The following is a 72089-nucleotide window of genomic DNA, read 5'->3' as shown; positions in this document are numbered from 1 at the left end:
TAATTTCTAGGAAAGCACAAGTAAATCACAGAAAAACATTTGTAAAACTGCTCAGCTCTACAAACAGGCTTTTTTTTGCCCCCCTTTTTTGCCTTCTTTATGGCCCCCATCGAGTACTCTGTAAGCAACTATAAGATATATCAAGTATCGGTCACATTTTCTGGGGTTTTTTTTATGACTTATATTTATTTGTTAAACATCTTACTTCCAGTTTTCAACATTATTTATTTTACTGACTTTCCTTACCTAGTTATTATTAACCTATTTGCCTATTTTTCTCCCACCTGTCACAGCTGTCCCCAGTGAGAGTTCTGCCTTCTACTTCCTTCCATGCTTAACAGCCTGTTTCTCTTCCACAATATTGTTGCACCATCCACCTTTCCCTTCCCTCCCCAAGATTACATCTAATCAAAACTTTCTGTTGGGTCACTGTCTCAGATGCATAGGTCCAAAAATACCTTTTTTAATTTCCTGTTTTTTTCCTGTGGCATACACATTGAACAAATTCCTGGCAGACATGTGCTATATAACACTACTATAGGCTGTAATAGGCTGAAAAACCTAATACCTCAGTGTTTGTCGAAAAACACATCATCATATAAGTTCCTGTTAACACTACTGAAATTACACTTTTTCTGTACATTTTGTATTTCATTACTTCTCTTTAATATGTGAATCTTCTACCCCTTCTGCTTATCTCAGTTTAAAAAAATACTTTTTCTGTACATTTTTATGCTTGCTGTATTTCATAGTTTTTTTTACATGCTGCTACTGCTGTTTGGGCAGATTGCCGTACATGGAGACATAAGCTCTAAGCCCAGTTTTTCACTCTACCATTGACATGTTACATGAAGTCCATCAGGTCTCAAAGTTTTTATATCAGCATTTCTGTACATAATGAGACCAGTGTTACTAATATACCACTGAAAAATGCTGATTGAATTACTCATCTGACATTTTCATAGTCCGCTTATTTTATACCTCCTCTGTTCCCCCAGATTCATTGTTTTCCTAGCTCATTTGTCTGCTTGGTTTTCCTTTTCTCTTAATCTTTGCTGTTTTTTCTTACCTCAGAGATATGGCCCATTCATCTTTTCGTGTAATTCTCCCTCTGGTATAACAAGATAAAAAAAAATTCTTTCATAATAACCAATGTCTGTAAGGGTTCCATAGCTGAAGGTCAACTTCAGTATAGAGATAACAGCCTAACCAAAATTCTGGCCTCTTTTTCACTACTTTCTCCTAGGTGTCTAGATATTACCTCATGCACAATTTGACTAAACAAAGCTCTTAATTCCTTCCCTCCCTGCCAAGCCAGCACTCCTATCCATCAATGCAATACTGTAAGACTATAGATCCAATTAAGTGCTCTATAGCCTATCACTCAGGCATATAAACCCAGGCTTTTTTTTTTTTTTTTCTTTTTGACCCTGATAAATCATTAGCTGCAGGATATGTCTAAATATTGCTGAGTTTTATGTTTTGGGTTTTTTTCCTATCTTCATCTTCTTATGTTCTGCCTCTTTAATCATCACTTTATCTTGGCAAAGATAATCACATCCTACCACAGCTTTTGAAAATGCTTCTAAGAACTAACTTCTTCACTTATTCATTTGACTGTGTTGCACTGGTCCCCTTTCCAGGTAGCTCATAGCCTGGGAGTTCTTTAGTGCTCTCTGCCACTTTTGCCTGTCATATTTACCACTAAATGTTAATGTCTTCTTGCAACAGTTCCTGTGTGTTTAAATTCCTTGTTCATGTGTCATCTTATCCAGTAAATATCTTTCTTATTTCTACCCTGCTTCTCTGTGTGGCCAGAAGGAACTCAATAAAATATTTCATTTTTCTACTTGCATCCTTAAAATGCTGTTTGGCTGTGGTGTTACCAAGATATCCACACATGTAGGGATAAATGCATGTGTATTTGTAAATGTATATCTGTGTACAAATAGGCATGGCTGTACACATGTATGTGCATGCATGTGACATACGTATGAACATATCTATGTGTGTAGATATGTGTATGTGTATAGATAGATATGCATGCACATAAGAACACAAATGCATGCACTTATAAATGTGCACGTGGGCATGTGTGCAAGTACGTGCACACAAACTTCTGTGTATGTGTTAATATGGTGTGTTCACATATGGTGTGTATACGTATATAAGTACATGTGTTTTATTCCTTATTGGTGGCTTTTGCAGCCTACATTACTTCATTTATGCACATTTCCAACAGATACACTTCAAGCTACACTCCAGTAACTACAGCTGTCTATGTGTGGTTGCAAATGGCAGGGGAGATTTATTCACAGAAACTCTTTGCTGACCATAAGAAACAGAAAATGAAACAGCATAAACTCTTGAATGGACATGGTCTAGTGTGAGGCATCCTTGCCCATGCCAGAGGTGTTGGAATTAAATGCTCTTAAGGTCCTTTCCAACCCAAACCATTCTGTGATTCTATGATTCATTTTAAAGCCTGAAAATATTTTTTTTTAATTATTTTTGACTGAAAGAATTTCAGTCCATTTTGAATAAGTATGTACAGCAAATCCATACAGCCGAATGGAGTTTTCCAAGTTACTGCACTGAATAATGTAACTACTGAATTGTCTCCTGAATTTGAGCACAACTGATTAAACTTTATAGGGAAAAAATAAAGCAACACAGTAGCCTTTTCTAGACATTTATAGTACTCTTTACACTTACATACTTAAGCACTAAGGTTTCATTCCAACTACCTGAATAAATAAGTGCTTATTTCATATCATAAACTGCTATTCACAGGAAAATTCAAGCCTTCTATTGTTCCTTTTCATCCTCTGCATCATACAGGACACTAGATCTTATTTAAGACAGTCTTGAAAACTTTTCAAAATTAAAGTGTTGGTGTGTTGTTTTTTTTTAAGACTACTATATTTTTAAAGTGTTCTTAATAGTAAAAGTAGTAAGAATAGAAAAAATCTAGAAATAGTCTGTCTTGATCCAAAAATTCTTTTAGATTTTTTGGTGTATGAAACATAACTTCTTCAGTATGCAATATTCCTACTTTATCGGGAGAAACAATTTTGTATATACTGACAAGCAATTCCTGAAAACACACAGTGTATTCTTTTTTTATAGAAAAAAAGCAGAGCAGATATGTTCTGTTTACAAGTGAGATGTGTTATTTTCAACTGAGAGCAAAAAACAAGTCAAAATTGCAAACACAAGAAATCCAGGCTAGTGGGTTTCAGGTATTATAATGTCAATTCAATATTACCCCTGCAAAAAGATCTGCAACTGAATTTCATCAGCCTCTCTGTTTGTTGTCCAGAAATGGTTTCCATGAAATCCAGCTCGCAAGCTTCTCAAATTAAAGGTAATAACTCCATTGACAACAGTTCTTCTTCTAAGGACCATCCCAAGATTCAGAGCTTGGATTCAAGTCTGCTATGTACAAAGGGCTAATTTTCCAGATTATTCAGGCTTCACACAAGGGTTTATAAGAAAATACTTATAGTTCCATCTTTTTTAATTTTACATCCAGCATTTTCAATACCAGGTTGGGCAGAGCCTTGCACAACATGGTCTAGGGTGAGGTGCCCCTGCCCATGACAGGGGGTTGGAACTAGATGGTCTTAAGGTCCTTTCCAACCCTAACCATTCTATGATTCTATGTTTTGTCTCACTTGAACATCCTAAACTTTTTACACCAGCAGGCTAAAATCTCTAAGTACAGGCTTTCATAAAGTTTACGCAATTTTCTGAATCAAAGTAACAAGAGAAGACATTTTATTCTACGATTTCAACACTTCCTCAATTATTAAACTCTTTACTCTTAATATTAGAGGTTTCACCAAACTACTAAATAGTGTGCACTGTCTACAAGGGTATGATTCTTACTATACACCTAAAATAACCATTTTTATTCAGTACCTCTTTTAACAATCACATATCTAAAAGGGGAAAATGAGTTCAACTTGACTTAGTTTGCATGTAGATAATATGTCATCCTTAGTACAGCAATGCAGTTAATTCCTGAGATGCCACCCTTGTGTACGGAAAAAATGTCTACTAGCTAAAAATAAATTTATAACAATTCTATGTGTACCTTTACAGAAGCTTTGCAAATCTCTCAATCTTTAACCAGAGCATTTTCTGTGGCCTAGTTTAAAATATTCTGAAAGCAGGAATAGGTAAAGTTATATATACATGCTTTTAGGATCACAGTCTCTGGAGTTTTTTTTCCACACCTAAAGGGAACTTTGTTGTATAATGTTACTCTGCACAAGGCGTATTTCAAAATTGCTTTTTCTTCTACATGAAAAACACCAGCACTGAGGGAAGGTAGACATTATTCAAGAGATAAACAAGCATAGGGGATTCAGAAAAAAATTATAGCTTCAGAAGCACTACTTTTATCTTTTATTGTTTCAGCAGTCTTCAAAAACCATAAAGACTTCATAAATGTCAAACATCTGCCTTAAACCATCCTAGAGGTTGTGAAGTTGAAGCTAAATAGCAATAGGCCTTATGCTTGGCTCTGGGACCCAAACTCATAGTACTGAGAAGACAGTTTTATTTGTATAGATTTACTTCTCATCAACAATGCTATTTCTAAAAGCCAGCTGGAGTGCAGCAAGAGTTTAGGCACCATACAACAACACCTGAATCCCACACAGTCATTTTGGTCAATCAAGTTCAGTACTTTTATGAAAGATGGGGCAAGTGAAGAGTGGTTTGTCCTTGGAGACAACTTCTCTTGAGCAGGGGAGGAGAGAAAAAAGAATCACAGTTCTGGTCCAACTCTTAGACAGTCATTTCTATTAAACATGAAAATTGTCCTGCCCATACGGTTCCAAATACCTCTCTTGCTTCAAGTTTTAAAAAAGCGCCCTGGTCTTCCAGTAAATGGAAGCAGGTAAAGTACTATGGGAGTGTCATCTTTATTGTTTGCATTTCATATTGCCTTGCTGGGTCTAGTAATCATGCTGGAAGCACCTTCTCAATATACAGGCATTAAATTTATAGCACTGGAATTGCTATGGAAATAAGATACACTTTTATTAAAAGCCTGAGAATTCTTAGACTATTTTGAAACTGCGCAAGCCTAGCATATATCCAACAGCTTTAAAAGATTCAGTCTGAGTTAGGTGGTTATGCAGTTATTAATAGCATTCTCAGCAACATGGCAGCTAGGTACTTGTTAAGAAATACTTCATACCACATGTTAAATTTAAATTAAACAGTTAATCTGTTATTTTATGAATTCCATAAAAAGTTTAGAAAAGCTTATGAAGGAACCATGGCAATTTATGCAAACGTTGTTGCCACAATGGAACTTTAATCACAAAATAAATTAACAGCAACTGGAAGCTAGAATTACTTTCTTTTTTTAAAAAAGCCCCAAGCTTTAACATAAGCATACCTTGGCTTTTAAGAAACGTTAATGAAAAGTCAGTGAAGCAAACAGCAAATTAAAAGTCGATCAAACAACCATTTACATCAGTGCATTTACAAGATCTATATACAGTTCTTGTCCTCAAAGATCTGCTTTAGGCAGCTGTCTTTACACCATCTTTTCCACAGTAAGAATTATGTACTGTATCATGCAGGATCCATTAGGAACGCTCACGTTTCCTTCATGAGGATCAGTCTCTTCACATTGTCAAAGACAACAACTTTCTACTCATAAAGAATTATCACTTCCTGTACTGGGAAAGGATAGACAGGAAACTTCAGTCATTTAAGAGTCATTAAAAGCTATGACAGGAACACTGAAACTGTAGCAAAAGGTCTGTATTCACATATACTACAGTAGTAGCTTGAAGATACTGTTTCAAGAACAACTCAGGGGAATCTCCTGTTCTTAATTGCTTGAAGGCTAAAGTCTATCAGGCTGTCCTGTAAGAAACTTATCCGCTCTGCTGCTATCCCTCTTTTTAAAGTGATAAACTTATTCATACAATGCAGGTGGTCATGTGTGATGTGAATGAAGACCTTTTTATCACCTCAGCTGTGAAGCAATAACCTGCTATTGAAATATTACAGAAATTTAGAAAGTTTTTAATTTGAGGAGACAGGCAACAAAAATTATTTTCTTGTACTGCATATTCAGGTAATCTTGTTTCTCTGCTCAATCAGTTATTCACATTCTAAAACTCTTAGCTCAGAACAAATTTCTTATTAATTTTTTCACTACTTTGTTATGCTTGAGAAATATTATCATCTACCAAAGTAATTCATTTTGTTACACTAGATTTCATTTGAAATATACCTTAAAAGATTAATTGCTTCCTACTTTGAGAAACAAAACCGAAAAAAAAGACCTAAAAACTTGGTTGTAGTTTTTTTTGTAGGTTTTTTTTCTTAATTTATTCAGAAGATAACAACATGTCATGGCACGCAAGAGCTTTCAGAGCGTTTTGTTCTTCCATCCAGCCAGACCCCCAGTGAAAGATACCCTTCTCTTATGCCTTCTTCCTTGGCTTCTGCTCAGCCCTATAGCCAACTAAACGTTCAGTCCATTCAGACACATGCTTCAACCTCAGTAGCTGCATGTAGCTAAGGAGGACACAGGTACTGGCATCATTAGCATAGATTGCACAGACAAAGTTCATCAGGAGTGGCAGGCATGCTAACCATCTCAACTTCAGTATTATTACAAAGGCTCTGGAACAGATTGAAGATTGTTTAGTGCTCGCCACTACTCTGCCAGGGGACCAACATGTAGCTAAATGCTGAAAGGGAAACTCATAAGGGCTATTGTTATTTTTGTGGAGGTATCTTTAGGCTGCAGTCTGTAGACAGAGTTCAACTTCTTCCTAGACAGCTCTAAGAGGGGCCTGAACTCCAGCTGCTTTGACTTAGACATTAAAAAGCAGCTTTTCACCTGAGACTAGAAGTTTAGGGACATCTGCCTTTAATAAAAAATTGCATTTTAACTCTTGGCCCCTTACTTTTTCCCTGATGAGCAGGCACAAATGGAACAGATTTTGCTGCAAAGTACTAAGATTTGCTTACGTAAAGAAATAACTTACCTCTGCCTCTTTCCAGACCACTCTTTTCTGTACAGCATACCCATGCATGTTTCCCACCTCTAATTCCCAACGTTAACTTGGGAAACAAGTAAAGCAAGGTAAGCTATGCCTCAGTTCTTGTATACATATCCTTTTGTTATGATAGAATTTAGTCTTTCATATAAAAAACTGCTCCTAGCTCCAGTACCTTCCCCAAAGAGTCTTCCACAAGGACCTTACCAGAAGGTTTGGAAGAAACCAGCACATTGCCACACAGAGAATGTCAGTTGTGGACACAGACAAAGTGTCTGCAACACTAGCCACAGTACTAATCAAAAACAGTTGGAAAAAACCCAAACAACCCACAAAACAACAATAAAAAAGACCAGTGAAGACCAAGCACAGATATCACCAGTGGCCATTGAAATATCTGAGCCACCACTGCCATGTGAAGACCTGCATTGCTATGCATTAAACTACTGAAACTAATTTTTAAAAATAATCAAGAGTCAGTAAGATATAACATATAACATATTACAAAACAATATTTGTGTAAGCATCAAAAAGCACAAATACGCAAAGTTATAGTGATAGAATCACCATTTAGCCTTTAGATCTCAGATTTATTTTGTTTAAATACTGGATTTTAAAACACTGGAAATACTTTCTCAAGAGGGAAGAAAGGTTGAAAGTAATGTAGATGCAGAACATTCTCTGAAAAACTTATAACAGATCTAGTGAATATGGCTGAGCAAGGTAAATAATTCTAATTAATTATTCAACAAAGTCCTAGGAAACATCAAAGACGTTACTTCTAGGCGAATATTTAGTAACATGCTAGATGCGGGAACTTCGTGTTCACATCAATTTCTTTTTCCATTTGCAAAAGAAATTCTATGTTATACAACTGCAGCAAGAAAACTTTTTACATTCTAAGTATTTCCCTCCTTTTCCTTGCATTCCAAAAGTGAAGAAAAATGTTTTATGCAATTGGAAAAACATATTCTTAAACAAACTTTTTATTTAAAATAAATTTAACAGCATCTACTGCACTATAATGGAATACAGAACTATCTAACTGTCTTTTGCTCTATATTATGGTTTACCCTAAGCAATCTGAAGCTTGTAAAAGAGAACAGCAGTCCTTTTAGTGCATTTACGACTTATTTTGAGAAAGTGCAAACAATCATACCAGAGGAAGAATGGGGCTGAACTTACTGCTTATATTTTATGTCTACATCTTTTGTCAGACAGAGAAGGTGGGAGGGAGACTACCAAGTATGAAAGTGTCGTGTTTTTTTTTCTCATACATGATTATGATATGCTATTTTACTAGGGGAGGTTGGAGGAGTATAGGGGAGGAATAGCCTGTTGGTGTAGAAACATTAACTGTATAACACTTTTGTGAGTCATTTTATCAGTACAAGTATGATAGCTAGTCAGTATTTCACTGTTATCGTTAAACTAATATACAAGTAGTTTACTGTTAAACTACTGTACTAGTAGTTTAACTACTGTTAAACTATTGTTAAACTACTGTACTAATGTGACAGAATATTCTTTCTCAACAGAACAGCTGGGCTGCAACAAATACTTGAAGCTAAACCTTGCTGTTAGCTTTGGGCTAATAAAGTGATATACTAGCTAAGGCTTCACCCACACACCTTCATGCATTTCAGCAGTGGTTTGGCTAATGAAATATCATTGTCCAGATGTTACATCTTACTGTGTCCTTGTCCAGACACTTCATGATGTCCTTGTGTTAAGAGCACATCTGGATCTCTCTTTTCTATCCCAGAATTAATTGCTGGTAAGTCTTGGTGGATGGCATTTTACACATAGGTGACATCAAACCCACTAAAATATTTAATAAAATATGAAACAAAATATTAATTAAAATAAAGGTACACATAAGTAAAAGTAAGTAAGGACTTTCACAGACTGTGGCATAAGTCAGGACTCCCAACTAGACATGTAGCAGGGAAATTGTTTTTTTTTGAGCTCATGAGTATGTTAACCTGCCTGCATAGACGTATCGGATGTGGACTAGTAAATGGAATTGGTTTTAGCTTAACCACTGCCCCCTGATTTATTCTGTTCAATTTCTTCTTCTTTGTTTTTGAAAATAGTTTCTCTTGTTTTCATTCCTTTCAAGCAGATAGAAATCACAGGACAAGTACCAGAAACGTGAAGAAGCCTGCATTTCCCTGAGAAACTGCAGAAGTTTCCTACTGAAAGGTTTACCAACCAATCAGTTGGGAGGAAGGAGGAGGAGCAGTATTAGGAAAGATATTTTTGGCTATTTCAGATGTCATTCAATGCTTAACAGCAAGTTCACAAAACCATGGTTTATCAATAATGAAAAATTTATGGTGATCTTGGCATCACAGAAAGCATCCTTCCTTAAATTTGTTTTAAATTACAGCTAGTTTGCAATTCAGTAACTTCTCTTGTAAGTAAATTTTCCAAGAAGTGTTACAATTTTATTTTTTAACACAAAATATCACAACTTCAAGCCCATGATGCAACTGTTATGAATCCATTTTATCAGAGTTCCTATTATGCGCAATTCATACTGTTTAAGAACTACACCATAAAAATCTATGACAAAATGTCTGTACTTACCGATATCCTATTATAGAAATGGTATGAAATCATTTGAATCAGTATGGAATAGACTTACAAATCTTAAGGAGCAAGTCTGACAAATCGTTTAATCATAAAAACATCAGGGTCCTAAAATTAAATACTTTGAGTTCCTGCTACCTCTCCCTCTGAGGTCAACAGGAGTTTTGCATCAGACTTATTTTGCTAAGGTCCACAGTACCGTCCTGCTTGCAAACTGCAAAGCCCTTTCTCTCACTGGACACATGTTTTTTTTTGGCACAATCACAGTTTTAAAGTGGTTGTACCTAGAATTCTTCCTCTAAAGGTCAAGCTTGGAAATTAAACTCACAAAGAAAGATGGTTCAGAAAAAACAGGTAAGACAGGGGAGTATTACTAAGTCTAGTACACAGCTGTTTTCCTGCTCACTGTCTGCTCAAAAGTGAGTGCCTGCTTCCAGGCTTCTCAGCAGTGTTTTGAGTTGCAGTGAATTGCAGTACACTCTGGCCCCTGGGAAAATCTGAGTCACTTCTGAAACGTGGCTTTCTGCTCTTTACAGCACTCCATTTAAGCATGAGCTGTGAACTCCCAGCTTCTTCTCTAAGCACAGTGCCTAAAGAAAAGAGCAGCCCCCACTCTCCAGTAAGCTTTACAAGTCTGGATTCTTAAAGAAAAACAAACACAAATTAGAAAAAAAAGACATACAAAAACATCAGTTCCAGTAAGCCCTTTACACATATAAGTATTGAGAACAATACTGAACTGCAATATAAATTCCTGTCCAGAAAAAAAGACAGGCCCATTCTTGGAAAACTATGATCCTACCCAAATACTTCCTGAGAGCTCTTTCCTTAGGCCATCCTGAGACTGCCACCAAATCCAGCTGCACACAAGCATCTGCTGCTCCCTGGCAAGGCTTCCCCCACCACCAGATGCTGCCTTCTGAGAACACCAACCCACACAAACACCTTCCAGCCCACCTCTCCTCCTTACAGCAAGGCTTTCTGCTGAGGCATACACACTCACTTTGCTTTCTCATATGGGGCAAGGGGTAGGTGCTGGCTATGGCACCTAGAAGCAGGGAGGAAGGTGCCTCTGCTGCTGCCATGCACCTCTCTAATGGTACAGGGCATTGAGGATCCCACAGAAGGAAAAAGGACAGCCTCACAGGGTATCCAACTCCATCAGCAACTTCTCTGCTGACAGGACTGGCAATGCCCTGAGCCCTGAGCTTTTGGGTCAACAGTTGCATCAAAAAAAAAGAGGAGTGGCTCTCTAGATGAAGCCACTTAGAAAAGCTACAGAGTAAAAAAAGAAAAAAAAAACAACAGATCAGCTCAAGTATAAAGCTTCATGTCAGAGTTACTGCAGCAAAATATAACCTACCAATTTCTTTTTTAAAACTGCCTCTCATATGAGGTAAATTGACTTTTTTTCTTCTGCTTCTGTTGTTTTAATGTTCAACAATTTCTCATATCTCCTTAGCCAGCCCTCACTTTCAAAGTACCTAAGTTGTTTTTAGACATACTTGTCTCTTTTTCAGATATGTTCTAAATAGTTCTCCAGGGCCTAAATTCATAACCTGAGTAGCTTTATTAAAGTCAGTGGCATTATTCCAGCAAAGTCTTGTCATCTGTATATTTCTTCTATTTCCATCTAAAGGGAAGTACAGTTCTCATCTGTTAGTGACATCTGTCTTTGGGACTCAATGAACCTGATTTTTCTAATATCATAATGTGTGATGCAACTATTTGATGCAAATGATGGTTCCTTGATCATCTTGATTTCAGCATTTCCTGTTCTACAATCTGCTCAATACCAGCACAAATGTTTCATTTGCCAAATAAACTATTTCTCCAGTACTGCCCGATCATAACTTCCCTCTAGTCTTCCATTTTTTTTTCTCTGCTTTCTTTATTCTCTTTTCTTCCTTTCAAATGAGACACCTGAAAAGAAATTCAGCTAGGTACCTTCTCTCATTTGACAACAAACCCTTGTAGTTAAGAGACATAGGTTCTATTTGTCTTTTAATTTGCATTGAATTTATTCAAGAAGACTTGAATGCATGTGAATTTACGCTATAAAACAGGGTTACTATTGGAACATTAGACCGCAGGTTTTGTGTCACTGAAGGCAGAGGGTGATCTACCGCTGGAGCTAATGAACGGAAAGCCTAACCCAAGAGATAAAGGACAGTTAATTCCTCAAGCATTAGGGAAACATTTAGAGGAGTCACATCTATATAAAAAGAGGAAGGGTGAAGGCTCTAGAAGATGATCAATTATTGCAAATATACGTTCACTTTATTGTTGACCATAAGATCACTTCAAAATTGCTTTATAAAAATTGCTTGAAAATAAGAACAGTATTTTTACCACGATCCTTCCTAAAACTTCAATGTTCTTTTTCCACTGCTAGATATGCTAGATAGGATAAGAGATGATGGTTTTAAACTGAAAGATAGTAGATTTACATTAGATAAAAGGAAGAAGTTGTTTACTATGAGGGTGGTGGTACACTGGAACAGGTTGTCCAGAGAAGTTGTAGTTGCTCTATCCAGTTTTGTTTTAGCAAGAATTTTCTAGTAAATGGAGCCAATGTTCAGAGCAACTACAGAAGTTGTCCCAAGAAAAATTGAAAAGCATCTCTAGAAAACTTACAGCAAGACATTAGAGATACTCAGGCAGGACTACAGCAACGGAAATTAAACTTTTTAAGCTTCAAACACAGTTACATGGCTGTTTGAAGTTCCAAAACCAATCCAGTGTGTCCCCTTAGAATGCAATGGAGTGATCTGGGAATTACTCAAAGACAGTTAAACAGACAGTACTAAGGAACAAAGTGTTGTTGTGTTTGTTTTACACTTCACGCCTATAATCAACAACAGCAGTACCCAGAGGGTAGGGAAACTAGTGTACTATAGTTCTCTGTAGGCATCAGAACTGTAAAGTTTAATTTTTCTTATGCTGGCAAGCTATAAGTTTAGTGCCATTTCAATTAAAAATATGGAATAGAGTACCCTTAACTCTTTGTAGCAAGACTGTAATTCAATCAAGCAGCTACATGTAAAGTTAAACATTCGAGTTAAACTTTGTTAAAATTACTGATTCCAAGACTGAATACCAGCTTCAATACACGTATTAATTACACACCATTTTTGTTTTGTCAGAAGGATAGAGCAAAAGCAGAAATTTTAAACACCCTGATGAAATTAATATGGCTTATGTAAATGTCCTTCTATTGAAGCTAATTCAGCAAATACATACTTCCCTGCCAGAAACATTACGCATCTCATAGGAGGCATCTTCCTCCTGACAAGAACAGCTGGTACTCTGGTGCTGCTTCTCATTGATGCTTCGTAAATGGGAGGGAGTGGATTTATTTCTCATTATGTCCTTGGAAAATCCTAACTGAAAGACCGCCAGACTTCTTATTTGACCTGGCTAGGCTTTCTTTTTCATTATTTTTGATGAATTTATTTACAACTATTGATTAAGAGTTGCAATTTACAGTCTGGACAATCTAATAGCTTCTTGCTAATGGAAGTGTCTGCCACCATTTAATGTTGTGCAAACAAAGGTGACCCATTGGTAAGTTTGGCATATTATGCATTTTAAAAAATATTCACACCAGTTAGGTTAAACTCTTCAGGAAACAGCTCTCACTTTATTATTACAACTTATACAAAATGTTCAACAAGTAGAATTTAAAAATTTATGTCATTTCAGCCAGTCACAGTTTTATCTGGGAATCTAATAAGTGCTTAAAACTGGTAAGAAAATGTAATTGCAATAAACCTGAATCAAATGCATGTTATGATAGTTTGGAACTAAGGATTTTATTTGTTCTCAGATACAATTGGTTGAACTGGCATTCATATACCTAATGTCAGAAAAACAGCAGAAGAAATTTAGACTGAAATGAGAATCATTCTGGAAGGAATTTTTGCTTGTGACAATTTTCATAAATGTCTCAAAATGCCTGCAGTTCTCCCACAGTTATGAAAACCAGCTTTTTTTGTTCTTCCTTTCAGAGGGAATGATGGTAATCTTACAGCTAGAGACCACAGTCTAAGTCTTCTGTAATTTTCAATGCATGAACTGCAGTACTTTCTGTAAGGCTGTGTGTCTGAATGGAGTATGGTGGGTTGGCCCTGGCTGGATGCCAGGTGTCCACCAAAGCTTGTCTATCATGCCTTTCCTCAACTGGATGGGTGGAGATAAAGGCAGGGAGAGGTCACTCACCAATTACCATCTCAGGCAAACCAGATTTGACTTGAGGAAATCAGTTTAGTTTATTGCCAATCAAATTAGAGTATGGAAATGACAAATAAACCCTTTCTTATAAACACCTTTCCCTCACCCCTCCCTTCTTCCCAGGCTCATCTTCACTCTCAAATTCTCTGCCCAGCAGTGCACAGGGATGGGGAACGGGGGTTGTGGTGAGTTCATCACGTTATCTCTGCCATTCCTTCTTTCTCAGGGAAGAACTTCTTACACTCTTCATCTGCTCACACCTGGGGGCCCTCCCACAGGAGAGAGTCCTCCATGAAGTCCAATGTGAGTCCTTCCCGTGGGCTGCAGTTCTTCATGAACTCCTCCAGTGTGGGTCTCTTTCACAAGGTGCAGCCCTTCCAGTGTGGGTCCCCTGTGAGCTCACAAGTCCTGCAGCAAACATGCTCAAGTGTGGGTTTCCCACCAGGTCAGGCCTGCTTCAGGCATCCCTCTGCTCCAGCATGGGGTCCTCCCCAGCCTGCAGGCGGATATCTGCTCTGCTGCGGATGCCTAGTGCTGCAGGGGCACAGCCTACCTCACCACGGTGTGCGCTACAGGCTGCAGGAGAATCTCTGCTCCTGGAACACCTCCTCCCCTCCTTCTGCACTGACTTTGATGTCTGCAGAGTTGTTTCTCTCACATATCCACACTTGTATCTCCAGCTGAAGTTGCACAGGCATTTTTTCCCCTTCTTATATGTGTTATCATAGAGGCGCTACCCCTACTATTGATGGGCAAAAACTACCTTGCTGACAGGCTCGGCCTTGGACAGCAGCGGGTCCACCTTGGAGCCGGCTGGCATTTGGCTCCATTGGACACAAGGGCAGCTTTTAGCAGCTTCTTACAGAAGCCACCCTGTAGCCCTGCTGCTACCAAAACCTTGCCATGTAAGCCAGTATACCAAGCACTGTTGAACTCAACCTTGAATCTTAAACCATGATGTCAGTCTCATCAGTATAAAACCAAGCTACTGACTTTGTTAAGATTGGTCTTACCTGACAGCAGATTGCATCTCTAAATCTTTGCCAATGATGCCCCTTCCCAGATATTTTCTTTTTTCAAAAATACACAAAACAATTATTTTCTTCTCCTATGACTTGCCTCTTCTCTGTTATGACCTTAAGCTGATACTTTATGCTAGTCAACTTACATGTAATTGTTTTCTTGGCCTGGAGTCTCCAAAGCATATGATAGTAACAGAATACTAAAGTTTTCATGGTAGATGGAGCTTCAACCTGTCTTATGCATGAATAAAATGTTAAGCACCAGGACAGTCACTAAACTGAGACATATCTCAGAGAAGCAGGTTTCTTAGTTTTATCTTTTTTATCTTTTATGTTATACTTCCTTTTAGTTCTCTAATATCAACTTTTACTTATTTTGGTATTTCACCTGGTTGTACAAACTCATGAGTACCTGTATATTTTGCCATCTTAGAGTATTCTGCTTCCATAGTTCATTTTCCTTTATCAGTTGTCACTGTTACAGACATGCTTTGACCTTTTCAGGTTTTATTTCATTAAAAAACTAAAGCCTACAATACCAGGTTCTTTTTCAATTTCTATTTTGTCTCACTAGTGTCTGAACCAACTACTCTCATATTGAAATATTTGTCCCCTGAGCTATCTTCTATGCTTAGACATATGAGAAATTCAGTATGTAAGAAATTCAGCATATATGAAAATCCAATTTGTTGAGGGTTTTTTACGTTTTTTAGCCTGTTCAAGTCCCTACCAATACTGTAAGTTCTCAGTAGGTGTTTAATTTTTTATGACTTAGGAATTACTTGGCAGATTTTCATGAAGGGTCTTCAGTGTTACCTTTGTATGTCATCCACACAGAGGAGTTGCCACAAAGAAATCCAGATCTCATTTTCCTACATGGGTATTTTCAACTACCCTCTGTAGAAACTGTGGAATTTGTTGTAGCCATGAAGAGCCCATAGATCTCCATCATAATCCATTTTTCATTCAGCCCAAGTGGAATTCCTCTTTTCTGACTTTACATATTTACAGTGTAGTCATCTTTATCCAAGCTAGTGATCTGAACCACTTTTATAGACCATTGGGAAAAATTGCCAAACATAGAGTTCCTCTGACCCATGACATCTGCAGTAAGATAACATGGGCTTCATGTTTGAAGTATCTTTGCCTTGTTTAGGGAGATTCCAAGTCTACATTGTGAATGTCTACACTGTCAACGGAATTCTTTCTTATGTCTGAAGTATTCCACTGCTAGTCCTCTTTTCTTGGTGAACCACGCAGTAGCCTGCAGCATCTCACTGTTTTGTTTTGTTTCTTCTCTCATTACTGCTAGTAACACGTCATCCTTTTAGTGGCATCTGCCCCTCTCTATGTGACATAGTTCTGGTCTTCTCCAAACTGCTGCCTCCTGCAGAGTCCATGCCAGCATCTTCATACGTATCTTATGGAGAAGAATACATGGAAGCAATGTGGCCAAGGTTTTGTACATTTCCATTCTATTCTACCCTCTGCCTCTGCTCATACTGGGAAGTCACTAAGTCCCACTAAGTCCATGACAACAGTGGTAACCTACTGAGGAATATATGAAACAAGCCATTATGCTTTCTCATTTAAAACTAAGTGGACTTGAGAATCTATTTCCATCCTGGTTTTATTGCAGACAGGAAAGCAAGATTGTGAGATGTGTTAACAGGCCCACTATGCATGTTGAAGTATTAGATAACAAATGTACCTTCAGCAAATCATTATGCTGTTCTGTAGCTTTCTTTATATAAGCATTCCAGCCTTCTCCTCTAATATCAAGAAGCTCTCATCTTGAATGAACAGTTCAAATGATTCTTTAGAGACTCATTTTAAAGGCACAAAAGAATAGATAACAGCACAAAATCCTGGACTTTTCAGATGCTATAAACTCTCTTTACCTAATGCATTCTATGAGGTCCAATTGTTATCTTCCAGGATATATAGCTAGTAAGTTAATTATGCAGTTAGTTAGATCATGTACTAATTAAAGTGACTGTGAAATGTTGGCCTACTCCTAGAAAAAAAAAAATAAATCAGAGATTTAATAATAGGCCTGCTAGAAGATTTTGATATACTGAAGATCATAAAGAATGTCTTTGATATTTTTGGCATACTATAGTGGGAAAAGTAAATAGTCAAATGGTCTAGGAAACCTCTAAGGCTGCAATAAAGGGAAAAATTATTAGAATTGGTATACGTAAAAATAGATGAAAACTGAAATCAATTGATAGACTTCATGGCTTTGAAAGCTAAGCTTTTATTACATTTTGAAAAGGATCCAGTATATACAACTGTAAAAGTAAGGGACAAAGTAAATGCTTTCAGTATGTAAGAAGATTAAGAATTCTTTGAGGCTTACACTGGACCTTTTATGAGAGAGGAATAAAGCTAACAGCCTGCTATCTTATAAACTTAGCCTTAATAGAAACGTTGAATAAAGATCCACAATAATGAAATGAACTTATCACATTCTTCTCCTAAAGGAATTCTCCTGCAATTTAACTAAGACTGGTAATGATTAACATCCTATGCCATGTCACAAATGCAGAATTTTTTTTAGGATGCTGGAAACTGAAAGCTTCTTCAACCTAACTGAAAGACTGACCTGTGATTCAAGATCACTTTATTACTTTCCAACTGAGAATATTTCTTGGTTCTTGTAGGATCACAAAGTGATACCCCACATTGATTGATAGAAAAACTCTTAAAATATACTAAGATTTTTATAAGGCAGCTACATGTATAATAGGGTCTCTCAAAATCTTCACAACCAGAAAAATAAATGGGCAAATAAATAAATAAATGATTCTATTTCAATAAGACAAGTAAAAAGGTTAAAATACTTTGAGTTTCACTTTGTCTTTATCATGTCTGAGCACTAATCTTTTAACAGATAAGCTTCTATAACACTGGAAAACTGTCTCAATTCTGTAAGTAGAGAACAGATAACATGAAGGTATCCAGTCAGCCCTGCAGTTATCTCTGAATGAAATTTAATTTGTTCCAAGGGTGGAATGTGTGTAGATGTGTGTGCACACATTTCAGGTGCCTCATAGCTGCTCAGAGCTGGAGTTACCAGAGCTGCAGTTAAAGCACCAGTGATATTCAGAACGGAAGTGACTTCATCAGTCTAGGTCCTAAATAGATCAAGACAGACGGATGAATGCAGTTTCTCATGGGCTGTAGTTTGTGCAGTATTTTGAAGGCCTTCTGATGTCTGTGTCACAGCTGTGCACCCACTTACACAAACACACTTCACTGATACACTGAGGACTGAGCGTTCAAGCCTTAAACTTCTCTGGGAAGAGTGGCATGATTGAGTGTATTTTCAGTAGATCATTTTCAGTAGCAGGGATCATATTCATCTGTAGGGATAAGTGTCTGTGCTTGTGTTTCCCTTTTTGGGATGAGAAAGTTGTGGAAAATTATAGTAAAACACTATTATGATGGTATTCAAGCCAGTCATAGACCTTTATAGCCTATACTGACAGTCTTTGCCATCTACAAGTAAACGCAAAATAATCTGTAATTTTCAATTAATCTTTTATTGCAAGTCACAGTACTGGTCTGAAAAATTATATATAGGGGGAACATCTGCACAACTGTAGAAGGTAAGATCAGAGCAGGTATATCTGTATTCCAGCCAGCTTTATCATACCCTGCCTTGGTATCAGGGTATACAAACAAACTGCAGAATTACCAGTTTCAGCCATCAACTACCTACAGTGTGCTGGAGAGGTTTCTACAGTAATACTGACAGTTGCAAGACAAAAGCTCTGAGTGGAGAAGGAGTATCATGAACATGGGCACTGAGGCTCCCTCTAAGATAGTGACAGCAGGGAATACAGATTGACAAATCACATTTAAGGGCTGGTTTAATAGCCAGGAACCCACTACAGTTTTTAATATCCTTTAAAACAGGCAAAACTGCTTCCAGCACAGTCCTGGAATAAACATCAGTTTAATTTTTCATACAGCTCGATCTTTTTTTTCCTTCTAGCCATTCCTGTTGCAACCCGGTGAATCTGACCTACAAAGGGACAGCATTTCTGTGCCATTCAAAGCAGAAAGTTTTCAATTCCTTCAAGATTTAGATTGCTAGTTTTCTCCCCCATCAATCCAAGTATCACCATGTCTATCAAATCATATACCAACATTGCTTAAATAAGGAGTCATTCTCAGATGTCCTTATAAGTAAGAGGTGACTTACTTGAAAAACAACTTTAACATAATTAAATTTATAGGTTTATTTTCTATTTCATCTGATATCAGGCAACATATGTAGGTATTGGTTTAAGGTGGTTAATACCATGAATTTACAGTCTTGGGAAAATTGATTTGTTCATTACCTGGGATGTGTTATTCTCATTATTTTCAAAACTATATATCTCACCTGTTTAACAATTATTTCAGATGCTTCCATGTTATTCTTTTCCTGGACACATTTTATGTGCCTCTCGGTGAATTTATTGATCTTTCTGCACCGCTTATCTGCAAAAAGTCGTTAATAACAAGTTTGACCATACAAATCTATCTTAACCTGAGTTCTGGAATTAGTCATTGAGGTTCACAGCCATACAGCTGCTGGGCAGGGCTGTGATTCAAAGAGACCTGGACAGAAATAGGCTTCATGGACTTCAACAAACAAACAAAAAACCAACTTCTTCCTCTACCTCAGTTTTTATTGCTGAGCATGACATAATATAGTACAGAATATGTTTTCAGGTCAGCTGTCCTGGCTGTGTCCTTCCCAACCTGTCGCCCATCTCCAGCTGACTCTTGAGCAGGGGAGCAAGGGAGCAGATTAGAAAGAAGAGAGAGCTTTGATGCTGTGCAAGCACTGTTCAGCAACAGCCAAAACAGTTGGTGTGCGAAGAATACTGGTTTAGCCACAAATCCAAAACACAGCACAGGAGGGGCTGCTATGAAGAAAGTTAACTCCATCCCAGTCAGATCCAGCCCAATGGAACAACCCGTTGCAACAGTATGGTTGGGAAAGCAGCTCCACAGAGAAGGATCTGGATGTCCCAGTGGGTAAGGTGACCATGATTTAACATTGTATCCTCCCTATTTAGGCTGGAGAACAAAGTCTAGTTGGAAAAATATTGCTGTTTGAAATATTTGATCAGAGGATATGGAGAAGATGAAGCTAGACTCTTCTTGGAGGTGCATGGGAATAGGACAATTACCACAAGTTAGAATATGGGAAATTCTAATAAAGTATTGGGTGGTTTATTTGTTGGGGTTTTTTAATCATAAGTGTACGATAGCCTTGAATTAATGAGACCTGTTTTGTGTGTGTATGTTTGAAGTAGGCAGGCAGCAGTGGAAGGAAAAAAGTAGAGCCCTGGAATGATACAGATAAAAGTTATATTTTTAAATCTTTTCTTTTTAGCTATCGTGTTCCCCTGCAGTATTTCTGTTACTGATGGCAAATTAGGCCAAATATGAAACTGCCATTTATTATGGCAAATATCTGTATGTGGGACTATTCTAACTTCTTTATGTTCAAATTACATTGAAGAAACTGAAGAAAAACAAGCACAAGACCTACCCAGTTTTTCCCCATAATTGTGTTGCAACAATGGCCAGATCACCATGGCCTGCTTACTTAGATACCAGAGATTAAATCCTCGTTTAAAAAATGTACTGACAAAATGCTTTATTTTTTCTGAAAGGAGTGAGCAGAGCAGTCAATGTCAGGATATGAGTCTGTGTCCTGGGGGTAGGAGAAAAGGAACAGGGAAAAAGTTGACACATCAAAGCTCAGTTTCTGAAGTCCAAACAAAGGGTTGTCTGTGTCAGGAAGAATGCATACATGCATATGCACACACACATGCACCATCAACTGGGAGCTTTCACATCTAGTTGTTAGTGTCAGACTCTAATAAGAACAGCCAACAGCATTATTGTGATATATCTTTCCATCAGTTTCTACTATTTGTCTCCTGTGTATTGCTGGTCCATGGCACAGCTCACAAAACTCAGGCAGCTTGCACTGTACTCAGTTCTTGACCACAGTGAGACCATGTGCTTTCATCCCTCAGGCACTTTATGTTATAAAGATTTGAAGAACTGAGGTTTCACCTTTTGCTGCTGCTGTTTTTTCTCTCCCCAGCCACTCCGAGTTTTCAATAGGTTTAAGGTAAGGCATAAAGACTGTTCCCTCAAGCCATCATTCTTCCTACAGGCTGAGATCTGCAGGCACTAAAGCCTCAGAACATTGTGTTGAATGAAGGCCCTATTTCAGTGCATTTTAAGAAATCATTAATCTTATTTACAGCATTTCTTCTTCCCTGACAGTACAACACTCTATTTTATCCATTGTTAGTCCATCTTGAATTTGCATTGGATTATTTCTGTTCTTTAAAATGTTTCTTTTCAGTCTTTAGTTTAAACACTAGCTCTCCATCCATGAAGAATAATAAAAAAACCTTTTCCTGTAGTTTTTGTCCCCATTTCCTGAATAGAAAATGGTTATTCTGATCATCTAGGCTCTGATGAGCATACAGTATCATTAAAATCAGCTTCCAAGTTATCTAGATTTTTTGTAAGATTGACATATGATTTCTACATTTAAATTGATGGTATTTTTCTGATTAGATTAAAAATCAGAGTATGTAGGTAGGTGCCTGCATGTTTTATTTAAAGGAGTTTGTATCAGTTGTTAAATTTCAGCTTTAATATTCCATTTGATACTGCAGAACTCTTAACTAGTGTATTTATGTGTTTGAAGCCTGTGTTACATTCCAAATTCATCAAAATGTCAATCACTTGTTACAACAGTCTGCTCCTTTTTATCAGTTTTCTGTATTATTAAGATGCAGGTGCAATCACACTTGGTGCTGGCATTAGCGTGTACTTGATCTGCCTTCCTCTGCCATAGATCTGATACTTTTACAGGCATTGATAAAAAGCAACACACAGAGGTAAATTAAATTCTAATCTGTTGGCAAATCTATACTGGCAAGCACTGACTCCCGGCACTTGTCTGACATTCTCATGCTGGAAAAATAACAGCTGCTTATCAAAGATGTATTACAGACCAACTGGTGTATACATTCACATTAGAAAGGAGAAAACATTCATGGTAAAATGATCTCTTGCCTCCTACTATGTACATGGCCTACATCTATATCTTCTGTGGTAACAGCTTGGTTTCAGACTCAGAGTCACAGAGGTAAGTTCCCAGAGTCATTGCAGCCATACTCTCAGTAGAGGCACAACATGAATATGAACAGTCCTGGTTTACCCTATCTGAAGAGTCAACTGGTTCCCTTAAGGCTGGAGCCTAGGTGATTCCTTCAAAGCTGAGCTTGGTGTCACCCAGCAGGGGGTTGGTGTGAGTGATCAGGAAGATGGGCTCAGATAAAGTGGCATGCTTAAGAGGACGATGTTTTAACATTGGCAGTATCTTAACAGGCCTGAAATGGTTTGCTGGTCTTGTCCTAGATGGAATATTTAGCATTATTTTCTATGTATAAAGTATGAATAGAAAGATAGACTCCATAAAATAAGTAATGGACTATTTCAAGCAAGCAATAGATAAGTTAAATGGCTTACAAATGTCAGTGTTACACTCCTCAGTTTCACTGGCCCTGGTCTTGCCTTGCAAACTTGAAGTGAATAAATTAATTTATACAGAACTGTTGGTCACAGTGTGGCACAAGTAATTATTCCTCAGACCATGTCTTTCAGATGAAAATGCAAAAGCTTCTGGTTCTGGTGTCTTGTTTAGACTGTAGTAGTAATAGTGCAGTACACTAGACATTTTCCAAAGAGAAGTCCATACTCCAGGGACCTTTTAGTCATAATGTATTGTTTGAAAATATTTATATTACAAATAATTTTGCAGTTTGAGGCAGTGCCACAGAACATGAGCAAAATGTTCAGTGCCACTGTTCCTGTAGAGGTGTATATCTCTCCAGAAGGGGTAGATCATCAGAGGACCTGCTCTTGAAGAACTGCTCCTGAAGGAGTCCTAACCAACCAGAAGTAACACAGAGGTGCAAGAGGTGCTGAGAACACGCAAGGAAATAACAATTGCCAGCATTTACTTGTGAATTCCAAGTAAGAAAATAGCCTCCAAATTTGCAGAAGCTTGTTTATAATTCCTATACGTTCCCTCTCTCTCTCTCTCTCTGTGTGTGTACATGTGTGTGAGAGAGCAAAAGAAAGTGCCAGATATGCCCAGAAGGAGTAAAGCAGTGAAAGAGCTATTTGAGCGTAGGAAAAAAGGTTACTGGTGTGAAATGCCATGCTCTGCTGCACATTTCAGATATGCCACAGATTCAAAAAGGTCATTGCCAAGAGCTGTTTCCTTTGTTGTAGAGACACAGTAAACGTGTGAAATGGCTTTAAGAGCAAGGCTTAATACAAACATGTTTGCTCCGCAGCATTTTGCTCTCTCCTTTCAGATTTGTTTTTTGATCAGTCCTGTAGTAAAGATGTTAGTCACAGCCATTTGCAAGCAAAACTGTATGTTTAAAAGAGCAAATATGAAATCTTAGCAATGGGAATAACACCAAGGGAGGAAAGTTGTTTAAGGAAATGTGTCTGTTAGCTGTCTGACACAGGTTAAAAAACAACAGCTGAGCAGTTTTGCTTCCTCAAGGAAACTCAGTGGCCAAGTTTTTAACACCTTCAGGCAAAATTTTGTGCTCAGTCCTTCTGTTGGGTGTTGGCAGGAGCAAAGTGGGGCTAATTTTCAACAAGTTCATATTATATTTAATAAGTAGGGCATACAACATAAAACAATCATTTTACAGCTTGATCACCACTTTAAAACTTCCTTTATCCCCAGGTTAACTGCACATTTTGTCTGATTAGTTTACAGAGTGGGGCAGAAAATACTGTCCTTTAATTTTTGTTATGGGGATTGCTTGATATTCTTTTCCATGTAACCTAGTTACGGCTACCTAGAGAAAATAACTGACCTCATTGAAGGTCACAGTGGCTTTTTCAGCAAATAAAGTGGGGGGGTTCTGTTTTGTTTTGTTTTCTGGGTTCTTCCTATTCATGGAACAATTTAACACATCATGCTATACCTCAAAGCCTTTAGAGAATGTCAGTTGATCTGATAGACAGGAAGTTGACACTGGCTTACTAAATACTATTTTCCTATCACCAGGCTGATTTCTCTTGACCAGTCTAAGTGCTTCTATCTAGTTTCTGACTAGCTATTCTGTGGTTCCCAAAACTACTGTAGAAGCTGTCCAAGTAGTGGGGTATTAGAGAGTTTCTTTCCTCTGGGGCAATGCAGTTAATGTACTATCTCTCTGTTTCATAATAGCTCTGACATAGCTGAAATTTCTTTCAGACACAGTTACACAGAATACATTCTTGGTCATCACTGTTTTAAACATCAGCAGTTTCAATCTATTACAGTAGCAGGAAAAGACTGCTGGTCTTTGTGCAGCTACTCTGACCAGTGAATGATGGGGATAGGGCTAAAGCTCCTGGGAGTCACATACCTAAATTCATATTTGAGTAAGACTCCTTGCAGGCATGAAGGAAGCTTTCATTTCTTATCATCTGAGTCACCATGTAGCCCTAACTGATTTCCAGCTTTGTAAAATGTGTTCAGTGTGTCTCCTCTGTTAGTTTTCAGACACTGAAGTATTTTGGCTATTTAAACCAAAGTTAGGTTAGGACCTAAAGGGAAATTGCATGCGGGAGTGTAGTTCTTGTTTATGGCTTTGTTGTGTATATATCTGTACATGCAACACTTCATGATGTAGACAAGTATTTTAACAAACAATTCTCACACATCAAATTACATTCAATCATATATTCAAAGGCAAATGTAAATCTGCCACGATGATTTTGAACAATGAATCCCTTTAAGCAGTCAAACACACATTAATAGCATTTTGCTGTTATTCAGTTTACACCTACTTACGAGAAACATGCTCTCATGCTTCGCAGAAGTTGTTCTATTTAATGAAAGTTTACTGCTGCAGTAATGAAAGTTCACATGCAGCAGTGTCTGAGGCTTTGAATTTTAGCTCACATTATTTCTGGTCCTTTAAATAAGTCTACTCTATGAGGTAAGGCTTTGATGTGCAGACCTGCTCTTAAGAGGAAGTATGGAGAAATAGTACTTAGACAATAGTACAAAACTGTTAGGGTGAATTAAATCTTACAAAATTTATTTCTAGAGGACTTTCAGAATTAGTTTACAAGAATATATCAAGCATTGACTACTTTTAAAAATGTTCAGGAAAGGGTTTTGCATAACCTTATTTTGGTTTAGAAACTGCAGTTGGAATTTTAGTTCCTTACAATCTGGAATTCTCCACCTAGAACAAAGCTTTGCTTTCTAAATTTAAATCAAATTTTAAATTTAAATGTGAAAGATAAGTGTTTGATTAAAGTTATTAAGGAAAAATATCTATGTTTCTCTAAAATGGCATTACCAGTCGTAATAGAGAAGGTGCATTTGAATAGACTGGTGTGGAAGGACTAGTACCAAAACTTTTTCCTATGACCTGCAACTCACTCTCATGTGACAAAAATCAGACCCTATAAAGGGGAAAAAAAAGAGAGAAAGACTCAAGTGCACTTACAAAAGACTGATTTGTCCATTCCAGAATACTGTGTAGAGCGAGGCTGTTGCACAGTGTTATGGGACATGTGCCCCAGCCTGCTCTCAGTATAATAAAACTAGATGGGTGAGGGTGAGAGGTGGAGAGAAGAAAAGAAAGGGAAGTAAGTCTACACTTATGGCACCAGGTAGAGGCACAAATAATAGCAGACATTTCTAGTGAGTTACAGCAACATCAACATGGGTTTCTTTATGTCACTCATGTAAAGTCCCAGTAGTAATAAAGTTGATGCCCACAGAACAAATAGAGAAAGGGGAGTAGACTTTCATATATATTGCTGATTTGAATTAGTAGCCAATGGTCTTGCACCTTAAAAATGAAGTAGAAGAGGTTTATCATTCTGGGGGAAACAGAATTAAATAATGGTTTATGAGATTTATTTTGGCAGATTTTCTTATTCTGATGTGACTTGATCTTACTACTAGAGAAAAGCACCCTTGGTGAGTTGGTTTATGGTCTTAGTATATTGAAAGAGTTATTAAGCTCACAAATTATTTTTTCAAGCTAAGGTAAAAAAAATAGGTGGTAGGTATTTACAGCTGAAAACAGTCACTTTTTATTTCAATAAAACTTTTTATGGTGTGCTTAGTTAAGTTGAGCATTTACAACTCTTTCATGGTCCTCTGAGAGTCTGATTGATTGTGACGTGGCTCCTGGATCAATAGTGCTATAGCATAACAAACAGTTGCCAGTGTGAGTTGCGTGATTGCCTTATAGAAAGCAATCTGTCACTTTTCCCCTTCTTGCATATATGCTAATTCAGCTCTTTTTCTGGATGCAAAGCATTTCCTCCAAGAGTGATATCTGTGTATATGTAAAGTGCTTTCATTGCCATATTTTTTCTGAATACCTAAGTACTTAATGAACAAAGTACATTCAGTAGCACAAGGAAACAACAAATAATTCATTCTGCTATTGTCTCTGACCGGTATAAAAAGTTCTTCACAATCAGGCTACAGCATTGCATCTTGCTAAGCAGATGACTGCAGACTTTTTCTCTGCTCACTAGATGATCTTACAATGTCATATAAGCTTCTAAAAACTAATGGATTCCCACAGGTAATAAGGAAAACATCAGCCCCTTCTTTCCTTTTTGCAAGTACAAAATACTATTCTTTACTGATGCTTTTAAAAGCATGACACATAATGAGGCATCATGACAAAAACCCTCTTACACAAAGCAAGAAACCACAATGGACTGCTCTGTAAGACTGCTTCTTGAAGCAATGGTTAATAACCTTACTAGCAGTAGTCAAAATATTCTTCAGCTGAAACTCAAGCAGAGTTCCTTATACATCATGTTCCATTTCCAGTTTTCTTAAGGCTGTAGCTTTCCTATCCACCTGAACTGTCTCAGAATCAAGCCAAGAAGGAGCAAAGCTATGTAAATATTACTGAGGCTTGATCTGTATGGTATAGGGCAGAATCTACCTCCTGGCTAATCCTAGAGTGAGCATGATGCTTTATTAAAGCTTAACATCACAAGCAAGTTAAATGTTTACTGTGGACCAGCTTTTCAACAGGACCTTGCTGTCTACAACAGAAGGTAAAGCTGAAGAGGGTAAAATGCACTGCAACACTGTCTGTGCTATCAATTTTGTCTCAGTTTTTTTACTACAATACAATGTAAAGTTGTTATGTTACCGTATATTGAAAGCATTTCTCTTTTGTGCACTCTGAAACAAAAATCCAAAACACATTTTTAAATAAAAAGCTATATGGCTTGGCAAGATATTGTTTTCTACCCATTCTCTTCCTGTGATACAACTAAAAGTGTTCTTCTGCAATGATGCCTACATATTATGTTTACCCAAGACAAAACTCTCTATTTGGCTCATTCAGATGTATTACAGAAGCAAGTTATCACCTTTTTGCTTGCAGGCTGTAGCGTCAGACAAAAGCCTTGGTTCTGTAATGGCCTACAAAACTTTAAACTAGATATTAGAACATTCTACAGAGCACAGGAACATAAAATGTCTTTATGAAAGTAATACTGTCAGTGTAAATCAAATTCTATGATTAAAGACACAGGAATAAAGACATTTTTAGAGTGTCCACATAAATTAAAATTAATATATTAAAATATATTTGGTTACAGCAACAATAAATTTAGATCATGCCTGTAGCAGCAGCAGTTTCTTTCAGCAAAAGGAGTAACAAATGCTCTCATCTGATGCTCAAGTACATCACCAAGCTAATTCTCAGGAATATACCAAACAGTTTAAACACCTGCAGAAACATGTGTAAGGCTCAAGTAATTAATAATATCTTCTAAAATCTTCATGTGTGCCCATATTGCTAGCTGTGCTTCATAGTAATGCAAAATAAATTGAAAAATAAATTACTCAGAAAAACGCTATTCCAAAAACTGCTTCATAGAGGTGATGTACAAAATGAACGCATGAAAACCAGTAATTTATTGGGTTTGAATTTAATGAGACTTATAAGAGCAACTGTACGTTATATTACATGATATCTCTATCATTACTTGCTATTGTTTAAACAGAAGAAAAAGGTAGTGTTTAAAATTAGATTACAAACCTTGGTAATAAACAAAACTGAGTTGGGTATGTTTATTTTTTTAAACACACACATGCTTCAAAGAGTACAGTAGCCTTTCACCAGTCCAGATCAATGTACGCAAAGTTAAATTTAGGCCCTTGGAGTCTGATCATGAAATGTTTTTTTAAAGCTAACTTGTTACTGAATTCTTCCTGTGTCTTTTTTTTTTTCCTTTAGCAAAAATTTGGCTTTGAGAACTGTTTCTTTTACAGTAGTACCTATTTTTCTAGCTCTCATAAGGGGAAACATGAAGCATCTTCACTGCTTTGCGTGATGATGGATTTCAGAATATTGTTGCTGCCAAGGATAGTTGTGAAATACAAAGCAAATAATGATTAAGATTGCTTCTTTGGAAGAAGTGGTACAATGGAACATGAATATGTGAAAAATATATATTAACGCAGAAGCCACTTATCTTGCTGCATCCCACATCCCATCAACACAGTTGAAAATATGTATCAAATGCCGATGCCTATGCCTGCTCTTGAAGATTCCATTTCAAACCACTCAGGACTTACTAGCAGCAGAACAAAGTTGTGAATAAACTTAATTTCCTTGACATTACACAGACTGAGCACACTTTTGCCTGTGAGGTATGCAACTCCTGTTGAGGTCAGCCAAAATTCTGTAGTCTCACTACAGATCGAGACTGAATGTTAAAGTGTCTAGTGCTAAATTGTCTTTTACTGCATGGGTACAAAAGTAGAAAAACACAGGAACACTTCCTGTGCAGCATCTATCCAGAACAAGTGTATTAAGTCACTATAGTAAAAAGCCAAAAGAAATTCAAATTTCTGACCATATGAAAATGTCTGTACCACAGATATACTTGTAAGGGTAAGGAGTTAACAGAGTTACCTCTGATAGTTTAGCTTTAACAAGTTACTGCTTCCTACAACTCTGGTACTTGTTGAGGTGAGGTGTAACAGCCATCACCCTGAGTTAGACAGCAATGTCTGTCATCTAGCAGGTAAATGAAAAATTAGGGTTTTCAACTCTTTCTCCTCTATGCCTTGACCCCCACGAGCCTCACAACAGTTCTGTCTGCCTGGGAAGAAAGAGTCACAGGCAGATCATGAGAAATATTAGGGTTTTGGGGTCAGATGAGTCCATTTTCCACCTTAAGCTCTAGAGATTCTAGATTTCATGATACGAATCTATATGGATGGGTGAAGACAGGTTTAAGGTAAATTCAGTTCCTAATAGCTAATACACCAGTGCTCCCGAAGCTCATCTAAGAGCTAAGCATTTCTTCCCTACAGTTCATTATAGTGCCTGAGCACTCTGCAGAAACAATTTTTCATTCATTTATAGAGGGAGATGTTATTGACTTTACTTTTATTTAACCTTCAGTAGTACCTAAATTGTGCTTTTCAGTTGCAGAGAGAGACTGCAAGAGAGATCTTCCTGAAGGAACAGACATTAGAAATTTCTGGGGACACCTCTAATTTGACAAATCAATGACCACCATTTATTTTAAGATACATGACTTTAAACATTTAGGACTAAAAATGGAGACCTACGATTTATGACTATCTCACAATGGCTATATCTGAAAGTAGGGTAAATAATATCCTGGAAAAAAAAAGTGAAGTAATTTGTGACAGGACCCAAATTAATCCAAAGCCTTGAGAGGAATCTCTCTGCTATTTTTCTTAAGGAGAACATGTCAAAAGGAGCACAAGATAGAAAACCTTTCTAAGCACAGCGAGTTTCTGATCTATTGGCAGATCAAAATTAAATGCTTTGGAAACACATACATCCTTCATAGCCAGTGGGACCTTGCAAGTTGCTCCAAACTTAATCTCAGTCTATCAGTTTCCAGGAGCATTTGGGGTTGTAGAAAATAACATCCCCACAGGGCCCATAGGAAGTATTTGTCTTTTCATCACCTTGGAAGCCTGACTGTGTGTGCTCCCCACTGCAGTTTCCTTTCCACGTCCCTTCTGCTTCTTCCCACCTGACTCAATGTTCACACATGCACGCTTTGGCACACAAACTGAGGTGTCTTTCCCACAGCTAATTCAACTGCCTGTGGAGGAACTCTGATTTATATAAACTCAATAATAGTGATTCCTTCTTCTGGAGTGAAGATTCCTAATAATGACTCCTGATCATTATTCATATATTGTTATTATTGTTTCAGAAGGCAATAGATAGCATCAAGCATACACAGCTGATGACAAAACGGTTTCTAAACCCTTGTTTGTTTCTTTAATATATGAGTTCACTGGGTGGAGGGGGGCCTTTAAAGACAATATTATAGAACAGCCTCAAAATATTATAATGTCAAATTTGAATGCTTACCTTATTTGAATGTTTCACCTATGTGCATAGTTAATTACTGCATTCAGCCCTTCTCAACATGAGAAGATCATGGACATGTTGGAGCAAGTTCAAAGATGACCAGAGGGTTGGAGCAGCTCCCATATGAAGACAGGCTGAAAGTTGGGGCTGTTCAGCCTGGAGAAGAGAAGGCTGAGTGGAGACCTCATAGCAGCCTTCCAGTATCTGAAGGGAGCCTCTAAGGATGGTGGGGAGGGACTCATCATTAGGGACTGTAGTGATAGGACAAGGGATAATGAGTTCAAACTTAAACAGGGAAAGTTTAGGTTAGATATAAAGAAGAAGTTCTTTACTGTGAGAGTGGTGAGGCACTGGAATGTGTTGCCCAAGGAATTTGTGAACACTCCATTCCTAGCCGTGATCAAAGTGAGGCTGGACAGAGCCTTGGGTGACATGGTTTAGTGCGAGGTGTCTGTCCTGGGTTCAGCAGTAGCAGTCATTTTTCTCCTTCTTGGTAGCTGGTGCAGTGCAGTGTTTTGACTTTCGGCTCGGGAACAGAGCTGATAGAGATGTTTTGGTTTGGCCAAGGACTTTGTGAGCCTCATGCTCTGCCAGGGGGGAGGGGAAACCAGGAGGAAGCAGAGACAGGACACCTGACCCAAACTGACCAAAGAGCTATTCCATACCACAGCACGTCATGCCGAGGATGTAACCGGGAGTTAGCCGGAAGGGCTGGGAGACTGCAGGGTTGGAGGAGGTATCGGTCGGAGCTTAGTCGGACTTGGGGGCCGAGTTATCGGTCAGCTGGTGCTGAGGTGTTGTATTCTCTTCCCTTGGTATTTCCTTTATCATTATTATCATTGGTGGTAGCAGTAGTGATCTGTGTTATACCTTGGTTACTAAACTGTTCTTATCTCAACCCGTGGGAGTTGCATTCTTTTCAATTCTCCTCTCCATCCCTCCGAGAGCAGGGGGAGGGCAAGAAAGGGGGGGAAGTGAGCGAACGAATTACCTGACTGGGTTTAAACCACGACAGTGTCCCTGCCCATGGCAGGGGGATTGGAACTACATGATCTTAAGGTCTTTTCCAACCCTAACTATTCTAGGATTCTATGACATTATTGCAGCCTTCTGGTATCTGAAGGGGACCTACAGAAAAAGATATAATTGTGATTATTGATGCTGTGCCTATATACATGCCCTGTGCAAGCTTAAATCTTTAACTGGTTCAGGAACTCTGCAGCCAGTCATCTGCATAGGTGAGATAGTAGGCCAGAGGTGAGGGCTTTATTACTGTTATCATTATTACTGTGATCATAATCATTATTTTATTAGAAATAAAGTTCAATCTTGAGCAAAGCACAAGACAACACTTTGATAATTGAGGCTTAGCTTGTTGTAAGGCATAGGCTATTACTGTAAGAGAACTAGAGAACATCTTGGGCCGGCAGAGTTGATGTTAGTTACTTTGACACAGGCACCAATTTTCTTAAATTATGAGCCTATGACTTATGCTCATTATTACTTCTGCAGGTATCATTGCAGATTTTAATACTGTCTTCAGTGCATGTTTTAGTAATCATGCATAACATTGGGAACATCTCTGGACTTGCTGATTTGACTTGATTTACTGAAGGGTCATTTAATTTACTGTCAGATCCGCTAACCACAGGGGAATCTGAGATACATGTGAAAAGAGGACGACATAACATATGCACAGGCCTGCTTAAGCAAACATTAAAAACTAAAGCAACATGCCTTTGGTAGAAGAACAGCCCAAACCGATTCATGATTCTGAATCCAGTGGGTCTGTGAGGACTTATATAATAAGCCCAGGATGCTTTACCCAGTATATGAGGACAACTATTTTAATACACCACCTGATCAGTAAAACAGAAGATGTATTTTATATACTTTCAACTGGATTAGTAGCAGCTGTTACCAAAACTGTGTCATTAACTATGGTGCCTAAAAGTTAAACCACATGGAAAATTATGTAATGCAAAGTTTCACTTCAGTCTGAATCTCAGCTCAAATAACATTATAATGCTTCCATAAGCATTATAATGAATAGAAAAGTTGCTATTTTTTAATGTTATTACTGTTAGATTTTAACAATAACAGCAATTTTTAAATATACAATGTATGACCATTCCAATGTAAATTTATATGTACACACAAAAACATGCATGAAAGTGCATCTTTTTACAAAAAGAAAGCAACCTCCTTGGAAAACAAAAACTACTTCATAAGAATTCAATATGTTCAGAAACAACTTTCACTGCAGAAATGCAAGCACCATTACGCAGTATCCTTGATTATAAACTTATTCTAGTACAGGCCCCACTAATTACACAAAGGCATCATTAATTGTGCTTTGGTGGTCTGATATGAGACTGAACACAGGGAACTAGGAAGTGAAATAGATTGCTTTATAAAATGCATGCAGCATTACCCACTTTATGTGAAAGAAAAGATAAGATGCTAATACAGTTTTAAGATTACACAGTCAAAACAGGTTATGCAAGTAAGAGTTTCTGGGGAAATGCTAAACACTCTGTTGCATACAATAGTAATGATAATTTTGGGGAAGGATCTATAGTTCAAAAATACATACTACCCTAATAAGCTTTATAAAGTACATATATGTATAAAATTCTTAAACAGTTCCAGAAATATTAAATTTTGTATTTGGTAAGATATAATATTGTTGCTTTACCCTTATATTAATATAGGCTTTGAAACAATATTTTGACTATTAGTGAGAGAAAAAGCTTGTTCTTATTGATGTTTGGTTTTAATTCTGACTGTTAGCCTCCATAGGTCACAAATCACTGCTGTTAAGTATTCCCTTTCCTGTTCAGTCAGAGTCTGGACTGGTAAAAGAAGAATAGTTATAAAGTGGAAAAAAATCAATTTAGTAAGAAATGGCCTCTTTGGAATTTTCAGAAAACTGCAGAAGAAGGAAGCAAGCTAGTCAGAAGGTTTATATTCCACTTTCTCTGCTCCTGTCTCTCCCCTATCAAACATTTCTGGCTTTCCATATCTTTAAATACTGACTGTATGTGTTGCAATCTCTTGGTTTTTTTTAATGTACTCATGAAACAGGCCCATAACAACCTACAGGTTGATACCTCTTTTGTGTCCTAATTTAACTCTGTGTCAGAAAGCACAGCTAATTAGACAATGCTAAAGGAAATGTTTATAAGTCTCAAAAGAACAATCTCAAAAGAGAGATTTTGCTGTGCCTCTACTGATCAAATTGTGCCTACTCTTTGCAATGACCCAAAAAATGTGCTGTTCAATGAACACTGAGAGTACAAAGTATTCCTTCTCTCCTTTAGCCCATGCCTCTGTGCACATTACTGTAGGAGGCTCATAAAAGTGAAGCACCAGGGATAAGGGCCTTTATTTAGCTGAGGCATAATAATTTCATACAAGTGCAATGCACATAATGTGTTGAATTGCAAACGGAATAATCTAAGATTTTCAAATGCATGCTTCTAATAAGACCATATTTTAAGAACACTTTTTAAAACTGATGTGCTCAGACATGCATGCTTTCTCTATTATGTATTCATGAATCTCCTTCTCCTTCAGAAACTTGAAATAAATGTTGAATTGATTTTCCAACTAATTATACAACAGTGCTAAGCAAGTCTCAGCACAGTAACTTCAACTCTAGTGTCCTGAGTGACTTATGTAATACTAGAGACACTTGGATTTCTTGGAAATAAGGAGCTACATGAAATTAACTCATTCTGTATTTGTAGCACAGTGTCTCAGCCAAATATAAGCAGTCCTCTTTCTAGGTCACTCCTCAACATGAGGGAAATGGAAGCGAGGTTTCTTATCTGAAATTTATTTTCAGATGAACAGTCTTTTCAATCCTGAAAAGACACCATAAAAATATCATTTATTTGTTCACTCTGAAAGTGCATCCCTTTCATTAACTAAATGGATACCAAAGCAGATGAAATCCTACTAAAAATATATCATTACAAGTATTCTGCCATAAACTACATAGTTATTCTTCATATTGTAAATTATGTAAATAAAAGGTAACTTTATTTAATGAATTTGCATTATTTTAAGCTAAATGGATAACAAAATCATGATAATATATGTAGCTGTTTCAGACAGAAATTCTCAGGAGCTAAAAACTAACAATGTTACTCTCTCAGCATCTGTTTGCCCACGAATTTTCAGCTCATTAGAGATTTCTGTCCCTATAGCTAAAACGTTTGTCAAGTTAACTAAATAAATAAATAAATAATCACTGATTCTTTTACTGTAAAATGGTGAACAACCTCCAATAGTTCTGTTACAAGAAATCTGTCATGTTAGGTCTGGACCCCAGATGAGCCTGCAGATTTTCTTTCTGATAAAAAAAAAGTGAGAGTTTGGTTTATTGAGCCTTCTTATCTCCTTGCTATCTGCTCACTTGATGACTCTGGTCTAAGTAGAGACATCACTGCTAGTGCTGCTTATTGAAAGGAAGGGAGAAGCAAGCCCCTATATGCAATTTACTTCAGCAGTTACTGTTGTTTAGTAAAAGACTAGTAAAATGCTTGCTTTCTCTGATATTGCAGGTTAATGTTTAATTTTCATCTTATTCCTCACACTACATCTCCTTGTAACAGTCAGTACGGTCAGCCAAAATGTTCCGACATATATTTTTTCTGTTCTTTCACAGAAATACTACAGATATTTTTAAAAATACATTTGCCCCCAAATTCCCAGGATTTTGAATTAAATACACACTAGGGGTATGTCTCAGGAAGGTTTTGCTTGGCTGCAGCCCATCATCGTGTTCCCCATAAAGACTTAATTCACTTTAACACAACATATGGATAACACTGTGGGCAGCGGAAACAAGAGAAGTCATTTCTGAGAAGACTAGCCATAAAAGAGGTCTTAAATAAACTCCCACTAGCCATCACAGGAACATATCCTGTCAACATGTTTCAGGGATGTTATTTTTCAGCCAAAAAGTCAAGGTTTTATAGAAGTAAAAGAGTGTGCTGCAATCCTACTGCCCATTTTACAGCAAGGCTGTAGTTTCTTTCAATCTGTTTTCCTTACTTGAGAGTTGGCTCATATAAATGATACCCATGCCTGGTCTTTCTGAGCTTCTCATATTGTCTAGATTATTTCCTGGCCACAGCAAAATACTATTGGTTTTCGTGTTTGGTTTTATTTATTTCTTTTTAACTAGAGACAGAATGTTGTATGTCCTGGAGATAGGCTAACCCATTCTACAATTAAAGGGACTGCTGTTTGCCATGGCTGTCCTTTCTGTCTTATTTCTGGATTATTCCTGCGTAGATGCTGAAAGAGTGTTTGTTGGGTTGTGTTTTAAGTAGCGCAGAGAGCAACAGGGGAGAGTAAAGAGGATGAATGATCATTGACATTAACCTCTGTGGCTCTTGCTATGGTGATGTCTACACATAATTAGGATTTTAGGTAGGTGTGAATGACTACCACAACTATTCACTTTGTGACCTTTTTGGGGTTTTTTTTACTTCATATCCACCATAAATGTATTTGCATCTATTTATTATGAAAACCACTTTTGATCTCAGTGAATTTCAGCATTAGGTTATGTTGAAGACAAATTGCCTTCAGATTAAATAAATCTCAGGTGACTTTCCTGCTTGGGACTGAACTTAATGCTATGAGCATGAGCAAGTTAAATATATGGAGGGTATAGTATTTGACTGATACTGTACAGAAAAAGGCCTCTTCTCAGCTGAGGAATGTTGTGGCCAATAAATTGTAGTCCTTACTCTTGGCAAGTCTTCCTTTAATATATATGATAAATGCTGTGGGTGACTTATGTCAAAAAAAAAAAAAGAAATAAAAATGTGAAAGGACATCCCTTTTCATAATTAGTCATAAAGTCCTCATATAATATTATAATGCCTGGCAGTTAATGCCTGTCAAGATTAATGTCCAATGCTGTGTTGTAAAAATGCAGAATAAAAATCAGTCCTTACATGAGAGAGCCACAGCCCATGCACATTTATCTCAGAAGGTCTGGGCTGACCTGCTCAGTCACTGGAGCTCTGTTTTAACAGTGTGTAGGTGTTTAAAAAGTGTTTACACCACAAAGCTGCCCTTCCAGATAACACTCCTGCTACATTCACAATACAGTGACAGATAAACAGAGAACAAACAACTCCCCCACTAAATACATTAAGCAATAATGGCACAAGATTAATGTAGGACAGTAAGTATGACAATCAGGAAAACAAGCAGTGAAAATAACCATCTGTTTGCTTAATGCATTTCAGTTTGTCATTCTTTGGCAATGAAATTGAAAGAAATACAAAGCAACTAATGCTTCACCTAGAAAAAAATGCTCCCGGAAAGCACAGAATGAGAACAGGGAGGGAGTTTTCGTAGGGTGCATTGAGGTTTTTTTCCCCAAAATTGATTGCATATTTTGCAGGCAGGCATTTTATTGTGACAGAATGTGAAGGGATTACTATGTATAACGTACATTTACCTTGCCTTTTACATTCAGGACTTCACTCAGTCTGCCACTGCCATGGATAAATTCTGTAGCCACTAAGACATCCTGTCAGTGTGATTCAAGAGTAATTCCAGCTTCACCTGAACTGAAATGTACAGTGGATTTCAGCTGGAGTCATGACAGCATTAAATTAACCTGGTTAAAATATAATGGGAAAATACTTACCCAAAGGAACTTACTTCATTGTGTATTTTATCCCAAGTATTATCTTTTTACTTCTGCACTAGTATGAGAAGTGAAACTTGCAATTTAGAGGTGCTTGGAAAGGTAGATTACATCTAAAATAGGTTTATTGTAAGAACCTATTATAGGTTCTAAAATTTATTCAAAATTTAAAATGTTTTTTTGACATGAGGAAGCTACTCTATATGTAATGTGCAATGGAATTAAACACAAAAAGTTGCACAATACCTGTCATCAAAGATAGGATTGAAAATCATTTTAAAATTAAATTAAAACATATAAATTTATGTGCTATTTAATACAAGTACTTTATTGCAATGGGTATAAATTATGATTTGAGATAGTAAGGAATCTATTCACTAAATTCCATTTTCAAACAAAATGAACAAAAGCATGTGGTTTAAGGTCCAACATTTTTGTGCCATCCCAAAACCACACCATCATTTTTTTTCCTTCTTATTTGGTTTACTTAGCAATAACTTATATATTCTCACCCAATCTGAAATAAGTAAACTACAGAGTGGGGAACATACTCTTAAGAGACTGGCTTTTAGCTTTAACAGAAGCAAAAAGCTTATCTCTGGCTGCTTCCACCTATTGATCCACTCCCATTGTGCTGAAATACTACTTGAAGTCGATGTAGCTGGAGATCAAATAAAATGATACAACCTCGTCAGAAATCACTATCAAGGTCCTTGAAGAAGAGGTGGAATCAGCACTTTAAAACTTTTTTTGCTTGTTATTTGGGTCATGCATTCCTGACTAACACCTGAACTGCTATTCAGAGAAAGTCAAGTTGGCAGCAGTGGGGAAGATCTTTAAAGGTGAGTGGAATCAAGCACTGAAAGTTTTACTATTTTACTATGGGTGTTTTACAGATTCACCATCACTGACTGCTTCAAAGTCAGGATGAGATGATTTTTCACTTGTAAAAAGAGCAACTCCAACAAAAAAAAAAAAAAACTCCAACAAAACATACACGCAAAAAAATACATATAAAAAACCCAACACCACAACACCACCAAACCTGTTCAAGAGATTATCCCAGTATGGTTACTGATGTCCAAGCAGTCCTGTCAGTCCTTTTCTATTATGATAGAGGCTGTACCTCGTAAACGGACAGGACAGTTTTGTCTTGCACCTAAGACTGCTACCTCAACTAAACAAGTAAAGTGAGATTATGGGTTCTGATTTGCAAGTATAAATGAAAATGAATTTTATTGATGCCAAAGATGGCAAAGTTTTAAGGAGATGTAGTGACTGACACAACTAAGGAAAGCACTATCTTTTTGAGTCGTACAGATTTTTTTTCCTGTAATCAGTTGATCTAATAAAGATATTATATCTCTGTACAGATCATGTCCTGTCATCACAACTACAAGCACTTTTATTATTCTATTTTTGAGAAAAAGTCATTAGAATGTCTCTGAACATACTATTGACTATTGTAACTGGGATCTGAATCTTCTCTTCTGGCACAGGGCTGGGAAACAGGGATTTCCTTCTCCACAGTTTCTGAGATCCAATCAGCAGGGAGGGAAAAAAAAAGGAAAAAAAGGATGGTTTTCCCTGGAATTACTCCCAATATACTGATCTGATTCTCTTTCCTACTAGTGATAGACTCTTTCTATTACAAAGACCTGTCTTCCTGTGGTCACATACAGTATATTTCACATCTGCTACTGCCAGAATAGCTTAAAATGACATATGACAGAGCACAGGACAAGAGAAAGCTGACAGAATCCCTCCATCATTGAAGAGTCAGCAAAGACACAGAATGTGATCATGGTCAAAATTTTCACAGCCAACTGCTGTGCAGAAATGTTTTGCAAACAACATTAATCCTTGTAGAAAGTGCTGAGTGAACCCTGCTTGGGTCTTCCTTTGCAGAAGGGTTGAAAAGTGACAATAAGAGACAGTCTTTCAAGAAGAAATAATGCATGATTAGTTAAGATCATGAAAAAAGAGGGATTTACACATATCTAAAAGTATCAGAATGTGGTTGTATCAAAACCAGAAATTATTTTTCAAACAAGTTACAGAGGAATGCACATGGTATATGGGAGTCTTAATCACTGCACATATTAGGAAAAGAAATTTACTTATGCCTAACAACTCAAATTGTGTTTGATTTGCTGTTCACTCTTATATTGAAAATATGTTTCTTAAATGGGTTCATTTATCATTCTTGCTTCTGCAGAAAAGGCTAGTATGCAAGAAAAAAAAAATCCCATTTCATAGCAGTAGTTGGAGCCCTTACAGTTAATCCTTACTATTGTCCATCCATAATATGTAGTATCGCTTAGCTTACACACAGGCAAGAAAATCCTTGGAAACAAATGGAAATTTATGGTATTTCTTTCAAACCACAATAAATGGAAAAAATCACTTCATAGTAATGAGTTTCTGTCTCTAAATATGCTCAACAGGAAGATTTCATCCTTCTTGAACTAAAACAAACAACACGAGGTTTCTGACTCCTAAAATGGGATATTAATAGGACCAGTAGACTATGACGGGTTTTCCTTTTAGGAAAGAAATGGAAACCCTATATCGAATATCACTGCTATATGTGCATTTGGGAAAAAAAAAAAAAAAGTCTTTTTCAAGCCCATTTTTCTGTTCCTAACTTGGTGATGACAGCTGGTTATAACTTAGTACTCACATGCTGGCACAAGTCCTGCTTCTGATATTTCCTTTTTCTAGATGGATAACAACATGCACATTAACTTCATCAAAATAAATATCTACCTGCAGTCCTTCTAACAGGAAAAGATCATTTTTTTCTAGAACATTTAATCTTTGATCAATACAATTGCACTGGTTTTACCCAGATAAGTATTAAAATATTAATTTCCTAGTTTTCGTATTTTAAGCTGTATTTGAGCTAAAGTTCAAAGCTTTCTCTTCATATTTCTCTGTTTCTCTTTAAATCATTTCAGTTTTGGCTTTTTCCCCCTACAAAATTACATTATAATGACATTTAATTCAAGAAAATTGATGTTTTCTATTACCACAATGTAAAAAAAAATTGCATAAAGCAAGCACTTTAACATCTCATTTACCCATACCCCATCAGAACTCTGTCATAGCAATATTTAGAGTTATTTAAGAGTTGATGCATTGGAGGGTAACTGTACTTTGAAGAACTGGCACAAATAACAATTAATTGGGGGTGGTGCTGCACCAGTGCTGAGCTGATCACAGGAAACAATAAAGAGGATGGTGTAACAGGTCCTCTGTAGGACAGAGCTTTCTGTCACCACGATGACATTATAAAAACAAGTGGTTCATAACGCCTAAGCAGATGAATGCAGACACTATGCATTTTTGTGGGTATTAACAGCTTATTGGCTATTTCAGCATGCTCCACATACAACTTTATAATAAGGACAAAAGCAGCTTAAGCTCAGCAAGCAATATGGAAGATTGCCACTGTAGTTTCCCCCACAGCAATTCCAAATCCTGTTTTTCCTCATGTACAATAAAGGCTATAGCATTTCTTTCTTCTGTGACTTCAAGCATCTTCAAAGAGAGACACAATCACCTTCTTCCAAGTACCAAGTATGTCTTTTCCTTCATAACATGTTATTATTGAAAAGTGTGTTAGGGTCTTTTTCTTAGCTTACATTCCACCATTCCTTTTTCATCTTCCATCAGGCTTTAGAGTGACTAACCAAAGAATGTGCCAAACAGACCACAAAGACTTGTGTGAGAACTTTAAATTTTATAGTACCTCACAAAATACCCACATGTTCCCAACACCACAAGCAACACTGAACACCAGTTTGTTAGAGACCAAAAATAAGTGAGAGCAAACATTGATTAAATCTTTATTAATAAAAAAAAATCTCAGTATAAAAAAAATAGCTCCTTCTGTACACTTAAAGATGAAACTACACAACAGTCACAAAGATACATAACAAGTCAATTTAAAGATTCCTGAAGCTGTTTTTCAGAATCATGCTGTTTTCTGTTGTCATGTGTCATACATTTATTGTCTCCATCAAAACTGTAAGCTCCCCAAAGCAGTCACTTGAGACACTTAAGTTATGCATAACCATGACAATCATTAACCTACAAAGAAACAGGTTGGCTACATTAATGTTTGCTATTGTTAATTCATCCAGTGATGGACAAAAGTCAGGCAGGTTTAGGGATAGTACGTCAAAAAGTTGCATAGATTATTTACAGAAATAATATCATCCAGCCAAAAGCCTGTTATTTTCTATGACCTCTCATGTACTTCAATCTTTCCTGGTAGAATAAACAATCTGATGTACTGCTTTGCAATACTGAAGAGTAAATGAAACTATGTTACTGTATCTTTCAAGAGCATGAATCATGACAAAGGTAGACTTGGTTAATAACACTAATGTTATTACTTTGAGTTGAATACTTTGCCAGATCTAGCACAGAAAGCTGACAGGCAGCAGTGAATATTAACAGTCACTGGAGAACAAGTAGCACTTTAAAGCTACAGCAGAGCTGGTAAGGATAATCTAAAACATTAGAAGTATCAGCTCTGATTAAGGTTGCTCTTCTGCTTGGAAGATGTCAGTGTCCATTAGGATTACTGGTTTCTTCTCTCTCTCCCTCTCCTATTCTGTCCTCAAATACCAACATGCACAGGTACGAATGAAAGTTGTACCTGGGTATTTGAGTTTGGGATCTATGCACCCTGCTCAAAGAAAGAGATGAAACTAATAACCATTTCTTCATGTAACTGGGCTTTCTAAAAAGCAAAGCTATTAACAAACATACTTGTACACTTACTCCCTGTACCTGGTATGCAAATACTTGATAGAAAACATGTACCATATAGCAGTCTCCTACTCTGGACTACATACCTGAATTTTGTTTACATCCGTGTCACTATCAGCCTATAAGCCTGATATCTTAAAGGTAAAACTGACGGGTATCACCTATTGTAAAGTCATTCAATATACATGCTTCTCCTAAACTTAGAACATCTTCCTGCCATTTTGCTCTAACTCCAATTCATCAGGATATTTAATACCGGTAACTTCCATTAGAGAGACATCTCAAATTATAGGAACTCTGTAATGAACAATGTAAGCCATGGACATGTCCATTAAGCAATGACATTTAAGCAATGACAAATCTTTTGAAGATACACTTCTCCACTCTCCCAAAGGTTTTGTTTTCTTCTTGCAGCTGAACACAGACATTAGGAAGATCCCAGGCCTCTTGGAAAAACAAGTCTGTATGTAGTATCTCAGTCAGTGAAGCCAACATGCTGTCCTATTCAGCTGTTGGTACTACAGAAATATATATATATAAAGGTTTAAGTAAGTATATTTGAGGAAACCAAAATGATTATCTGAGTATTTTTGAATGCATTCATATCAGCTTTTTAACATAAAAAGGGTAAACTGCATAAATGGGTGTGCAAGTGCTATAGGTAAAGGATAAATACCCCATGAAGAACAGTAGATAAAGGATAAGTACAATGCAGAACAGTAACAATCACTAGCACACACTTAGTGTAAAGTAGCATGAGTGCATTTGTTAAAATGAAAACATGGGAAGCTTCAATAGCTGTATGCTTTTAAGAGTCTTTTAAGCCCTCAAAATAGCATTGCACTCCCCAGTTTGTTTTAGCCTATTACAACTTGTTTATCAGAACTTTTACCACAAGGAAAATGGAATGAGTAAGTTACCCCCATCTTTGTAAAAACAGGACTCACCTGCCTGCTGACAGTGTTTTTCTGCCAACAGTTGGTGGAGATGTTTCATTCTGGAAAAAGCTTTTTATCCACCAACTTCTATCAATTAACTCAGGTAACCCTGCCAAAGGAGACAAAGCCAACCAACACCATTAGACACTAGCTAAATAACAAATAGGCAAACTACAAGATTGCTTGAAAGAAAGGAACAATACCATGAAATGCTTTGTCCTGGTCAGCAACATTCACAGCATCTGAACACCAGGAGGAGCTGGAAGAAACACTGGACTCCGAGTTCTGCCTGGCTGGTTACAGAAAATCGACACACATAAAAAAATGCTTTGAGAGAGTACACTATTTCTACACCAAGAATTTCTCAGACATTTCAAAATATAAGTTTATTAAGTGCAAAGTACAACTTCTGTATTACATAATGCCATTTTAAGGAACATAATTTTTTCTTATAAGTTGATCTCAGTCTACTTAAAATTATAGAGAGATCTATTTGCATAACTTTCACTTAAATCAGTGACAAATCTTAAGATCATGTGCATGTTGCTATCAGAACAAATGATTTTATTATTGAATATTCAAGTCCAAACCAACCTAATTGTTGTACTTTTCACTGTGACACAACTAATTCCTACACTTGCACTGTAGCATCCACGCAGTCCAGAGGGATCCTAATTCACCATATGTATTCTCAAGCTACTGATTGTTTCACATGCTTAGAAACAAAAATGTGAGTTGATTCTGTGCTCCAAGCTTGCAAAGTAAATATGAAGTTTAACTAGAAGCCTAGACTATCCAGGGTAACACTTTTTCTATGTTATGTTTTAAAAATAAAAGATATTACATATGCCATTACACCCACATTACATTTCTAAGTAGGTAAAAAAAAAATTAATAGGGAAAATAAATGGGGAAAAATAATAACCAGAAGCAGATGCTCATTAAAACTGAAGTTCCTTGATACAATGAAAAACTCCCCAAGCCATTAAAAACTACCACGCAAAGCCACCCTTTTGCCTTCGGCTCATCCAGGTATCACCTGAACCACTCTGACTCTGACTTTTCATGAGGGGCAACAACCCGGGAATCTCCTCGGGAGAGCCTCTGGGGCGCTCAGCCTCTATCCTCCAGAGGACCCTCCCCGGCAGGCAAGAGGGGGAGGATGAACACAGGGTGACGACTCCTCTCTCCCCTCCCCTTGCACTTACTTCTGTAGTACTGGTTCTTGGCCAAGAGGCAGCCGGCTGAAGGAACCGAGGCCATGGCAGCAGCGAGACTGGGAAACTGCCTCTCCGGGACGAGCCTGCGGGAGGAACGAGGCGCTTTACCGGGGAAGCCGCGACCGACGCAGACCGAGAGTAGCCGCGGCGGCTGCGGCGGCACCCCCGTCCGTGCCCGCCCCAGCGGTTCACCTGCGTTACCCACGGAAACCACCCGTCCCGATGAGAGCAGGACCGCAACGAGTGTCACTGGGCGCCCGGACTGCGCCTATATTGGCGGCGGCGGGCGGCCCGCCCCGGGGGCGGTGGGGCAGTGGGGCGGGACAGGACGGAGCCAGCCCAGCCCCCGCCCGGCCCCCACCCGGCCCGAGATAACCCGCGGCGACCGCCAAGGTCTCTGGTCTGTTCCTCATCCTTTTGACCCATTATCAGCTCTGGAGTGCATTAAGCGGGAACTAAAACCGGCGGTGTTAGCTATCCTCTGCCCTGTGGGGAAGGAAGGGATGAAGCAGACAGGTACCTCTTTCAGTCGAGACTTTTATGTCGTCTATAAATATGGACATCACAACGCACATATGCTAGAGAAAGTGAAGTTAAAGGAATGTTCTTCACTCTCACAGTAAAATAAGTGAAACCTAAGTGAACGGCTTTGTAAAGTTAGAGTGAAGTCCCACATAAATCACCAAAGGAGGTTTTTCTCTTCCCATGGATAAATGCACAACTCTCTCTAAACTGTTGTAATCCTATCCCTTGTCCTACAGTGTGTTTCCTCAGCATTCGGAATTGTCAACAGAAAAAGTAAAACAAAGTTTTTACTATTTGAGTTGCTCCTGCTCCGCAAGGAAATGTTTTATTTATTTGTTATTTTTTCACAGCAGGAGTTGTGGGTAAGAACACTGCCATGTGTGGTGTGCGACACCATGTTACACTGATGTATCTGACTGCTTGAATAGTGCATCCTACATGAAATGATAAGGACATAGTTCAGAATTGTTGCTAGTATGTTTGCAAGGATGTAAAGCACACTGCAGGAAAACTGCCTATAAAATAATACTCATACAGGAATATAACATGTAAGCACAGTTTATTTTCCTGGGCCTTTTTATTCATCTGCTTAGTCTTGACAACATGGTGGTCTTTCCTGGGCAAAAATTGGAGGCTCACCTTCATGAAATCTGCAAGATTGACAAAGAAAATACAGCTGAGCTGGTGCCATGCACTAGCACCAGCTACCCCATATGTTTATCTCATTATGTAAAGAAGCACTGCAGGAGTAGGAAAGTTTACAGATTTTTTGATACCCCATTCACAATGTACCTCTCTACCCACTGTTGCAGTTCCTTGTTTATGGATGCTTAAATGTAACTGAACCATCAGCTTATTGTATCGGTGACCTCTTTTCCTGTCTTAATACTAAATTTTCATTTTGAGGCTCATTCTATTTGTGGGCAATATATTTCTGCACCACCCCATTTGTTTTTGTCACCACAAATGCCCTCACAGTAGGCACTGTTGAGTTGTCAGATCCATTCCTGAAAGAAGGGAAACCTCCCCAGAGAGCCATAGGAGGTGCACCCTTGAGCCATGAGGGTGGGCATTTGTAGTGATAGGACTTTGTCCTAGACAAGAGCTGGCAACATCATAATTTATTATATCTGCTATTCTCTTTCAGCTTTAAGATCCTGTTTTAATCTACTCATAACTTTGTCAAGGTTGTTACTTTGTCAGAAAAACTATTCTGACTCTAACATGCCCCAGGTCTAGGCATTGTATGCAGCAAGAAAGCAGACATAAGTGGTTCTCTTGTGATCCAAACAAATGTGCATCCACATTGAAGCCATGCCAAAACACTCAGGAGCTGTGGAACACCAGGTATGTGAAACTTTAAATTGCTTCGCTGCTGCATTCGTATTATTTTGCTATATCACATAGCATACATGGTCATATAACAGTTTTGTTCGGGAGCCCTGTTTCATGCATTGCACTGGAATAGAAAGTACTTATTTAATGAGAAGTTTCCCCCCATTTCTCCCACTCAATCTGGCATTATGTCCTACCTATTGTATTTTCTTCAAGTAATGCTCTGAATACAGAACTAGATTTTGACAGTAATTTTCTTCCATGGTTATTTTTACAGTGTGCTTATTTTTACAGCGTGCTTCTAAAATACTAGCACATTTATTTTCAGGCATTGCAACAAAACCAAGGCGTGCTATGATCTTCAGTTAACAAGTGGGAATTCTGAAATCTGAAGGAGCTCAGATACAAGAATCCACATATATTAGGTTTCTGATATGAAAGCAGTCTAGGCCTTTTTTATATCTATTTAGCACTATGCCACACTTCATTTACCCACTTACTGCTCTCATTCACTTCTCAGCACATTAATAAATCAGATTCTCGTCATACATTTTAAAAATTGGTTAGTAGGCACCTATGATAAATGTAAGGAACTCTCATAACTTCAGTTACAAGCTCAGGGGCAAGGTTATAATTTAGCTTTCAAGACAGAACTCAATTGCCGTAACCACTGACCTGTTCTTTTTTCCATGAAAGCCTTTGCTGCATTCACCACTCAACATGTCCCAACCACAGAAGTCCTACTAAATGCACTCTGTAATCTCTTTAACATCACAAGTTCGGTTTATATCCATGCTTTGTGCCAAAAAGACAGGAACCCTATGAAATAAATAGTGCGTAATTGTCGATTTTATAAGAATGCATTTACAGAAGGCACATTTTCAGCCTTTCAACTTGACCTTAGCAACAGTGTTAAATTAACTTATGTTAATTGTTATGTTAAATAGACAAAACACTGAATTATGTTATCCCATGAGCCATGGACACTCATCAAAAGTATAATTTAAATTTTAAAATTAAATAGGTATCACCCATTATATGAGTAAATCTCCCACCTAATTGTGTCAGGATTACCTGGCATAACCCTTCTTTAGACATTAAAAGTAAAACATTCCAGTCAAAACAATAAAAATGAAATAAGTCTATATTGAGCTTAATCTTGAAGCTTACCAGTTAATTATTCACTAGACAAGGTTTATCTTGTAAACTTAGCTACTTTTTCAGTTCTTGGAATATCTGTGAGCATGATGCCAGTCTTTTTGTGGACTTGTTTTGGTTGTTTTCTTCCCTGCACTTTTGCAACAATTTTTTACTTTCCCTTGTTACTTAACCTAAGAGTAAGTGTGGTGTTAGAAAGCGTAGTGTTGCTTCATGGCTGTGTCCTTTGAATGATTGTATGGGTGCTCTAACATTAAGGTTTAGAGAGATGTGAACAATTTCAGTGAAAGCATCTTTCCATATGCATCTACAGAATGGTGCATTTATGGCATGTAAAGGTAGAATATTCCCTCTTACCAAACTTCTGGAAGAGCAGATTTTGCAGTTTTTCACTGCCCAGTCTTATTGCCCATCCATAATTAATATTTCAATCAAACTTTTGTACAACAAGTATAAATAACTCTTATTTGAAGGCAATTGTGTCTTAATTTGACAGGATGACTCTCCATGAGAAGACTTAACTTCCTGGGTAATGTTTTGTAATGGGTGTATTAACATTTTCAGAGAACTGTCATAAACATTTCCTTCATGAATCTTTCAGTAACTCTAATTATTTGCTATCTCAACAAATTGTTTTGCATACTTGTCATGTCAGATTTTGAAAGGAGTCTGTAAGTAGGCTTGCATGAAAGAAATTATGCAGCTCCACTATGTCAAGTAACAGACTTTTGCTGTGCAAAAGTCAGCTATCAAAACCTGTTTGGTTTATTAGCTACCTCCAAGGACCAGTGTCATCTCTTACTTTTACATTAATTTTTTTTACTCTTCAAATATTCCCTCAAGACAGACAGCTCAGCAAGTGTACAGGCTCATCTATCAAAACCAAGATTTGAGGAACCGATGAAGAATTAAATGGCAGTGTGTGAGGTGTCAGGGGAATTGGAAATTTGTATTGTATGTAACCTGTGAAGAAGCATAGGGCCATAAAGACGCTGGGGAGGGCCTGAGCACAAAAGGAACAGAAAAAGTGTTTCTCTTCACTGCTGTAGTGTGTGGCACCACTGGAAACCATCAGCTTTGTAGTAATGACCACTCCCAGCAGTGAAGTGATTGCTTACTGGCAGTTCTGGCACTTTTAATATTATTATTATTTTTAATCCTTACTACAAATGTGAAAAAAAAATAGAAAAAAGATATATTTTCTTTTTATTCCTGACCATTTAAGATATCAGATGACACTGAAAGCAAAGAGTAACTACTGAACTCTAGACTCCATGCAGCACACCTTTGAATGAAGCATATTGCCTGAAATGTCACCAGAAATAGGAAAAACACATATTTTGACCTATAAGCCACACCGCCAAAGTACTGGAAAAGACTATACACATTGCTAGACTGTTGGTATAACTTTATGAACTTACAGTTTTCAAAACCAACAGTTACAAGTTTCTCGTCATTTAGTTCCATGTCCTGTCTAGTACAACACTCATAAGGAAACAAAGACATTTTAATGTGTGTCATTTTAGCTGTATTTTAAAATTTAATTAAAACACATTTTTCTTTGGATCCAGATACAAGCAGCTGGCCAAGTCTAATAAATTTCCTTCAGCAAGCTACATCTTTTACATCTTTCTAAGGAGGCATATGAACACTTGGCCTTTTTGTTACTTTCGTCACTTAATTATGCCAAAGAAGAAGGCTTAAGGGTCCAGCATGATGAAATATAGAGGTAATAAATTGTACTCCTACAAAACAGAATATATAATTGAATGGAATATAATTGAACAAATCAAAATTGAAACATAGGCAAGTTTATATACCCCTTTAATATATCCATGGAGATTGACTTTTCTATAGAGATGAGTTGGCTTGTTATTCAATTTCATATCCAGTACAGAGATGCACAGCCCAAACTATGCATATTTTAGTATCCTTGTCTATTTTGATTCAAATAAGCATTTTATTGTGTAGCATCCACTTTTTCCAATTGCTGCAAACAGTACTTTGCATTTTGATGTACACACAGACTGCTCTGATTCAGTTCTGTACCTACTCTCTCTCTGTTCTTGCAAGTAGCATTGACTTAGCCTCACCAGATTGAACACAACCTGACACCTCTGCAGCTCTGCAGAGGTAGCTTAGAAAGTGTTTAAAGCCTAGCGTGCCCCACAGTGTGTAGAGACCATACCTCAGCACTGAAATACCACACCCTTGGCATCCTCATTTCTTGGCTGGTTGTTCTGTCTCCAGGCCAGATGCTCACAATGGAGCAGCATGAGGTGCAAAAGGAATCAAGAAGTATGTGAAGAAGATGCACATATTCATAATTTTGCAGCTGGAATATTTCCTATTAACCTAGCAACATAACTGCCCTGGGACAAAATCCACCACATCACAGAGAACTGTTTCAAGTTTAAGCAGTCAAGGACAGCATACTTGCACAGCTAGTTTAGAATCAACTGTCAAGACAGGAAGATGTGTTGGAGCCCTACACGGTGAGGTGGCTATGCCCTGTAGTGAGGTGATTTGTGTTGTCCTTGATGGAGGTGGCACTCTGATGTAATTTTTCCCTGTCTCATCTCCTGAACCCCAGTGCTAATGTCATACTGAGTACAGAAAGGATGGCTAGGATGTTACAGAAGTGTCTGCCTGCCAGGTCACATCAGGACCTGCAGCCAAGCCCGTACAACTGTTCTGCAAGTGTCAAAGGACCTGTCCAAAATTAGCTGTACACAAGCTTCTGAGAAGGAACCAAACTTTAAAATGTTCAGGGCTGCAGGAGCTTACTCTGCTGCAGTGAGTGCAAGATCACATCCATGAACAAGAAAAATGACAGCTGCTTTAGTTCTATGTAAATCACAAATGTCCACTGATTCAGTGAAAGCCGTGTTATCAGGAGGACTAAGTAGCCCCACTTAGACAGCTCATTCTTATGTCATCTTATTCTACTTTGTAGCACTTTTTGTTTCCTCCAAAGCCACTATATAGTAAAGACACAGCATGTTCTTGTATGTCTCAATCTGCTCCACTGCAATAAATTCATCCACCATGTCATTATATGTCTCAGATACCTGCTCTGTTTTCTACAGGAACACCTGAAGCAACATGAAAGCCTTAATCCACCCACAAATCAGTCCAGCCTGGGGAAAGGCACAGTGGAACACTGACAGTGCAGGACTTATCCTGCAGTGATGTCAGGCCAGATACTCAGTTCATTATGCTTGTTATTTCCTTCTCTCACACTTTAACCAGCTGGCCTCAGAAATGCAAACATCATAAGGACTGACCAGGGACTCTGACATTTTTTCTAGACTCCCTCAGACTTAAGAGTTTGTCTGTACTAGTAGTTTAAATATGCTTGGAACCATTCCTTGGTCCTGAAGAAAACTGGTGTGGAATGGCCTATATCTACACTGGTTTATATGGCAAAATAATATGGTTACACCCAAAGTGGTCTGTGAAGTATTGTCTCTTGCTTCTGTTAAATGCCAAGCTGCCTGGGATTTTTTTGGGATGGAGCAAGGGAAAACGCTAAGCCAATCCAGGACTTTTCTAATACTTTTCTAGTATGGAGAACCATGGAATCATAGAATCAACTAAGTTAGAAAAGACCTTTAAGATCAAGTCCAATTGTTAATCATGTTCTATTCCCTGACAAGGTTCCCTGACATTAATTTAAGGGTTAGCTAATTTAATATGATGTCACTGGTGCCTAGTGTAAGAGATCCAGAGCTCAATAAGCTTGCAAACAAGTGAGTCTCTCCTAGATGTCCATTTGTAAACTTACCATGTTTAACATTAGAGTCTTGGCAGCTACTTAAGGTTCAGTTATTGCATTTTTTTAGATTTGTTACTGTTTTCATCTCCACCAGTGCTTCTGGTGGAAAGTCTTTTGCTCAGGCTGCTGCAAAGCTGCCTCTACACACACAGTGCCAAGTCTTCTGAAGGGCTTTCTGCCTGAAATATGCAACATGTCAACAATGAAAAAGTAGAGAATAGGAACTGTCAATCCCTGCTTCTGTGATAGCTTAGTACCAAAAGGACATAAAAGAGCCAGACAAGCAACATCTCTGGTATACCATTAGTCCCAGCCTCAGTCCTATTCAACACCATTGCTGAACCTCTAGGCATGACATACAGACACTGCATTTCAAGTTGCCTCCATGAGAAAGCAGAGGTAGCCAAACTGGATTCCTCTCAAGGTAAAAATGTTCAGCATCCCAGCAGAATTCACTCCAATAATAAACTCATCTGGAGGCAATGAAGGCATATTTGGCAGCATTTACTGGAGCTGAGGACAGAAGATGAGAGGTTTCTTCAGGACCCCATGTCTGTGCAACCTCATGTTTATGTCTGCAAACTCCTTTTGACGTGATTTGTGTGTTATGTGACTTACTGTGCATCAGCATGCTCTTGTTTTCCTCTCTTGTTTTGCATTTCTAAGTTTATTTTTGGTCTCTGACCTAGGTTTCCCTTTTCCTTTTTAAATAAACATGTTTGAGCTGTTAAAGGTATGTTGATCTCTCTTGTTTTTCAGATTCCAGGGCTCCTAAGGCTTCATAGCCTGTAAGGCTGCACAGCCAGTTTCTGCAGAGTTCAGAGTCCAAAACTAGAAGATAGCATAAAGAGCAGAGAGAGGAACCCCAAAAGGATAAGACTTTCAGAAAAGGAAAAACAATCTAGGAAACTTTGCTTCAACAGATAGAGGTATCTTGTTCAGATGTGCCAGATGCCAAGACCTGAAGGTCACAGCCTTTGGTCAGACTAGAAAGAGAATGACCATCTTCCTGTTCAAAGCAAGGAAAAGTTATTATTCATAGAATCATAGAATAGCTTGGGTTGGAAGGGACCTTCAAAGGTTATCTAGTCCAACCCTCTTGGAATGAGCAGGGACATCTTCAACTACATCAGGTTGCCCAGATCCACATCCAGCCTGGCCTTGACTGTTAGGGATAGGGTATACACCACCTCTCTGGGCAATCTGTGCCAGTGTTTCACCACCCTCACTGTAAAAATTTTCTTCATTATATCTAGCCTGGATCCACCCTCTTTTAGTTTGAAACCATTACCCCTTGTCCTATCGTAACAGGCCCTACTAAAAAGTTTGGCCCCATCTTTCTTTTAAGTCCCCTTCAGGTATTGAAATGCCACAATACAGTCTTCCCAGAGCCTTCTTGAGGCTGAGCAGCCTCAGATCTCTCAGCCTGTCTTGATAGGAGAGGTGCTCCAGCCCCCTGATCATTTCTGTAGCACTCCTCTGGACCTGCTCTAAAAGGTCCATGTTTTACTTCTGCTAAGGACTCCAAATCTGGACACAGAACTGCAGGTGGGGTCTCATCAGAGCAGAGTAGAGGGGTAGAATCACCATTCTTGACCTGCTGGTCATCCTTTCTGATGCAAATCAGGATACAATTGGCTTCCTGGGCTGCAAGTGCACACTGCTAGGTCATGCCCAGTTTTTTTATCTACTAGTACCCTCAGGTCTTTCTCCTCAGGGCTGCTGTCAATACCTTCACCCCCCAGCCTGTATTGATACCAAGGCTTGCCCTGACCCACATACAGGACCTTGCACTTGCCTTTGTTAAACTTCATGAGGTTCACATGGGCCCACTTCTTGACCTTGTCCAGGACCCTCTGGCTGGCATCCCTTCCCTCAGGCATGTCACTCAGCTTGGTGTCATCTGGAAAATCCTCCATGGTGAAATGTATTAGTGTGAGAAGAAATTTATCCACCAGTCTTGGTTTGCCTACTTCATGGGGGCATAGATAGCTGTGATGGAAGATTCCTAATTGTAGGACTTAGCTTTCTTGCTGGCAAATCCAGAGTAACCATGGAGGACAGGTCCTCTTCTTTCTAATATGCTTCATGGTCCCAGGGTGTGCATAAAGCAGAGAGGCTGGGATTAGTAAGCACATTACCAAATTCTGCAATCAAAACTCACAAACACCCCACCAAAGTACAGTGTGGATGCAGCTGATTGATTTGTGTCAGCATTCACTCTTTGCATGCCACAAGCCTTGGGAATATGAGGTCGTATTCACTGCTACTAAAGTATAGCGGTATAGATACAATTATAAAACAGTATAAGTACAGATTTACAAGCCTAGAAATACAGAAGAGAAAATGAAAGAATGGCAAACGTTCTTTTAATCCATATTGTAAGCTGTAGGATATGCTTTTTATCAAAGCACCAACAAAATCACATGACCTCTTCTCACCCTAGAGGTATGTTCTGTAACAAGCCTTAAAGAGACACTGATTAAATAAAACTAATTCAGTTGACATGTGTTGCTTCAGCCCTCTGCATTTATGGCAGGATCAACACTGACAGGTGTTTGTCTACTTACTGTGACATTAAATCATATAAAATTTGATGTAAAATTATAGAAATGGGTGTTTAGACTGATGTGCTGCTGAGAGAGGTGATCTCTTTCAGGGATCTCTTTCAGGTAACCAGGAGCCTGACCACACTGCTGGTGCTACAGTCACTCTCCTCAGAGTGACTAGACTGTGATTCCAGAAGACTCAACACAGCATACAGCTGCTTGACATAAAAAACCTGGCTCCTTGACCTTCACTTTATTCTTATAGTTTAAAATAGTTTCAGCCTTGTAGATTTTTAATCCATTTCTCTCTGAAAAATGATAACTGGTGTCTACACTCAGCCTTGTGATTTCAGGAACACAAGTATACTTGTAGTATAGTCTTATTTACCAGGTTCATAGTAGGTTTTCTTACCAAATGCCAGTATGGGAAAAAAAAACAAACCAGGGGTCTAAAGAACAGAGTCAATAGTGCAGTCAGTTTTATATAGCTAAATGAAGATTTTCTATTTATTTTCATTTGATCAGTGTTTTACCTCCTTCTTATTCTAATCTAAATCTGGTATGAAGAGGTGAGTTTAGCCACATTCTGATTTACCAGTGGGAAGAATGTTAGGCATTTTTTCATATATCTTCACACCACTGAAGTACAACAGTTGTAAAATGGTCTTACTAGGGTCAGTCTCAGCAATGAGGAGTCTAATCAGGCAGAAAATGTGCAGCCCATTGCCCTCACCCTCCTTAAGTGCAAGTTTTTCCTCCATTTTGCTTGGAATGCAGCTAAGTTAACTGCAAGTTTCTGGAGTGAATTCAAGTCCAATAGATCCTTTATAAATTTGGAAATGGAAAGCATTTCATTGTCTATGTGAAAGCTGACTTTTGGAGGAATCCTGCAATTGGTACCAGTTTAAAAGGTACACTGAATTGTTATGTATGAGATCACATATTAGGATTACAACTAATTTGTTCCCTCCATCCTTCCTTCTCTTTCCTGTCCTCTCATATCTGCGGCAATCTAATCTATTCCCTTTGAAGAATTCTGTTGAGAAAAACATGAGTTATAGAAGACCACCAAATTATAGAAGACCACCAAACACTTATATACAGAAGCCAAACAAAGTGTTGTAGGACACACAATGCAATAGAGAGGCAAGGTGAAACAGTTGCTCCAGTAAAACCAGAAATGATTACCTGATTGTTAAACACTTGAAAATGTCCTAGAGGATATGATACAGAGTATATGTATGAAATTGAAACTGTGGTCTTTCATAATACTGTGCAATGCTCAGCACTAACAATTTACAAATCTTGTGATCCAGACTTCTCAGAGGATTTGCTTTAGAAGTGCACCCTCTGCAACACAGGCACCAGGCACAATGACATAAGTGATAATGGGGAGGGGGGCTTGGCTCTGATTTTTTACACATACATTTCATTCTGTTAGTCAGTGAAACCAAAATACTATCTATTTAATAACACAGTACCACTGCCATGGTTGATAATGGAGTGAGAATTGTTATTTGCAGATTGTCAACTCAAGAGGAATAGATTTGTTGCTGTTGATTAAAAGTTACCATTTACAATGTTGATAATGGTTAAGATTGAATGATTACTTGTTGACATATAAAATAAGTCCATGTTACCAGTTTTTTCCGTGTGAAATAGATGTTTATGTGGTACTACAGATAAAATTCACCTGTGCAACTGATATTAACTGGATGTTTTAACAGCCTGAGCAAATGTCTAAAGACTAAAGAAATAAGAAGGTGCTATTGTTTCACACCTAGTCCTAATCCTTCTAGAAAAGAAAAAAAAAAAACAAAAAAACAAAAAAAAAAACCCCTCCCCAATAAACATGATATAAAACAGGAAATTTGCACTGCTAGAGTCCATGTTACACTTACTCTGACTATGACAAGGCCATCTGACACTTTTATGAGGAAATAGAAATACACTTTTCAAACACTTGCCTTCCTTTGCTACCTGCAATTACCTACAAGTCCCATTAAATGCTTACAAATCTTATTATCATACACAAATGAGCCATACAGAGTGTTGATGTACCCTGTGCTTGCGGAAGTGAAGCTTTATTCAGGGCAGAAGAAACATACGATCAAATCCTGTATTATCTATTTCTATCTCTGACAAATGCTGTAAATCCTCAGTAAATAAGAAGTGTCAAGCCGTAACAAATGGTTGAGGCTTCATTTCTGCATCATTACTGGTTTTGTTTTGCTTCTGTTTTTGTAACCTACTTTGCTTCTGTTCCTGTAATTCTCTAATTGCCAAAGAAAAGTGGGAGAAGTGCTGGATTAATTTCATATGTCTTTCTCAGAAAAAAAAATGCAGAGATTGGAGTATTTAAACTCAGCAAGAGACTCTAGAAATAGTTAGAACTGGGTTATGCAATCCTGGAAATGTCACCCCCACTTGGTTCATCTCACTTCCCTTCAGTTAGACTTTGCAGCATCTTAGCTCCTCCTTATCAGCCAAGAGAGAAGAGCTTATAATTGGAAACAAGTGTTCATATTCACTCCTTCACCTTGGAGAAAATGAAATGTTGTCAGCAAGTTTAGGTAGTTATCAGTTCCCTGGGTAAAGTCCTGCAGCCGCTAATCATAGGCTGTCCTCACTTGTTAATGCAAAGGCTGCTGCCAACCTGGGAGAGAGAACTGCTGCCACATGGTATTTGACCAGCATGCTTTAAGCCCTTTCAGGACTGCCAGAAAGTTACTGCCCTGCAGTTTGAGAAGTAATTGTAAAAAATCCCCAGCTTGTCATTATACCTACAGTTTTCTTGTAAGCCACCTTTGGGTAAAGACAGCTCTGCATATCTGAAAAAGCTTTAATATTGGAGGAACATGTACACAGAACATGCACATAGAGGTTAAAGTTAGGCAAGCTGCCAAAACAAAGTAGTTTTGCTCAGCACTGGCTTCAGCTTTCACACACCTGCTCTGTAATTCACCAACTTGGTACTTTGGTCTTCAGAAGGACCAATGCCTGGACAGAAATCAACAGAAGTATTTCTAAATACCTCTGAGGATCTGAGTACAGGTACTTTTTGTTTTATCAACAGAGTTCTATTTCTGTATTTTCATCTGGGAGATCCAAGGACACCAAACAACTGATGTTAAAGCATGTTTAATGAATATTGTTGGATTAATTCTCAAAACCCCATCTATTTTTATTTTAACTCTTAAAACCTGTACCTTTATTATAAAGTGCAGTTTTCTAATTAGCTTATTAAAGAAAATATTCACAAATTAAGTGCAGTCCAAATTCAGTTGTTTAAATCTTTAGGCACATTCTTTTATGCACAATTTGCAATATGCAGAGTTTCAGGCAAATGTAGACAAGATGGTTGTGCCCAGTCACAACAGCATGTACAGCAAGGTTAACTAGTCAAACTAAATGCCAACAAGTAAGAACAAACCCTATGCTCAGGCACTCAATTTTATGCACGTAATTACTGTGATTTTATCTTTATCACAGATATAGGATTATATTTTTTATTTTTCTGAAAGTGTAGTACTTATAATAGAGACAAAACCACCATCTGAACCAAAGAGCCATTCTGAGTATGAAAGCAGTGATTCAGATACAGTTCATTAACCTTTTTCATTTTAATTACAATCCAGTCCAAAATTATATTTTTTATATTACACCACAATGACTTCTTTAATTTACCGGAAGTATAAAAAAAAAGAAAAAAGAAAAAGTAAGATCAGAAAATCTTACTGCAGAACTTCATAGTTTTTCTACAAAATTTGGCTGCAAAATATTGCTCTAATAGTAATTTGTGTCAAAGTGTGTGTTATTTTACGGGTTTGACATTGATAGGAACTTTGATAGTTCTGATATGGATAGTCCTTGGTAATTTTTAAAGCACTAAGCATTTCCTTTCTCCTGGTTCATTTATTTAGGGTTTCTCTATTGAGCTTTTTAAACTTAAGCACTTAGTCTGAGTCAAATATTTCATTTGTGTTATAGTTTAGGAACTTTAGAAATTACGAGCTAATGGTGTAATTCAGTCCTGCCACTCCCCACTGGAAGCTGAAGGATGCCCACAAGCACTGGAGCTCAAAACCAGGAGACTGAACTATTGCAGTTGTCTCCCTGAAGAGCAGGCTCACAAGGATAACCAGGGTGGCCCTGGCAGGACCTCAGAAGCACAAGAGGGTCTGTGAAGCAGTTGTGTTCCCACTGAGTGAACTCTTCTCCCTGTGGTTTCCCTGCTGTACTCTTCCAGGTACTAAATGAAATCTGGCTCACTCTGTTCTCTGCATTGGCAGCAGGCTCAGCTTGGAAAGTCTGCTTTATGGCTTCAGATTCCACCTTCTCCAAATTTGCAGCATCCTGCCAAAGGATCATTAGAGTCATTTTTGTCATTTTGGCTTTGTAGGAGGTAAAAGACACTATCTTAAGAGCCAGCTAAAAACTCTCAACATTTTTTTGCAGAAGTGGAGATCTGAAAACCTTAAGAAATCTGTAGGAAAGCTTAGAAATGCATCATTAGCACTGGCCTTTTATACATACATATATTTGAGCTACATGGAAATCTTACAGGTAGGTATTTGCCTGTTCAGCTGTTTTCTCAATGGAACTGCAAGTGCTTTGAAGCCATGTCTACGCTATTCCCATTACCACCATAGAGGCCCCAGGCTGCAGTGGCTTGTCTGCATCTGCATTTTCCTTAGTTTGCCGGAGGCATATTCCTGCTTTGTCGAGGATGTAGTTCTCAAGGCCTTGACTACAATCATGCAAGCTCTTATATCTTCTTTGAAAAACACCTCTTACTCCTGCATAGACCCTGGGGCCTGTAGAACCACTGTCTGCTGCCATCCTACAGCATCTGCACTGTTCTCAATGCATTACAGAAAGCTACAGCTTGTGAGGTTGACAAAGGAGAAAGGATAACAGAGGCAGCAAAAATATACAGGTATCTCCAGATTCAAGGAAAGTGCAAAAAAAAACCAACCCATCACCTTGCATGGTTGCTGGAGGCCATTTGGCTACTGGGTCTCCTCTTAAGAAGTTGTTTCAGCACCAGCTGAATCTCTGCTGTTTTCTGATGTACTCAAAGCATGGCAGATGCCATCATCAAATTCATCCAGTTTTGCCAAATCTGGATATGCATTATGAGCATTGGTGATTCACATTCATCTCTTGCTAATTTCTGGATACAAAAGATTACTGTCATGGGACTATCTCAGAAACTGCTCAGTGCTGGAGGTGCATCACACCTCTTTCTGTTTCGCTTCTTCCAGTCTAGAAATGTATAGGTATTTCTCCAGGAAAACTGTGCAAGACTTGAACAGATCCACGGAATAGCAATCTGGCATTAGTGAACCTGTTGTGGCTGTGGATATAATGAAGTCTGCAGGCCACCACCATCTGTTCCTTTCCTGTCTGGTGAAAGTCTACAGCACCCTGAACATCTTTGCTGTAGTCAGGGGGAATAACACACTCAGCTGTGCTAGGTAATGCTAGCCAGTGTTCCCTGGACAAGGCCAGTGCTTAATACAATCACACAGTCTGAGTACCCACAGGCAATTCATGCACACAAGTGTGAGCCATGTGCACATTTACTACAGGTTTCAGAATTGCTTGCACTTCCCAAAAAGAAAAACCACACTCATCCCAGTGAAACTGATATCTGTCATGTGTAGGTGCCCACCCACATGGTGGCATACCCTCTGACTATGTCATACCCTCTTCTTCCAGCTGACTCCAGTGTACATGGGGACTTGAGCTATATAACTTAATCTGGACGGTGATTAGGTGCTAGGGAGCCTGATATGCCATTTCTATGAAACATCCTTTCAATGAAAATGCTGCCACATTCACTACAATTTGACAAGTATTTCAGAGTCTGTGCAATTAAGTAGGGAGCTCTTTTCAAGCCTAAGTGGCTGCAGAAGTAGGAATATTTAGCTAGGACTTTTGCAAATCCTCAGCACATACATGGCTTTATCCTACCTCATTGTACATCCTTATCCAGGAGCAATTTCTAGTTTATGTGTTAGCCCTCCTAGCTGGCAGTCTTCAAAAACGTTTCTAATTCAGGAGCCCTAGGCACTTTAAGGGGGGGAAGGTCCAGCTGGTGAGTTATTCAGTTTTTGTGTGGGAATGCCTCCAGAGTTTTCTCTTCCAATGGGTGCTTTTAATCCACTCTCAGGAGCATTGCACACACTGTGTGACATGGAAAAGCGGGCCCTGTACTAGAGTACTGCAAGAAATAGGGTTGTGTAAATATAAGCAGATGTCTGCCCAGTGGTGCAGACTTCCTCCTGTTGTGAAGCTCAGTGCTGATAATGCTGTAATTCAAATAAAATGAGGTGGAAGTCCTTCAGACCAGTGGTTGAGGAGCTGTTCCTATTCAAGTGCCTACCTTACAGTGCTGGGTCACAGCCCACAGGGCTGTATCAACTTACCCAGAGACTGTCTGACATGTAGGGAAGGAGTCTTTTTCTCATTTCTAATATTCAGCTCAGTGCTTAACATGTCCACTTTGGACACATATTTGCTTTGCAACTTGCATATTTTGAAGACAAAGAAAAATGTAAAGTGTGCAGTACATCAGATTGCTTTCTTAAGGTTTTGTTTTCAGATATTTCTCAGGCTTCTATTTGTCAATCTGCATTACCTCCAATTACCTTGATCATTCATCTGTGGCCAGAATTTCTGGCTCAAACATTCTTCACACTCTCCACCCAATGCTTGGAGAGAAACTGTAATTCCACACAGTTTTTACTTGAGTTTTCAAATTATTTTTTTTCCTGTTTCTTTGCATAGGCACTAAACCATAGCTCTGGGGAATCTTTCAGATTTGCTAGTAAAGCTCACCAAAAGGTTTCATAAGTTTTTAATCTGAATCCAAAAACAAAAATGAAAGAGGAAATCATAGTTTAAAAATGAATATTACATACTCTATTATCTTTCTTTTATTTGCCTTCAGGTCTGCCTACTTAAAAAAAAGCAGGTGTACTTGTTTCAGTACAATCTAAATCCTTAATGAATCTTCAGCAGTAACGGGCAACACTAACATTTTTGCAAGTTTTTTAATATAGTTTGACAGGTAAGACTATGGAAAGCAGTAGTCCATTCTTTTGTATTTATGAAACAATCTGAGATTCTATAATATCCTGTCCTGACATGATCTATTGTTGTACTCTTATTTCTTGCCCCTGTTATCTGGCTGCTGCTGGAAATTTTACTCATAGGTGCTGATGAGTTGCCTTTGAATACAATCATGTATTGTTGCCTGTTCTTTCAGTCTGGTTTATTTTGGGTGATAAATGAACATCTCGAGGCAGTCATCAGACTTTAATTTGGTTGAACAGATCATAACTGAAAAATCATGATTTTCCTAGAGCGCTGTTGAAGAACAGCCAGTAATTTTATATTTAGCCCTACATTGTTTGCTGTTTATTGGTTCTCTGCAATATGCACTACAATGCTTTTTCTAGTACTTATGGAACTACTCATACATGTTTTACTATTACCAGCAACAAAATATGTTTACCCACAGAGCATGTGATATTGGGAAAAACATAGAAACACAACACTATTAACTGTACACATCAAACAGTATGCTTACTTGCTTTACATACTATTAAAACTAAAAAGTCTGGAGAGTCTCAAATTTGAGAAGTTTTATAGTTTGTCTTGCAAGGCTTTTAAACATATAGCTGCATATAAGTCTTTTTCTGCTGTTATGTTGATGTAAGTGTATTGGTGACAAGAGATTCACTTCTGATTTATAAGACTGGAAAGGTTCTACCTCTTCCTCTCCATGTTGCTGTCTTCGCTTTCCTTTCTCTTTCTTTCAGCTAATACAGCCCATACTGATTGAGCTGGAGTTTCCTTTTGTGTTTCATAGCTGCACTGAGTTTGAGGACTAGGAAATAAACTTATCTGAGCTCCTCCATGACAAAGACCACAGGATATTGGCCTCCACTGAGCCAAATAACTTGCATGTGGCTGAAAGACATCTTTCAGGAAGCACTTAGTCTTGCTTTGAAGACAGTGAAAGAGGGAGACTCTGCCACTTCCCCACCTGCATTTTCTTGTACTCTCAGTTTTCCATCTTATAGACAATGTCACCCAAAATGATATCTTTTCTTACTTTTGGCTACTGTTAGTTGTTTAGCACATGTAGAGTTCTAGTAAAGTGATATACAGGAAAGGAGCTGGGATCTCAAAAACCCTTCTTGTCATAACAATCACATCAACTACAGCGGCAGCCAATTTTAACGGAATTTACTTACTTGAAGAAAGCAAAGTTTTCTGACTGATTTCTGATACAACAGAATAAGCATGGTCAGCTTTCAGGAAAAACTTTCAAAGAGCCAGGATCTCTTTGCTGTTTTCAAAGAAACACCATCAGAGTACTCTTCCCTCCACTGTAAGTAAACCCAGTAGCACTGCAGGCTTTACACTCTGGGGACCGTGAGGCTGCTGGGACTTGTAGGATTCCAAGGGAACAGAAGGGAGCCCAGATTGTACATTTTTTCTCTAGCTCTAATGTTCAGCACAGCAAGGCATCTTTTGTGCCATCTGATGCATCTCAAAAAGGATGTGTGTGAACGATGCTTCTATGTGGCAATCACTCTGTACTGCTGAAACTCCAAGCTAGACTCTGTATGGCAGGTTTTGAGCCCTAAATCCTAGATCCTTTGAAATTTGTTCCCATGTACCTATCTGGTACAGTTTCTAGTACTGTCAGTTAAAGAGCAGGACTTTCAGTAGTCCTCAAAAGTCAAAATCCCTTGCTAGGTCCACTTTACATTAGCTGATGCATCACATAGCATTCTGTTCAACTACTTATCCCCCATTTTTCTGGTATAGATATTTATTTTGTTACAGGTGCAGGGGAAAATTCTATCATCATTTCCTAGCAAATTCAAGGCAAAATATTTTTTTACAGCTTTTTTTTTTTTTTAAGTTAGTCTGTGTACACCTCATTCTGAAGAATGCCCTGGAACACAGTGTTACCTGCCAAAATCCATTACCTTCTGGATCCCCTAAATTCATTGAAAATTATAGAAAGAATGAAAAAAAAACAGTTGTATGACCTGCTGCCACAAGCAGATAAAGCTTCAGAGAAGAAACATTTGTGGCCATGCTCTCATGGGGGGCTGCTGGGAAGTAATTTTCACTAGTTATGCTTACAGATCAGGAAAGCAAGGTAAAAAGCATGATGATGATAACAACTAGGTGCGGTATCCATCATGAGCCTCTTTAGGGAAGCAATTTTCAAAGATGTATGTGGAAAAAAAATACCTGTTGAAAGCCAGTTAAAGTATTTTGTGGAAGTCTTGTAACAGCATACATCTTTTGTGTAGTTTGGCCTGTAGTTCATATTTACTCAGATTCTCGCTGTAATCCCTGCTGCAGTTGCCTTATGTTATATGGAGTAGCTGAGAAGCATATTATTTAATTATGAGAAAATCTGTTTGGAAGATAGCTTGACTATCCATCTAACTGGATATGTTAAAAGGTCCCTTTGCTAACATATTATATCACATTCATATAAAGCTGCCTCATATATGGTAGTCCAAATCATATGTTTTAAATAGCTTCATGTGGAAAATACTTTTACTTTATTTGGAGCAAAACCTCAAACACTGTTTCTGTTGTATCAAGGACTGCTGCTGTCAGTCACTGGAATTAATTCAGTCAGAGACTGAACTAGTGAGAAAGTTCCAGAATATCACTCCAACTTCCAAAAATGTGTTCAAAACAACATTATGTACTTTTCAGCTGTAAACTCTCCTGCCTCTCTTCCCAGCATCAAGTAAGCAAGATACAGAGGATTGCTGGAAGAACCAGAGCAAACATGCACTAGAGCACCTGATAGCACATCATGCCAAGTTACATACTGCACTGGTAAAAGTCCACTGATATTCTGAGAAATAGCAAACAACACTGACTTTACCCTAAAAGTCTCTGGGGCTTCAGAGGTAAACAAAGTTTTACTATCTGTGCAGCCTTCTGTAAACAAGCTAAGCTTAGTACTTTTTAAGGAAAACTTGGCTTGACTTAAATACAGCCTCCAGTGAACATCAAAATAATAATGAGTGCACCTTCCATAAGCCATTGTAAAGTCTTGTATGATTCACTTGCAGTGAATTGCCCCACCCCATAGACTGAGAATGAGCAGAGCAGCCACTCTCAGACTGGCCCCAACCCTGGGTTTGTAAGGTGGGCAGGAGGAAAGGTCTTCCCCTGCTGTGAGACACATTCAGGACTAAAGGCCAGTCTCGGCAGAAGTGTCAGCCCAGAGTACAAGGTCAGCTCAATGCTTAACTGAATCCCCATCCATACGAGCAAAACCTTCCTGTTCAAACTGACAAGGGGGGTAGTGCTTATGCTGTTTTGCTGAGGGAGTTTCCAACTCCTACGCTGCTGATGCTCATGTGCAGTGCAACAGCTCATAGGGTCCCTCTGCTAATACTGACACTTTCTGCACACCAAACCCATTCTGCACGTTTCTTTGCTCTTTCTATATTCCTGTGAGTTAAACCCTGTGGGTATTGTTCAAGTGTGGTAATTTAAGATGACCAATACAGTGAAGTCAAGCCCTAAAGGAAGATTATCCTGTTTCTGCTGAACCACATTTAGAAGGATCACAGCAACAGGAATAAACTGGTTCTTCCTACTTTATATTTCCAGCCAAGGCATTCAGCTGCCTTGACATGAAAAATCTCAAAAGTAAATTTCCTTCATTGAAATGTAAAGCTAGAGAGTAGTCTTCAAAAGATCTGTGTCAGCATCTCCTTGTTTCAAGATTTCATATTAAAAAACATGATGAATGCTATTTTATGCCTGTATGTTCAAGCCAAGCAGTTTATGGTGTTTAAAAATTAATATAAATTTTAAAGCTTTTGATAATGCAAACCTCAGCTTTCTGGATTTCCTTTTTTGCTCCTTTATGTGTGCTGCCAAAATATTTGTTAACCAGCTGCAACCTTTACCCTAGTTTCACTGGGTACTAAAATAGTCTGTTGTGCTGTAGATGTGTTTCTCTGCTTTTAATTTGCTGTTCACGTCTACAATGGCATGTAGTAACCAACAGCCTTTTGTGAGGCAAAGGTAACCAATGGAGTACAGCAAGAACAGAACACAGAAAACGTTGAAAGTTTAATCCTACATACAAGCAACATCCTCTGACATTTAGGCGAACCTGAGTTCAGATTTCTGAACTGAATACTCATGACCATGAGTCACATCTAAGGCATTTTTTACACAATCTCTTTTTTATTTCCTATAGACTCTATATTCTCATTTAATGTATAAACAAGGAATTTTAATGTGTATTAAGCTAAAATGCTTCAGAACCTCAACACAGGGATGAGAGAAAGAATGATTCTGATTTTGCCTCCTTAATGCAGCTTGGAACAGTTTAAATCCTCCTTAAAATAGTCAAAACAAGCTAGAACAGTTTTCTTAGTACATACTAACAAACAGGCCAAATGCTAATTCAGTGAAAATCCAACTGAACAGGCAAACTGGATAAAAGAAAAAAGGACTTCAGGGCATAATCTTGTAACTGTAATTTGCAATATGGAATACCTTTTGTCTAAGGGTTTTATAAATATTAAAACCCAGAATGTAATAAGTCATTGTAGACATGACTAAAAGGAGTATTTATCCTTAAACAAGCAGGTAAGGTCATAGTCACAATTTCAGAATTCAGGCCTATTCCCTGATTCAACTGCCATGTTTTAAAAGACCAGTAAGAAAAGGTACCATTGGAGTCTGGACAAGGTTGCCCAAAGGTAACAATAACAAGCTGCATCAGGCTGCAGAATAAATGATCTGCACCATCCTGATTAGTCTGCAGATTGGGAAGGCATTGAGCACCAGTGTATTGCAAATTCCTAGTTATATTGCACCTAATGCAAGTCTCTAACTTGGTGGCTGAAAGCCAAATTTTAGGCTTTTTAATCTATTATTCATGGAAAAAAAACCAAGATGGGATATGTCTGAAAAACATACTTTTTAAAGGATGTATACATTCTGGGATTCTTAGCAACAAGAAGAATCCCAAACCTCTGTGGATTTAAATGTCTTAACCAAGTCTGTTGATACTGGATTTAAACCTAAGAAAGAATACATCTCTGCTGCTAGAGTCAGTGGGAGAGTTCTGACCTTAACTTATTTTCTATTGTACAGAAAATCTCACATTTCCATTATCCCTATGTACATGTGTAAGTCTTCTAAAAATACTACACTGTAGAAAAAAATTGTTCTCTTAATGTACTCTCTCTGTATTTATGTATTCTTACACATACATTCCACTTTAAAACTGCTGAAAAGTCACACATAAATATATATAATTAATTATTCATAAATAAAAGTGACATTTTAAAATTTTACCATAAGACTGAAATCAGGAAATTGTCAGAGGAAAGCAAAACAGTCTGCAGAAAGGGAAAAATCCCACCCTTCCTCCCAAGCCTTATGCCCAGATGTGAAAGAAAGATGGATCTCAGGCAAGCTTTCATCAGGAATGTTTGTCTTAGTTATATATATGCCAATCTTCTACATTCATAAAATATACGTAAGGGAAAACACATCCACTTTTTGAGTGATGGAAGAACAGGACTTGCAAAGGTTTGAATGGTTACGCTTAAGGCATCGATATGGACTGCTTGTACAGACAGGAGGTATGTTCTTATATCTGTTATATGTCTAACAATAAAGAGTTATTTTCAGACTTTTCAAGAGCAGAAATACACAATCCATAGTCCAAACACACTACACAATGCAGTGTTATCTCCAATTTCTTCCATTTCATTAAGAAGCTTTAAAATCTTACTGCAAATCATTAGTCTTATTTTCATTATCATGTCATGTACTCACAATGTCAATGTATGCATAGAAGTAAAAGAAATACTGTGAGGGTTCTGAAACAAATACATGTGTACTCTCACAGTTCTGCCAAGCTCAATACATGATTTTTGGTTTGTTCAGTTGGTGCGGGTGGGGATTCTTTGCCACAATAATGTGTCCACTGTTTTAACATGGACACAAGCATAAAAGCTAGAAAATTCCTGGCTCCTGACTCAACCACTCAGCAGTGTTTTTTTTTCTTAAAAGTATCATGTATCAGAATGAATCAAATATGTTATAAAGAATGGATTAGACTAGAGAAGGTATTAAACCTAAATTTGTGTACTTTTGTAATTTTCTAGTTTAGTATTAAGGAAGGGTGAACTCTAGGTTCAGTAATATGTGAAAGCTATTGAATTCTTACTGTACTTTGTGGAAACCAGGGTCAATCAGAAATAGAGTGAAAAAGCAGAAAAGAGGAAAGAGAAAATATATGTGTCTGAGCTAAATTCTACTTTTACCTACCTGCATGGTCACATCTACGCACAGAAATCCGTGTGCTAGGGTATGTCATGTTCCAGTTCCTCCATACTATATATTAAAGCTGACATAATTTGCCCGTACTCAATGTCAAGTAAGCTATATTGCTCAAGAGTACTTTTTAGGGCTAAGATATGGGAGTGACATTTTGGAGAAGTAAGGGGGTGTGTGAAATTAGAAGACACTACCTTCCTGGCACCAAGACCCTTGCACATCCTGCTCCTGATGGTCATGTTCCCCATGAGCCTTCTCCATTGACTCACCAGCCAATGGCAACCCATATACAAGATCAGAGCTCCTCAGGAGCCAAGGCCAGTAGCCTTACCTCTGTACAAGGGTCTGCAACTAACAGGCCCCTCTAGGCACCAGATTTCCTCTATATGTAGTCCTGTGTTGTGTTTCTTCCATGTCACATTGTAGCTGGGGTCTTGCCTCATCACCCTAGGCACATGGTGGCCTGACTCTCACAGCATTACCCAGGGCACTCATTGTAGCTGAGCTCTTGCCACATCACCCCAGGTACATGGTGGCCAGACTTCCATGGTGCTACACAATTCACAAAGCTTCATCATTGGGTGAGGAAAACAGGGAAATGTCTTTTAATTAGTCAGCCTGCCACTCCTCTGTACCTAATGTTCAGTCCATGCCTCCTACATGCACATTTCTTGTGGAGCAGCTCATGCCCAGCTGTGCTTGTGTCCTGGCTTGACCCACAGTAACCTCCCTAGGCAGACAGTCCTTCAGTGCTAAAAAAGGCAGCTCTAGATGGGTGCGAGTTTCCTTTGATTGCTTTCTGAGCTGGCCCACAGACTAACAAGCTTAATAACCATGTCCTGTAAACATGATCCTTCACACACAGCTCATGAATGCCTGGTCTGAGGCCAGGGCAGAGTGGGTGCAGAGTACATGCATGTGCATGTCATGTAGATGTGGCTAAAAGCACCCACAGGGAAAGGTGGTGGTGAGTTGCTAGCAAGATTTAAATTAAAGCTTTAGCTTTTTGTTCAGTATCTTGTAAAGATAGGTAATTCTTTACACAAGCTTAATTACTGAATAGGCACAGACTTTGCTAAAATTGGGAAGAGAGTATGGCCCATATCACAATCTCCATAGGTAAAACACCCTCCTGAGCATGTTCTGCTCTTTTGTAATACATGCTTGCTGCAAAGAGAAGGGGAATAAACCTATTTTTTCCTCTATTGAGCAATGACTGGAAAAGAAGCAGGGGCTTACACTGCAGCAACAGATAAGCTATCTAATGGAGTAATGGAGTAGACTGCCTGGGGAGCTATACTGTCTCTCTCACAGTTTTGGTTTGGTTTTTGTTTGGTTGTTTTTTTTTCCATCAGGATATAACACAGCTGCCTGTCAGGGATGATCTACATATAGCTTATCCTGCCTGGGAGCAGGGCATAGACTAACTGACCTTCTTGGATCCCTTCCACACCAGTTTTCTGATCAGATTCCCTATGCTAAGATGCTTCTGTAGATGTGAAATATGCTTTTACATACTGTATTTCCTTTGCATTCTAGGGGCACAACCCTTAACTCTTACAATTTATCTCTTTCCTGATACAAATTCTGTTTCATTAAGAGTAATGACAGTATAATGCACATTTCTTCATCTTATATATACAGTTTTCTCATTCATCTGTAACTCTTATCTGGAACATAGTCACCCTTAGCTTTCCTTTTAATCTGCAGTTCAAAGCTCTGCCAGTTTATGGTCAGGACCCTGCCCAAAACAGTAAAGGTGAAGGATAGAGCTGGGCATCTAACAGAGATGATTGTTCACATGATGTTAGTTGAAGCTGGAAATGAAAGCCAAGATGAAGTGTAAGAAAAAGCTGTGGCACAGCCAAATGAGAAAAAAGCAATTCACGACATGTTTTCTTTGAAGACTGGATGATGCACTGCCATGTGATGGAGTGCAGCATCTTTGACAATGGGGAAAAATGACCCAGTTTTTCCTGTCCACAACTGTGTAGGACTGAACCCTGTGATGCAGCAGGTCATCTTAAATCGTTTGTCCCGACTGCACAGCGAGATAGGCAAAGGCAGGCTATTTCAAGCTAGTAATTTCTAATGTTGCCAAAGATACCGTAAAAGCAAAAATAAATTCTTTATTAATACATAGTGCCATTGGCAACACCTCTAGCTCATTACCTACTTCTGAGTCTTATCTTTTTCAAAGATGGGCAGGGTTTTTTTTAATGGTAATTATCAGGTTCTGTTGACTGTTTAATAATCCTGCAGCAGCTTTTCTCTGTTTTTCACAAATTAGCTTGAGTTAGACATTTAATGCAGTCTTTTATATTACGCAGTTCACTCTCATACAAACAAAACCAGTAAGAATCAGATTTTGCATGTTATTCAGGTGCTGTTTTGTAAACAGGATGTCCTGGCAGATTCCTTTGTGCTATTGAAGTAGTTCTAACATGTTGCCAAATTAATTGATGACACTACAATAGCGTGCTTTCTGCTCAAAATCTCGTTGCTGCCATGCACATAAATAGTCTTTATATGTGTTCTAGTAAAAGACATAACCAAAAAAGCTGTCCTTCACCATGAACCATTTCCAGCTGTTTAGTTTTAAAGCATGCAAATGATTTGTGAGCTTTTTACTGAAGAACAATGCTAGGAATATAATGTCAGGAGTAACTGTGACCCATTAACACTATTTATGAAACATCTAGTGTAGATCTCCATAATATTTATGTTAAAATTAAAATAGGTGTACAGACACATGAATATGTATGCTTAGAATTTAAGAAAGTCTTTTATCATCATTTTCTTCTTGAAAAACACAGAGAAGGGGGCAGAGTTGCACTGATTGGTATGTAATGAATCATAGCTCTAACTGAATTATTAACTTTAGCCCATGCCAAAATACTATTGCTTTACCTTTTTCCCCATGAACTCAACTGATTAGAATGAGATCTTTTTGTTATGGACCAAACATTTTCTGTGATTGAAACACAGGGGAGCTGCTGAGGCTGGGAACAAATGTCCCCTACCACTTTTCTCCCACTGCAGATCGAGAAAAATTAGAGCAGGGCCTGTTTACTGATGCTTGCTCTTCTTGTTTGTTCTCATGCCTAAATTTGTATCAGGTCTTTAGTTCCTGCTCTCCAAGGCTCGCAACATTTGACATCAAGTGGGAGAACAGAGACCCTAGTTTGTATGCAGAACCCGTTAAAAAGGGCATGTCATTTGAGGTCAGCTGGCACCTGCGAGAAGAGCTATAGTGAGATCACAAGCTGCATTTATACTTATAAATAAAATAGAACAGGTCCTATGTTCTGGGAAGCGCATGTCATGTTTTATAACTGTCTGGATACACTATCTCCTTTCTAGAGCAGATTGCCTCATTTATGCTGACCTGTGTATAGAAACCCTGGTCTATGCTAACTCAAAAACCACACCCAGGAACTGTGTGAGAAACAGCATGTAAAGAAGGGGCAATAACCCTAAACCATAATAACAGCAGCAACTCTGCTGCTACCATTTTCCCTCATTGGAAGTGCTCCCTCTCAATCCATATCAACACCATGGTAAGATGTATACCTAAGAGACAGATCCAAGCCAGGATTTAAAAGCATACAGGAATTTCAAACTGACAGCATATAAAAAAACCTCACAAACTATTTCAGTCTGCAAGATCTGGTATGAGCTGTATATCTCCATTTACTTACTTTTAGAATCATAGAATCATAGAATCATAGAAACGTTAGGGTTGGAAAGGACCTTAAAATCATCCAGTTCCACCCCCCCCTGCCATGGGCAGGGACACCTTACACTAAATCATATCACCCAAGGCCTCGTCAAACCTGGACTTGAACACTGCCAGGGACGGAGCATTCACAACCTCCCTGGGCAACCTATTCCAGTGCCTCACCACCCTAACAGGAAAGAATTTCCTTCTTATATCCAACCTAAACTTCCCCTGTTTAAGTTTTAACCGGTTACCCCCTGTCCTATCACTACAGTCCCTAATGAGGAGTCCCTCCCCAGCATCCCTATAGCCCCCTTTCAGATACTGGAAGGCTGCTATGAGGTCTCCATGCAGCCTTCTCTTCTCCAGGCTGAACAGCCCCAACTTTCTCAGCCTGTCTTCATACAGGAGGTGCTCCAGTCCCCTCATCATCTTCATGGCCCTCCTCTGGACTTGTTCCAACAGTTCCATGTCCTTTTTATGTTGAGGACACCAGAACTGCAAGCAATACTCCAAGTGAGGTCTCACGAGAGCAGAGTAGAGGGGCAGGATCACCTCCTTCGACCTGCTGGTCATGATCCTTTTGATACAGCTCAGGATACGGTTGGCTTTCTGGGCTGCGAGAGCACACTGAAGCTGGCTCATGTTCAGTTTCTCATCATCCAACACCCCCAAGTCCTTCTTGCAGGGCTGCTCTGAATCTCTTCTCTGCCCAACCTGTAGCTGTGCCTGGCATTGCTCTGACCCAAGTGTAGGACCTTGCACTTGTCATGGTTAAACTTCACAAGGTGGGCATCAGCCCACCTCACAAGCTTGTCAAGGTCCCTCTGGATGGCATTCCTTCCCTCCAGCGTATCAACCGAACCACACAGCTTGGTGTCATCGGCAAACTTGCTGAGGGCACACTCAATCCCACTGTCCATGTCAGCAACAAAGATGTTAAACAAGACCGGTCCCAACATCGATCCCTGAGGGACACAGCTCGTTACTGGTGTCCAGCCGGACATTGAGCCATTGACCACAACTCTTTGCGTGCGGCCATCCAGCCAGCTCTTTATCCACCGAGTGGTCCATCCATCAAATTGATATCTCTCCAATTTAAGAGACAAGGATGTCATGTGGGACAGTGTCGAACGCTTTGCACAAGTCCAGGTAGATAACCTCAACTGCTCTACCCCTGTCCATCAGTTCTGTAGCCCTATCACAGAAGGCCACCAAATTGGTCGGGCAGGATTTCCCCTTAGTGAAGCCATGCTGGCTGTCACCAAGCACCTTGTTGATTTTCATGTGCCTTAGCATGCCTTCCAGGAGAATCTGCTCCAAGATTTTGCCAGGCACAGAGGTGAGACTGACTGGTCTGTAATTCCCCGGGTCACCCATTTTCCCCTTCTTGAAAATGGGGGTTATATTTCCTTTTTTCCAGTCACTGAGAACTTCACCTGACTGCCATGATTTCTCAAATATGATGGCCAGTGGCTTAGCAACTTCATTTGCCAGCTCCTTCAGGACCTGCGGATGGATTTCATCAGGTCCCATGGACTTGTGCATGATCAGGTTCTTAGGATGGTCTCAAACCAGTTCCTCTCCTACAGTGGGCCCAAGGTCTTCATTTTCACAGTCCCTGCAACTGCCTTCCAAGACTTGGTTGGTTTGGTCAG

The 72089-nt window shown here is 38.4% G+C and overlaps 1 protein-coding gene and 1 long non-coding RNA gene across 2 annotated transcripts; one reads left to right on the top strand and one right to left on the bottom strand.

Annotated features, from left to right (window-relative positions):
* Window positions 1-40889: 40889 nt before the first annotated feature.
* PPDPFL (pancreatic progenitor cell differentiation and proliferation factor like) lies at window positions 40890-59777 on the bottom strand. The gene is made up of 5 exons (XM_057397758.1): window positions 59767-59777; window positions 43980-44079; window positions 42975-43064; window positions 42781-42880; window positions 40890-42351 (listed from the first exon to the last, which is right to left on the bottom strand). The coding sequence occupies exons 2-5, from the start codon at window positions 44032-44034 to the stop codon at window positions 42339-42341; spliced, it is 258 nt and encodes an 85-aa protein (XP_057253741.1). The 5' UTR covers window positions 44035-44079; window positions 59767-59777; the 3' UTR covers window positions 40890-42338.
* LOC130592971 (uncharacterized) lies at window positions 48926-50459 on the top strand. The gene is made up of 2 exons (XR_008970725.1): window positions 48926-49504; window positions 50099-50459. It is a non-coding gene; the product is annotated as an uncharacterized LOC130592971 (long non-coding RNA).
* Window positions 59778-72089: the final 12312 nt, after the last annotated feature.

This window comes from Pezoporus wallicus, unplaced genomic scaffold (genome assembly GCF_028554395.1).
Source record: "Pezoporus wallicus isolate ANWC-B61680 ecotype Strahan unplaced genomic scaffold, APGP_CSIRO_Pwel_v1 contig_227, whole genome shotgun sequence".
NCBI classification, from domain to species: Eukaryota; Metazoa; Chordata; class Aves; order Psittaciformes; family Psittacidae; genus Pezoporus; species Pezoporus wallicus.
Note: the sequence above shows the minus strand (reverse complement) of the source record. Positions and strands in the feature narration are given on the sequence as shown.

Coding starts and splice junctions, on each gene's coding strand:
- PPDPFL (XM_057397758.1), bottom strand. CDS start 44,034: ATGGCCTCGGTTCCTTCAGCCGGCTGCCTCTTGGCCAAGAACCAGTAC. Junction 43,065..43,979: donor CAAGAACCAGTACTACAGAA/GTAAGTGCAAGG, acceptor TTCTGTAACCAG/CCAGGCAGAACTCGGAGTCC. Junction 42,881..42,974: donor CCAGGACAAAGCATTTCATG/GTATTGTTCCTT, acceptor CTCCTTTGGCAG/GGTTACCTGAGTTAATTGAT.